Consider the following 72,089-nt stretch of genomic DNA (forward strand, 5'->3'; position numbering starts at 1 on the left):
ACAACTCCAAATTAAGAACTACCTCGGCTCAGCTCACTTCATCACGCACCTAGCACAGCGCCACATAAAATGGTGCATACTTGTTGGTTGACTGACTGCCTCCAGTCATTTTTTTTCTTTAATAGAATCTCCAAATCTTTTTAAAATGTTGTATGTATTTTATTTCTCTTCATCTTGAGCCTGGAAAGAAGAAATGCTTTCTCCACACACCTCCCGTATTCGGTGCCAGAGTCAGGTGGAACTGTTGTCCTGAGCTAAGGACCTGGGACAATTAAATCGTGTGGTTGTATTTCCTGCAAAAGTGTGTGTAACTGGTGGTGAGACAAACAAGTGGCCCTTGTAAGAACTTCAGTCTCTTCATTGATATTCAAGCAACTAAAACAACTCAGTCCAACAGTTACCGAGGACCTGCTGCAGGTCAAGGTGTGCTTTGAATTTACATACATTCCCTTTTCAATCATTACAGCAACCTTGCAAGTCAACGAAGTGATCACCCCTGACTTTTCCTGGTCAGAATCCCTTCTCATATCGGGAAATGCCCCCATAATTCTTCTGTGAACTCCCTTCTCTGCCTAACATAACTTGCAGCTGTCTGTGGAAGCTGTTCATTTCAGTTTTGTGTATGCTCTCTGACCACATCTGAGAGATCCAGGTATGATTATCCAACCATGTTGGGTCCTTTCCTCAGATATTGGAACTAGAAAAAGGAAGTTAATATCTTTCTCCCTCTAATGATTGAACTCTTTAATGTGTAAATGTGTAAGGTGTTGGCAGGTGTATTTTATCGTATGTTTGAGGTGACAAAAGAGCTGGAATGCTGGAAGAAAGAAAAAATGGCAACCGGCAGAAAGAAGCAGAGACAAAGGATGGATCAAGGTTCGGATTAGTTCCCTGTGCCTCCATTCACTCCCATCCCGTCCTCAGGGCATTCTGTAAGGCCTCCTTGCAGGGATGTGCCCTTTGAAAATGTCTGGTTCTCAAGTCCATTCATAATACCTCCCTTTATTGTCTCTCCCCATTTCTACCTTCAACTCAATTCCCAGCCACACTGTACTACTGACAATATTTTAAGTCTATCACATTGAGTTTTAGTTCTGCCCTAGTTTTCCCTGGATGTCCAACCCTCCCCTTCTCCCCTGCCTTCCCTACCTCCCCAACATTCATCTGCAGGTTTACAACTTTCTTCTTCAAGGGCATCAACTTTGACCCCTCCTCCAGTCAAAGTAAAACACCTTTTTATGTTTTCCTAAGCAGCCCTCACTTTGCCTGTTTTAGAGCTAACTTTGTCATCGTATACTGTAATTAAATGCTAACGTACTTGACTGGATTCTCTGTTACAGTGTGAGCTCCTCGAAGATACAGATCATAACTGTTTTTTTTTTCTCACCGCTATACATCTAGCACACATAGCACTGTTCCCGGCACAGAGCAGGTAAGCAAAAAGTATCTTTGAATAAATAAAAGATTAATATATATTTTAATATCACAGAGTAAGGAGATCTCTAAGTCAAATATTCCTAAGTATTGTGATTGAGCACTCTTTAAAAACTAAAATTGGTGTTAAGCTCTTTTTTTTTTTTTTTGCGGTACGTGGGCCTCTCACTATTGTGGCCTCTCCTGTTGCGGAGCACAGGCTCTGGACGCGCAGGCTCAGCGGCCATGGCTCACAGGCCCAGCCGCTCCGCGGCATGTGGGATCTTCCCAGACCGGGGCACGAACCCGCGTCCCCTGCATCGGCAGGCGGACTCTCAACCACTGCACCACCAAGGAAACCCTTAAGCTCTTTTTTAAGAACTAAAATTCTCATACACTATTCCTAGCAACACTGAAACACTTGTTCTATACACTTCCTTCTTCTCCCCATCTTGGCTGGAGTCAGTCCCTCTGCTTACAACATGGTTTCTTCCTCCTACACTTCAGTAACTAACACCCACCCTCCTGCCCTATTACCTTCCACCTCCTTCAGGAAGCCTCTCCGAACCACTGACTGATGGAACTTCCTCTTCACTCTCAAAGAACTTGGTTTTTAGTTCAAATTCGATTTCTACCGCACTGCATGACATAGGGCAAGTAACTCACACACTTCAGCCTGTTTCCTTATTTCTAAAATGAAGGGGTTGAACTTGATTAATCATCTTTAATTTCTTTTTTAGCAGCCAAATTCTCTTAGTTTGTACATGAAATTCCTTTATGAAGTCCAATCTATCCATTAATGGAAGTCTTGTCAGAGAGTGAATGTATCTTCTCTCCAGTGAGCTAAGAATCATGGGAACTACCCCAGCCTACATTGCCTAAAAGAGGCCACCCTTGTGATCACCAGAGGGTGCCTCTCTCAGAAGGTAGACCACTGCAAGGGGCCTTGGTCATATTATCACTTAAAAGTCCTCTCTCTGATGCAACAGGAGATAATCAGCTTCTTTCTTATCTGCAAGTGGAAATGAAAGCCTTCCCTTCTCCTAAAAGCGATGCTCAGGGAAGGAGATTGAGTTCATAAAGGGGTGAACATGAAGCCAGTCCTGAAAAAGCACTCTGTGGACCAGCTGGGGCCCTGGAAGTATCTGTGCATGGGAACCAGAAAATGCAAACACTAAGGAACCAGTAGTCTCAAGTATACAAATTTGATTACCTTGAGCCACATTTTAACATTTTGTTAACTTGACCATTCAAAATTTCTGTCATCAGACCAATTTGTTGTAGTAATAATACCCAGTCCCACCCTCTCCATACACTAGGTTAAAGATAAATATAAAGCAGATCTCCTTCTAAAACAAGTGAACACAAATCAGAAAGTTTATACTGGAAAAGACCATGGTTTCCACTTCCTTGACCAATCTTTGCGGTAGAATTTTATGACTCTCACAAAGTAAACATTGTTTCGGCACCATGTATATTTCAAATACTAATCAAGAAAATAATGGCTAAAAGTGCCAAGACTCAAGGCTTAGATGAGTCCATTGGATCGATTTCTTTGCTGGAGCTAAAATTTAATAGCTTGCCAAGAGAGCCAATCAATGATGCATTCTTTTTAAAAATAATTCTATCTCAGTGTTTCACTTTTCATATAGAAATGCATGCTCTTCCTCACTGGCTTTGTACAGAAAAATTACATTCTAGTGAATTTGCTAAAAATTCAAATTTACTAGTATTTTAAAATTTTAAAGAAAGACCGTGCTTCTGTGGTTTAGCTTGACTGGCTTTTATACTCGAATATCATTCAGTATCAACATTACACAGAATATTGCTTGGTCAGAGATGGAGCAAAAGTAGAATAGGATGATTTGTTTAGGAGAGTCTTAGAAGGAGTCTCATTGATACAAAATACAGCTTGGATCCAAATAATGGAAGAAGGAAGTAAAATAAGTACCTTTATAATATCACATTTTCTTTGGGTAACTTGAAAAGTTCTGCCTACTGTGGTTATTTACAGGATTTAAAACCAATGTGGGGCTTCCCTGGTGGTGCAGTGGTTGAGAGTCTGCCTGCCGACGCAGGGGACACGGGTTCGTGCCCCGGTCCGGGAGGATCCCACATGCCGCGGAGCGGCTGGGCCCGTGAGCCATGGCCACTGGGCCTGCGCGTCTGGAGCCTGTGCTCCGCAACGGGAGAGGCCGCAACAGTGAGAGGCCCGCGTACTGCAAAAACAAAAAAACAAACAAACACAAAAAAAACAAAAGAAACTAATGTGCTATAACTACTAGGGAAAATGTATTATTTGAGAACTTATGAGAGACAAAAGCCCGAGGTGGTCTGGTCTCCTGGTATATCATATTGACTCAGTGCCAACCAAGTACCTTTGCTTCTCAATGCATTTTCATCAAAAGGTGGGGCTGCATTTCACAGAGAATTTACCTCTAAAGAGCTGAGAAAGGTTAGAATGTTTATGTATATGTCAGTGAATCTTCAATTTTACCCTTTGTTACATTCAATTTTCTTTTTTTTTTTTTTTAATTTTATTTATTTATGGCTGCGTTGGGTCTTTGTTGCTGCGCGTGGGCTTTCTCTAGTTGCGGCGAGCAGGGGCTACTCTTCATTGCGGTGCACGGGCTTCTTATTGCGGTGGCTTCCCTTGCTGCGGAGCACGGGCTCTAGGTGCGCAGGCTTCAGTAGTTGCAGCATGCGGGCTCAGTAGTTGCAGTGCGTGAGCTCAGTATTTGTGGTGCACGAGCTTAGTTGCTCCGTGGCATGTGGGATCTTCCCAGACCAGGGATCGAACCCGTGTCCCCTTCATTGGCAGGAGGATTCTTAACCACTGTGCCACCAGGGAAGTCCTCAAATTTCTTTCCAATTAAAAAAAAAGACTTGATTATGCAATATAGTGTAGTTTTCTAAACATTTTATGTATCCCAACAGCTACATTTTCTTCTGTCATAGTTAAGGGACTATTTTAATTATTGTTGATTCATTAAAAAATTTAAATACTTTAACACTGATATTTGATTTTTAAGATAGACATGATCATGTTGGTGTTTTATCCCAAACAATACCATTTTTCCCATTAATTAATTCTAGTTGAGCTCTCATATGTGGCATGGGGAGGGGATGAAGCAGGTAGTCAGTAGAGGCTTCTAAACTAACAATCTGCAATTTAGGGACAGAGAGAGTTTGCAACCACAAGCTGTTTGTAAAATGAGGTATTTTGAATCTCAGAACATACTAATCTGTTGGTTGCATGTTACAATTTCTTTTAGAAAGTGGTCCCTTTGAATTCTATGAAGCCAAACAAAAGGAAAGAAAAATTACTTGAAAAGTGAATTGGGTGCTGAGTAAAACTTCTTCCCTTGTTCAGTGATGTATCTTAGAACCTGAAATAGTAATTTCTCTTATTTTGTCATGCGCCTTATTTCAGCACACCAAACACTAAATGAAGTGTAATAGACTGTATAGAAATGCCAAGACAGGTAACAATTTACATGTTCTCTTTTGTATATAAAGTCAATATTATATATTATAAACCCTGTGGGATGCTGACACAGAAAAATCCATGTTCAAATCAGTTCTTGTACAGATAAATGACCTCTGATGTAAACTAGACAGTGATTAGCCAACATCTTTTCTGATCTGTTTTTCTAAAACAGAAACTACAGAACTAGATAAATTGTGACTATTTCAATTTTTAAAATTATAGTTACATATGAGATAAGCTTTGAGAAAACATTTGAAAGACTTGTTTTTCTTTTGCAGTGAATGCTTTCTAACTTTTCTTATATAATAAGCCCACTTTAGACTTTTATGTATAAAGCATGATCTCCTTCAAGGCTTTCATGTTCTTGATGGCATTTAAATGTTGATAATAGCAACAAATAGTTGAACTACTAAAAACAGCAACACAAATATTGTACATTTGTAAAGTCTTTTCATATCTGTGTAATCATCATAACAACTTGGGTGGGCAGAGCTGAGAGGAGATATGGGTAGCCTTGTCTTACAGATGAGAAAATTGTGTTTCCCAAAAGATAAATGATTGACATTGTCCCAGACTCCAACAGGGTGGCTGGAGGTCTCTGCAATTTTATTCATGGTCACAATAAGTCTTAAGGAACCAGAGCATGGCACATCCAAGCTGGAAGGCATCATTGTTCAGGTTAAGGAGGGAGCTACTTACGAATAAGAAGGTATTGTTTCAGACAGGCACGGACAGCCCCTCCACCAGGATTTTCCTAAACCTCTCTCCAAGCTGGCTACCTCAGTGCTTCAGCTTACCACTTGGAGAATGATGCCCAACTCAAGCCAATTACATATTTTTCATTGTATTTTCTCCTGTCTCTCTAGATATTCTTTTTTTTTTTTTTCCATTTCAAAATGTGTAAGGAAATAGAGAGTAAGAGAAGAGAGTAATGGATGGGGAAAGGTTGTCCTTTTAAAAGGATGGTCGGTGAAAGCCTTTCTAATAAGGTGATTTTTGAGTACTTACAAACATATATCCAGTAATCCCAAAGAAAATCCTGACAAATTGAATTCAACACCACCTGTTTTTAAAAAAATACTGTAGCATACAATAAGGCTTATCCCTAGGAATGCTAGGCTAGCTTAACATTCAGAACATTTCTTAAATAATTTATGAAATTGAGATATTTAAGGACATGGCTCACCTCTTTTAGTCAGCACTGTACTGGAAGTACTTAACAATGAAGTAAGACAAGGAAAACAAATGGTTGTTGTAAAGAAATAAATTTGGCGTTATTTGTAGGTTAGTTAAGTCTACATATAAAATTTAAAGTTATTAACAAATTTGAGAGCTACCATATGTACCTTACCAGATATTAAGACTTATATAACTGCAGAAATAAAAATAGCATGATGTTGGTACAGGGATAGCCAAATAGACCAGTGTAACCAATGAATAGAACAGAAAACAGGAACGCGTACGTAAACTTATGTGGGAGTTCAATAAAATAAGAGAACTGTCATTACAAATGGTAGGAATGGTTGGGCTAGTCAATAAATGGTGATGAAAAAAAACTGACAACCCATATAGGTAAAAATAAAATTATATCTATTTCTTCATATTATATATAAAATATATTTCATATTAAAGACCTCAATATGAACACTAAATATTTAAAACTTTGAGAATAATTTTTAGGAAAATGTCATTATGACATCAGAGTAGGGAAGATTTAATAAGCAAAACTCAAGAAGCAAAAGTATAAAGGACAATAATGATAAGTATTTCTAAAAGTTTTACATTTCTGAACCAATAAGGACACCATCAACAAACTAAAAATCAAGCCACAAGTTGGAAGCAGTCTGTGGTGCAGAAGTAGTGAGATCCAGTGTCTATCTAGGATGGGATCAGGAATGTCACAAAAGAAGAAACCCAACTTACCAATAAAAGGTGGAAAGATGCTCAGCCTCACTAATAATTATAGAACTACAAATTATAATAACAATGAAACGCTATTTTACCGAGACTGGCAAAAATGAATAACAATGATAATATCCAAACGAAACTTTGAGGGGATAGGAAGAAAAGGGAGGCTCTCATATCCTGCTCTTGGAGAAAGTAATTTGTTAATACCTTAAAAAGCTGATGGTGTTAATATCCTATGAACCTGAAATAGCATGCGTAAGTATAAACCCTAGAGGAGCTCTTGCATGTGGGCACAAGGAAACTTCTATGCTTGCTTTTAAGAGTAAAAAGAATGGAAACAACTCAAATGTTAACCAATGTAGGAACGTAAAAATTAACTATAGCATATTCATAAAAAGGACAAACTAGACTTACATGTATCAATTAGGCTGAATCTCAGAATTATAAGTGTAAAAGGAAAAGAACAAAATTCAGTGTCTTCACTATGCTATGCCACCATTTGTGTAACTCTTAAGCACACAGAACAGTATAACTCGTATATGATCTAGCATAAAAGTACAAAATATGTGGATGAAAAAATACACATCAACTTCAGAATATTAGTCACCTCAGTGGATAGAGAGATGGGAATAAGGTGAGAGAAATCTTCTACTTTAACTGTAATACTTTATTTAAAAAAAAATTCAGGAGGGGGTAACCTGGGTTAGTTGTGAACAAGAAAAAAAAGTTGTCAACATAAAACTAGAGATACTCCCCCCCATCTCATTAATTTTAAGTCTCGGTTATACATGTGAGCTATTTTTTTGATCCTTTTTTTTACTCTAGATCACATTAATGTGTCACTGATTTCCACCTCTACCCAGAGAGAAATTCAAGTTCAACAAGGAAATAGCTTTTGCACCCTTCCCAGAAACTCCATTGTAATTGATAGGTGGCTTAAAGTGGCTTAAAAAACACGAATTCATTATCTTATCATTCTGGGGGTCAGAACTCTAAAAACGATCAGGCATGGCCTATTCCTTGCCTTTTCCAGTTTCTAGAGATCTCCACCATTATTTTAGCTCAGGGTCTCACTTCACTCAGACCCTCCTACCTCCCTCTTGCACGGACCCTTGTGATTTCAATGGACCCACTAGGATAATCCATGATCTTCTCCCCACCTCAAGGGGATGAGAATCCCTTGAGAAATCACATCTGCAAAGTCCCTTTTGCCATGTAAAGTAACATTTTCACAGGTATTAAGAATTAGGATGTGGACATCTTTTGGAAGGCCATTATTCTACCTACCACAACAGGCATTATTTCTCATTGTGTTTTCTCCTGTCTCTCTACATGTTCCCTTTTTTCAAAATGTGTTTATTTCTTCCTCTATCACTTGCTCTCTCTTAATCAGTTTGTCTGATATTTGTCTGTCGTATTAGCTACATCCTGACAGCTGTGGCCTGAGTGTGGGGTTTTACAGTATAAAAGGCTGGAAAGGCCTGGTCAGCCAGGCTGGAAGTTCTGTTCACGTTAATTTCCCCCTACCTATCATTTCCTTCTACTTCATCAAACAAAACTACTTTCATTGTGGTCTGAGTGGTTCTAAAGTAACCCCTGGTAGGATGCCTCCTAAACCCTTGTTAAAGGGAAAGGGGTATCCTTCGCATCCCCACTCTGCGTCCCACTCCCAGAACTGCTCATTCTCTACGATGGAAGCCTCTGAGCTTCCTTTCTTTCCCATCCTCAGTTCTTGGAAACACCTAAGGAGGCGAGCGCCTCAATTTACGACTCCCTCGAGGACCCAGGTCTGGAAGCGAACGCACGGATCTCCCCCACCCCCGCCACCCCGCCCCTCGCCTCTTCCCACAACCCGGCTCTGGGACCCTTCAGGCTGGTTCAGACATCTGGGGAATTAACATGTCCCGCCCATCCCTAGCCTCGAGCCGCGCAGGCTCCGCGCCTCCGCCCTCGTTCCCTCGCCGCTTCCAGCTCCTACGCGTGGAAGCCGCTACAAAGGGCTTGAATGAAACGTGTGTGGGTTTAGTGACCTCGTAAGCCGCCAGGGGATCCCGTCTCCCCACAAACCAGCGCGTCTCTCGCAGGAGGCTGAGCAGGGGGAGGAGGCAAGGAGCGGAGCGCTGGGTTTCGCGTGCGCGCGCTGCGGCTGGAGCGGCGGCGAGGGGCTTCCTGGCCATGCACCGCCTCGCCCGCGGCGGTTCCGGGCACCACTCTCTCCGCCCGGGCTGCGCCCGCTGTCGCCGCCACAAGCTCCTGCGGCCGCCGGCACTGTCCACCGAGGAGCAGAGCTAGCCCTCCCCACCACCGATTCCCTTCTCCGCGGAGACGCGCCGCCCAGCAGCCCGCGCCGCCCCCTGGTCAACTTTGAGCAAGAGGAGAGACAACTTTGGCCGCGGCCGCGGGCTTCGCATCCCGCTTCTCCTCGTCCGCAGGAGCCTCGCGAGTCGCTGGGGTTAGGTGGGGCGAGAGTTACCCCGGCGCATGTGCGCGGCGTCTGGCTGTGGGCAGCTTGTCTCCAGCAAGCGGGAGCGGGAGTGTGGCTACTAGTCATCTGAAGGTGGGGAACTTGCTTTCCTTTCCCTTGAAGCGACCTCGTCTTGCTGCTGGATAAAGCTATATCGAAAGCATGTAAATAGGCAGAGCGACTGTTACCAGGAAGGCAGCCACCCCAAAGGCAGGGAGGAGCGTGGGGCTTCGTCTGGGCTTCTCCCAGTCGCAACATTAATCAACAGTCAGGCGTTGGTTGCAAGTTTTCAAGGTCAGCCACCGGCAGCAGCGATTCCCTCTCTGAATCTTGGGGATACGCAGCGCTCGGGTTGGACTTGGCTGAGAAATGCACAGGACACCAAACGAGGAAGGATTGTAGAGGGGAAGGGCTGTGACCCCAAGACCCATCCCCCAACCTCCCCCCTAATCTCCCGTCCCCCGCTGCAGGGGCGGGGGTTAGTATGTGACATGTGTCTAACTCTCAGCGGCAACTTTGGCAGCAGGTGTCCGTCCTAAGCAGGAGCCGCCGTTGCCGGGTGCGCCCTCGCCCAGCCATGCGGGCCGCGGGCGCGCGTCTCGCCCGCACCTCGCGGCTGCTGCTTCTGCTACTGCTCAAGGTTTCCGCTTCTCTCGTCCTCGGGTCCGCCCCTGCGCCCGGGAACGAAAATTGTCTGGGGGAAAGCTGTTCACCTACACTGATACAGCGTCGCAGCAGGGACGCTTGGGGACCGGAAAATTCTGCAGGAGACCTTCTGCCAACCCGTGCGCCCAGGGAGGAGGCTCAGGAGGCAGCGGTGCGCTTGGCGCCTTCATGGGACCCACCCGCGGCCCGCGGCGGTGACCCAGGCGCGGGCAGAGGGGCGGAGGCGTCGGCAGCGGAGCCCTCGGGACCTCCAGCCAGACCACCTGGCGCCTGGAGGTGGAAAGGTGCCCGGAGTCAGAAGCCCCCGGGTACTTTGGGGAGAGGGAACCCCACGGCTCTCCAACTCTTCCTTCACACGTCAGAGGAGAAGGAAAAGGGTCCCAGAGGCGCTGGCATTTCTGGGCGCAGTCAGGAGCAGAGTGTGAGGAAGGAACCCGGAGCCAGCGACCTTTATTATTGGCCAAGGAGAGCCGGGAAACTCCAGGGTTCCCACCACGACCCCCAACCCAAGACGGTCAATGGACCGTCGGGGCACGAAGGGCGGACGATTGCACCCCCTGGCAGGGCTCTGGCTCTGAACGGGTCCTCCCTTGAAGGAGTTCACGAACGCGGGGGTCCTCGGCGGGGGAACACCACGAACCCGCGCTTGCGACTGAAGAACCCTTTCTACCCACTGACCCAGGAGTCCTACGGAGCCTATGCGGTCATGTGTTTGTCGGTGGTGATCTTCGGGACCGGCATCATAGGCAACCTGGCGGTGATGTGCATCGTGTGTCACAACTACTACATGCGGAGCATCTCCAACTCCCTCTTGGCCAACCTGGCCTTCTGGGACTTTCTCATCATCTTCTTCTGCCTTCCGCTCGTCATCTTTCATGAGCTGACCAAGAAGTGGCTGCTGGAGGACTTCTCCTGCAAGGTCGTGCCCTATGTAGAGGTAATGCCTTCCAGGGGGTCTCAAGCTACGGGCTTTATTCATTTCCGGGATTTATAGCATCAGACCGGCTGCTCCACGCACCTACTGCTGAAGCCCTTCACTTTCTCTCAGGGTTCCTCCCTCATTTCTCTTGCCAATCATTTATAGACATTGGCATTTATATACTGGGCACAGGGGCGGACCTAAGCAGCTTTGTCCACTCACCTTCAAACTCACCTGCTCCTGGATTGGGAGATAATTAGCATCTCATAATGTATAGAATTGTTTAGATTTTAAATTTCTCTCTCAACTATGGTTTTATACATATAGATTTCTGATTTGGAGACTCAGAGATTCTAGAGTGAATAAGTAGCCAGTCCATGACTGTCATTATTGGAACCTAGCAAGAAAAAAACCCCTGCATCACTCATCTACTAGGTTTCTAGTGCTCCAGTATGATTTCTTCCCCAAGGATATTATCACATTTCTTCTTAAATATCAAAATTGGAGTAATATATATATTTTATTTAACAAAAGACATCTGCTTTTCTTTGTTTGTCACTTGGCCTGGATATATTAGTAACCTCCCAAATTAGTTTGTCTGGCTGTCTGCCATGCTATCCCACCTAAATTCGTATGTCATTTCTGTTTCTCCTTTTTTCCTTCTCAACTTTGTAACCATTTTATTTATTTTGTATGAATGAGCTTAAGCAAAAATAACACTTTGTACATCATGGCACAGAATTTATTTGACATTCCTAAAGTATATAGTATATATGTGTCGTTTGTTAGAGTATAAGGGATTGGCTATTTTTCCAAGACTAGAAAATTTCTTAAGAAGAAGGGGACACATAATAGCTTCCAAACTTTGGAAACGAAAATCTTTGAGTAAAATTTGACTGTTAACATCCTACAGCTAGTGTCCTTAACCGTTATTATGGTAGTTGGAATTTCTTTAAACACCAGCTCTTGGAAGGAGCCCACGTGCTTTGTTGCCAGTTGTGTTTTCAGCCAGCTGGCCCTTGATTTACTCCATTCAGACTGCCCGTTTCATTTATGGAAGCAGAAGAAGGGAAACTGTAAATATTCCAGAACCCCTGATCCTGTCTGGCACCAGGGCCAGTGACATTATGTTCAACATTGTTCCAGGGCCTAATGCTAGGGGATAAGTAAACAGAAAACCGTACCTACTTAGAAGGGCCAAGGCAAGAGACTGTAAATAAGACCCTCTGTTATCCTGGCAGAGATCAGATGCAGGATCATGCCATGCTTGCTAAATCAGCTGTTGCTGCTTTACCAACATCTAGAATTTCTCTTGTTGCCAAGCTCCAAGTAGCTCCGAAACATCTAAATATTTGGTAGACAGCTCATTTTTGAATTGCAGAGAAGGAAGTGAAATTTTTGGAAGACAATATGTGTCTACCAATTGCCTTTTCAAGGTCAATTTCAATTTAAGATTTCTCTGATTGTTTGAATAATGCAGAAGAAATTGACATATGCAAAAAAGAGACAAAAGTAAACTATAAAGTGAATAGGAGAGTTACCTCCAATAAGAGGGAAGCATATTGGCTTGTTTTAAATGCACTGGACAGGATGAAATCATTATACATTAAAGGGAAAAACAATAAAAAGGACAGAAAAAAGAAACTGGGGAAAGAAAAAAAATTACCAAAGTTCTTGAAAAAAAACTTTAAAAGAAAAGAATCCCATTCAAAGTCAGAAAAGAATATATAAACTTCGGTTAGTTTAGTGAGACCTGTGAGTTTTGAGTGATGGTATTTATTATGTATGTGTTTTAATTTTCTTTCTCTAAATAAAGAGAAAGAAAATTAAAGAGAAATCCTCTAATACTGAGGATTTTAAAAAATGCATACTTTCATTTGTATTTCCTTTTTAAATTTAATTCTCAGCTCCTTAAGAAAAACAATTATTATTTTTTACTCTCTATTTCCCCCCTTCTTCATAGCCCTTTTCTATTTTTTAATTATTGGTACTAGGCTCTTTTTTCCCCTGGAAAAGCAAAGGCTTGGAGAAAAAGATTCACCCATTTTATTTTCTTGAAAAATTAAACTATAATGTACATTTTTACTGTTAGAATAATGAATAAAAGCCTTAAGATTTAGTGTTTCTATATTCATACCTAATCCTAGTCTTCTGAAATAATTCTATAATGTTTCATCATACTCTGTGAAAATGATGATCAGACAGTAGCATTAGCTCCCTACTTCCTGATTATGAGGACAAGAAATACAATCCAACTCTCAGAATAAAGCATTTCTGCTTCCAGGAGGCACTGCTGTTTTCACAGAAGTAAGAGGGATCTAATGCCTATTTCATGTTGGGTTTCTGAAAAAAACCAGATGCTAATGTGGAGATCTGCTTCAGGAAGTTTATTGGGGTGTGAGCTCAGGTTCAACACCTGTTAGGGAATGAAGGAAGCAGGACTGGGCAGAGAGGGACGTTGAACTGTGATGCAGATACCACAAAGACCTCAGCTGACACCACAGGGAGCTCAGGGCTGGAGAGGGAGGTCCTGAATGGAGGCAAGACGGCCCAGCCTTTATAGCCCCTAACAGACCAGTCATTGGATGCAAGTTGCTCCCAGGAAGGGGGCATAACCTTGAGCCGGGTGGATCTCTTTGGTTAAGGGCAATTGCTAGAGAGGGATGCAGCTAAGAGCCATCAACCACCCATAGTCCCAGCAGCTGGGGGAGATCAGCATTTCATTCCTAAAGGACTTTGGGGAAGAAGCAATCTGGGTGGGGAACCACAGCAGCCACTACAGTGGCTTTTGAATTACCACGTTAAATTAGAACCAGATGGCATTCTAACCCAACCCCCTCATTTTAAAGATGACACATGACACTCAGAAAAGAGAAATGACCATCCTACGTATACATATTTAGTCAATGGCAACCAGACCCTTATTCTCAACACTTGATGTTGATATTTGTTTAGTAGGCAAACATCTATGAGGCAAAACAGTGTCCAGTGAGTGTTTTCTTTTTCTTTCTGCTCCTTGGCATCTTTTTTTTTTTTTGCGGTACGCGGGCCTCTCACTGTTGTGGCCTCTCCCGTTGTGGAGCACAGGCTCTGGACGCGCAGGCTCAGCGGCCATGGCTCACGGGCTCCTCCCGGACTGGGCCACGAACCTGTGTCCCCTGCATCGGCAGGCGGACTCTCAACCACTGCGCCACCAGGGAAGCCCTCCTTGGCATCTTTTAAAAAGATTTTTGTATCCAACAGACAGGAAAAATAATAAGCCCAGTTAACATCATTTGTTATATGATGAAACTTGTAGCTCTTTATATTCTTAAATTTCATCATTTCCCATAAATTCCATAGTTGGTAGCTCATTAAATTTTTAAAAATTGCAGTAATCTGAGACAATTGCATTTTTTCATGTGCCAAACATGGTTATTTTAATAATCAAATAAAGATACATAGGTTATATTTTATGTTCTTAAAAATCACAAAGTGTTCTAGATAGGGGAGGACATTACAAATCTTTTTGAAAACTTTCTCCCTGATTTGCCCTCATTCCAAATCTTTTTCTTCTTGACCACAAGACTTCTGAAAATTATTTGACATTTTATCTCCTTTATTATCTAGATTTTGCCTTTTCTTTACTTTCTAATCTCTTATATTTATTTTATTTGTTGGGTAGTCTTCCTTTTCTTCCCACCACACGCCTTCTTATTGATTTGTAATGTATGATTTACCATTTTTCTAGTAGTCTTTTTTGCCTTTTTCAATGTTTTTCTTTTTAAATTTTTCTTAGTTACTTAAAACTTTTAACCACAATTAATTTTTATTGATCTTTACAATTTTTCTCTCCCATCTTCTCCTTTGCCTTCTTTTCCTTCTCTCCCACAGTTCTTTTTTCTACAGCTTGAGTATTAGTATAATCTTAAGGAGGAAGTAGAATTTGGGGGAGAGTTGGCTTTGTGTAGAAAAATAGGTGTTTCTTCAGCAGAAATTATATGTCTTTGCAATTCACATTTAACTCTTCTTTTTATTTCAATTTGTTGACCAAAACTTAAGGAGAACACCCAGCTTCCAGAGTCTATCTCTAGAAAGGGAGGTTTAGTATAATACTGCTATGAGTGGGAACATAGTAGGAACATTTGTAGTTGATAATTTCTCTCTTTCTGTTCCAGGATTATGATGTCTCTGTGACCTAGTGATAAGTCCCTTAAAGCAGACGGAATGGTAGGAAAGGGGGATAGGAGAGGAGGAAATCTGGGTGGATGGTGGCCATTCTAACAGCCACATCATTTTGAACTGGTCTGTCAGAGAGTCACCAGAAAAAACTATACTCAAAGCAATAGTTGAATAGTTGTATGGAGAGAGAGAGCGTGTAGATGTGGGTTGGATATGGAGGTCTGGGTGTAGATTGCAGTAGGAGAATGGCAGAGGGGTTCCCTACCACACCATTCTCTTAGGGATCTAAAAAATGGTTAAAGCCAAATAACTCAGGCATTGGATATGGCAACCAACTAGAACAGCTCTCTGCTAATTATTTGATGAACGCCAACCAGAGTCAGTGTATCACCTGATACAGATCCACTGCTAACTATTTCCATTTGGATGTTAATTGGACGTTTTGAATAATATAGACAGCTCCTTAGTTTAAAGAACTCACACCTTCATGGTGAGTGGTAGGGAGGGAAGAAGGCTTCAAATAGTTCTAAGTTAACCCCAGATCTAACTGTAGTTTTATTTTCCTGGGATACAAGATTCCTGCATGAGGGTGGTGGGTGGATAAAGGGAATACATCTCACCAGGGCCTCTGGACCAGGGATGATCTGTGGAAGGTCTAGAACCTTTCGTGATGAAAAAAGCCAGATTCTCCAATGGCTTTAGAAATACTGGTTTTAAACTGAGTGAGCAAATGACTTTTTCATTGTCTTAGATTGTAGTTGGCACTGACAGATACAAAAAGAAGGGTGGGTACCGAAGCTGAAGATGATATTGCTATACAGTTTTGTGAGTCTGCACAGATTTCCCTAAAACTCCTAGATTCAAGTACATTGATCACGGCAGACAGTAAATTGAGGGGTGGATTAGCCATTGGGTATTCTGATAGACTTTTTAGTGGAAACACAGTTTTGTGAGCCACTTGAAAGTTACTAATGATACTATCAGGGAAAATAGACACACTGTGTGAGAATGGTGCTTAACAAATATTGTATGACTTCCTATTAATCCCTTTATAATAATTTTCACATTCCCATGCAAGTGACAGTATTTGGCTGACAACTCCAGCAGAAAAGAAAACAAGTATAAAGTGTGCTCCAGTGTATAACTCCATTCATGAACAGTGTACGGTGAAGTTTACTGAGTTTGGGTTCCACATAAGAAGTAAAAGCTTTAGGATATTCAAATGTGAAATTCAAATAATTTCCTTGACTATTGATTGTAATAAGAATGTCGTCCTTTTTTAAAGCTTGCCAATGAAGTATAAGCAGGAACGTGGATTTTTCTTTACTTGCCTTCTAGAGATATTAGTTGGCATTCAGCTTTTAAAGATTATACACAAAACAGCAGCACCCAATAACTGATTAAAGAACAGCTTGTATAATTCATTATTTTCTATAGTCCTTTTCCATAGATGTCATCATTCTTTCATTTATTTACTATCCATTCATTCATTAAACATTTACTGGGCTTTTCTGCTATGCTAGATACTATGTTAGGAGGAAACAGGAGTGGAAGAAGAAGGGGAAGAGAGGAAAAAGTTTCCAAAGATGAGTAACATAGATATGATACTGCTATTATAGACAGGTGAAATCGTGTGCTACAGTGAGATGAATACTTTAAAAGAGGCTTAAACAAGGTGTTATGGAAGTTCAGGCATGGCTCTGGAATGGGTCAGCTCACGTTTGTACTTAGTTATGACCAAAGATGGAGAAATTCAAGTGAAAACTATGTTCCCTCTCATTCTTTTTCAAGCATAGTCTTACGCTTAGTTTTCATAAATGCATACAGCCTAGAGCCATGGTGAAAAGTTACAACTATGAAAGTCTTTTAATTCTTGTTTTCTCAAATTTTCCTGGGATAGGAGGCCTATAAGACAATTGGGCAGATGGGACAGTCCTAGAAATTTCATTTACAATACAGAATTGTTCTAAATATTATTAAATATTAAATTATTATTTAGAATACACTGCCTGAGATAACCATTTCTGCTTTGGAATTAGTCGTCCTTATTAGCCATAAGGACATTAAGTAAATCAAATTTTTTATAGTTTATTTAAATGAATTGTTTAATTAGCAATGTAATAACAGTACATTAAATTGAGTCCTTTTCTTCTGAAAATCTCTAAAACATACCTATTGTTTGATTTGACCTTAGAGAACATAAGAAGAAAGACTGAAGAGGGAGACACTTTAGACCTATTATAGAGCCGGGGAAAGGGAAGCATAAAGAATGGACCTTCCTGAGACCTGGATTCATTTCTCAAGCCCACAGTCAAAGTGAGGACGTATCCTCAGTTCCTGAGGGCTGCCAGCGTATCTGGTTATATCAACAAAACATCTCTCAACAGTGAAAAAGAAGCAAATATTTCCACAAAAGCAAAACAGATCTGAGCTTAGGAGTGTACCCAAGGCTGAGGAAGTAAGGGTCTACCTTGCCCTTCACCCTTGTACTGCATGGGCCTTGAGAGAGTGATCCCACCTTTAATAGCTCTTCCTATGTGCTGCAACTAGGTTTAACAGTGTCCCATTAGAAGCACAGGGATCTGAGTCTGAGATGTGGACCGTGTGGGGAGAGGGTGGGCAGACTGCTATGCAATGAGGTTTGTCTCTGGCACTGCATTTCTGTGCCCATCCTCCAGGGATCCTCTGTCTTTTTTTTTTTTAACCACAAATTGACCTGCCAAGGTCCCATAATTAACTCAACCTTGTTGCCAAGGATACTTAACTCTTAAGTATCCTTATGAGAATGGTATTCTTTGTGCCAGAAGAGATGATCTCACCTAAAATTTCAAGGTTGAGTGGAGAATGGAATTGCTACAATCTCAAATATGGGCCCTTTCTATTTGCAAAGTAGGTACAGATACTTTCCACAAAACCTCCAGAAGAACCGGGTATCCTCACAATTCCAGACTTATTCTTGAGACAGAATACTTTCAGTTTGTGAATTTATGACGTTTTCAATGTGCTGTGTCAGCACACTTGAATGGTTGATGGCATGAATGATGCCAAGGTCACTGATTTGATCCTAGCCTAGAATGAGTCATTTCAATTAGGTTGTATGACTGTACTCAGGGCTGCCATTATTTTATTCCCTTCTCGTCACTCCCTCCTTCAGGGAACTTTCCTCCTACCTTTACTGTCTTCTCCTTGGTTCAGATTTCTCTTATATAGGAAAAGCATCTGTTAACTAATTCACAGTAAGATGTGAAATTTAGAGATACATGCCTTTTGAAGAGGAATGAGTAAAGAAAGGGTACTTCCTTAACCTACTACTAACAATGGAATTTTGGTTAAGAACAGAGGAATTTTGTCTTAAAATGTTGGTTTCTCATAATTACCCAAGCACAAATGGATGAGGCCAACTCTGATTTTGTCTTTAGTTTAGGTTCACCATCATGCAAATCAATTTCATTAGTCACAAGAAAAAAATAGGTGAAAATTTGTTACTGTTCTTTGGAAACTTGTCAGAACCCTTAGGTGAAAAACAGAAATTCCAGTTCATTTTAAGATTGATTAGAAACATCATAATAATATCAAGCGTTGAAATGTGGACTTTGAGCTTGTGGGAAAGATTACATTTTGAAATGAATTTCTAATTATTGAGAATAAATATGGAATATATAAATGCTCTAAGACCTGTTGATTCCAATAGGTGGCTCCCATTGTAGTACACATGATGTTAATCTTGCTTCATTTGCATTTTTACACTAATGAGCGTTGGCATATTTGTAATTAAATTGTAACATTTTAGATAAGTTGTAGTCAAATGATTATTTTTTTTTAACTGCAAAGGAATGTACTTCTACAGAAGTCAGAAGTTGTAATTGGTAGGAACATCAAGGTGGGACTATAAAGGTAAAGAAAGATTTATAGGGTCAAGACAAATTGTAGGATGATATAGTAGCTTTTAAATAGTCTCCATTGTTTTTTAAATAAGTAAGAGCATGTTATCAAGTTTAAAAAAAAGGGAAGAAAGTTGAAAATGAGGCAATAATGACAGTTGATATCTTCATTGGAAATCACATATAGATGAAATAGCCTGGATATAATAGAAATAGATAGATATTTATGATATGTGACTGTGTCAGATTAAATCTCAGTGATACTGATAAAGGTAAGGAACCTTCTTTTTGACGATGGAAGAGTGGCCTGGAAGGGCTCTGTTTCATTTCAGAGATGTGTATGTCCTTGTGAGGGTTGAGACAAATCTCTCCTACTCACTCTATATTTTGGCCTGGAAACACTAATGCAAGTGTGATGATTTGCATGTGCTCTGAAATGAAGACCTTTTGATAAAGGCCATCTCATTAACAGCAGTCTGATAAACAGTGGCTCTGAGAAACATGTTGTCTCCACTGTTGCTCAAAGAAGTGTCTCTGGTGGAGAAGTTGCCCTGAAGTGTTTCAAGGATAAGGATTATGGAAAATGCAAGAGGAAGCCAGGGCACACAAGCTCAAGCCATTTAGAGTTTCAAAGGAAACTCTACCCTGTGCTCCTCGTGCTTTTTTCCTGACTGATTGTTAGGTCTCTAACCATGGACTTATAATAGGTTATCATTCATGGCTCAAATGAATGGGTTTTGTTAACAATAACGCCCTTGTTTCGAGAGTTACTTGTATACAAAGGACAGCACATAAATAGATGCACTTAAACATCTTTTTGAGGTAAAATATAAGTTAGGCTAGAGTAAGTTGTCATGACTTTGGTTAGAAATTTTCCTGTTTTATAAAAATCAGTGTATTCCAGCTGCTTCACTGTACTTAAGCATGTAGATTCGATTTCATATGAAAGAATTTTTGCTTGGAAGTACATCGGTCTTTTCTTTCCCCATCAGTGTTATCACTGATGTATATCAGAGGGTTTAGCAAAAGACACTGTTTATTTGGTATGAGTTGTACCTTCATAGCTTAACCTCATTCATAAAGGTTTCATATTTGTCCATCTGCAGTAAGCTTCTGAGAAATGGAGCAATAGCTACAACAGGAGTTCCACAGATGACTGTTTTTCTTTCTTTTTTTTCCGGCCGCGCCATGCGGCATGCAGGATCTTAGTTTCCTGACTAGGGATCGAACCCATGCCCCCTGCATTGGGAGCGTGGAGTCTTAACCACTGGACTGCCAGGGAAGTCCCGACTGTTTCTCATAAAGTATCCACGTGCTCTTTTTTCACCTCATTTTGAATGAACTTAATATAGTACTAGGTAAAGGTGGTGGCCAGGATTTCCTCAAGGCTGGATGTTTGTATTGAGTTAGCACCTTGAGCAGTGGGGAGAACATTTTGACACTGGAGCTGCCCCTTTCCCACGTGAGTGTCTCCACTTGCCCTGTGCCTGCCCAGTGCCTTGAAGCAACGCTGCAGGTGACCACAGGTGACCACAGCTGCCCACAGCCTCACCACTCTGGATGTTGACTGGACAGGGGCTGAAGTAGCTTTACTGTTGTTATTCCAGGAAACAAAGAAGAGCAGAACATTGGAAGAAAAGATTTTAGATTTTGTTTTAGATTTTGTTTATTTTGATTCTCTAGTGTCTGTATTTTGATGCCAATCCCCTCAAAATTCTCAGTACCTTATTTTCCCAACTAGTTAAAGATTTCTGCTTCCAGCTTTCCTCTGATCTTGATTCTCACAAGTAATAGTCTTGTCTATTCAAAGTGTTTATAGTTGTGCTTTTGTTGATGTTAATTATTCCTTCCATTGCAGTTTAATTAATAACAGATTGCATCTCACTCATTCCATCTCTCAGAATATTGCTTCAAAGAACTACCCATCTAAGCTAATGCTTAACTGCTTTACTCCCAAGAGCATATTTCCTAGTGGTATTGAATTTTAGCAATCAGATATGGTCATTAAATGCAGAAGATCCAGCTTTCATGATACAGTTTTATAATTGTGTATAATTGCACCATGCATCTTGGTAGAATTTCTAATGAGCTGTATGTAAACAAGTACATTTAAAAATTGTGATAGAAATCTTTTCATGTTACCCCAGCATTTAGCATTCTAATTACATGGATAGATTCCATATCTAAGTAGGCAGAAATTAGCCCACCACCCATTGTCCAGATGATTTTTATCAATTAATTTCTGAGGCATGCAGTTAAGCCTTTACAAAGGTTTACGGTCTCCTGTAAATAATTTGGGAAAGTACTGAGCTGGGACCATGTACCCTTTCTGCTCTTTCACATCATAAAATCAATTGTATAAGTGAATTTACAGAAAAGTATCTGGAGTAATAACACTGCAGGCAGTGGCGGCAGGAGGGAGTAGCTATGTGGGACTGGCATTTGGGCTGTAGTTGCTGTTGGCAACTGCGTAGTAAGTGCTATCTGCATTTGGGGCGGTGTTTGCCTCAGCGGTTCCTTTAACAACTCTCTCTGTAGCTCTTGTGACCTTCCTGGACGGTTCGCCCCGTTTCAGCTGGATCCTAATTGCAGAGGATCCTATCAGACAGAAGTACAATTTGAAAATAGGAAGCTGGACACAGAAGCTTCCTGAAATTGTGTATGACAAGTGGGAAGGTTCCCTCAATCTATGATCCGTCAGATATGTTTGAGGTCCTCAGTACTAAAGCTCTTGGGAGTATGGCTGAAGAACTGAGCATCTTCAAATAAGATACAGTATAGAAGGATTCCTGAGCGAAAAATTGAGGCACATCTTACTCTTGCTTAAAATTTTTCTTGTTGTTTTTTTTTAAATCTTGTGAGATGAATTATACAGAAGCTAGAACCCCCTTTTTTTTTGCTTTTTGAAGCAGTGAACATCTTTTAATTAAGAGTGGATGTGCAGCACCATTTATGATATCTAAGGAGTGGTAATCTAACACACCTGTTCTAGTACCTGTCTACCCACTTTCATTTGTTCTTTGCTATTACCTCTCATGAAATGCTTTGTAACAGACTTGGAGATAGGTATGCAAATGCTAGCTCCTGTGATAATTGGTCCAGATTTTAAATCTCTAGATTTAAAATTAAAGAGGTTAATGGGGGAGAAGACACTATCTCCTGTGTGTTGTGCATTCTTTGTAAGGAATGATAGAAAATTACCAAGCACATAGATGTTCCGAGCCTCTAAGAGATTGCTTCTCTTCAGAGTCTCATATCTTCAAAATCACCAAGCTGTCCTTTTAACAGAAATGTTATTCCTAATTTAAAAAGAATGCACAGCATAAGCCTTTGTAGCTTTGTATTTGTGGACTGACTCAGGATACAAAGTGACAAGGAAACATGCACAAGATTTGCCTCAGTGAAGACAGTGCAGAAAGCCTTGCTTTACAGTCTTATAGAGAGATGAATCAAAACATTTGAAAAGCTAATATATAAATTAAAACTTTCAAAAATCTGTAAAATAAAATACAGCAATTTCCCAGTAATCCTGTTCGGTGCAGACCTTTAGAAAATGGCCCATCCTTGTCAGATTTCCATTCAGACTATGACATTCAAAAGATGACTGACATTAAAACAAAATCTGATTTTAAGACAGTTGCACAGTGTGGACTTCAATTTTAGAATTATTTTGAGTCTCTGGCATAGATGCAAAGTATATTTCCATCAAGTCAAACAACTCACTAAGTTGAAAGTTAATTTTAAAAAGGTGAATGTAGAGATGACTCATTTTTCATGGCAGGCATATTAGATGGATATTTCTTATACCGGTGTTTATGGGAAACTTCATGAATTTTGTAGTACAAGAGCTGTGGTTATAAGTTCAACCATGACCTCTTGATTTGCCCTGATCTAGACTTTGTTGGTCATATTTTGCTTCATGTTTGCTTTTCAAACAGTTAACCCCTCATTATATCTCATTTTCAGACTGTCCCCACCAAGTTATGAGAATAGTCAGGACGTGGATGTGGTGTCCTTATTTCGCACATGAGGACTAGTAGACACTGACTAACGTGTAGTGTGTAAGAAGAGAGATTATTTGACATTGGAACTCTTATAGAATCCGCAAGGCAAGTTGTCATCGCTCTGGGGAGAGTGACAGCTTGAATGTAGTAAATAAACAACTAACATTTTGAGTACTAAAATTGTTAGGACAAATGGTTTTCCTTTTGTCAACATGATCCCTTCGAGTTCTAAAAATGTAGACATTAATGTATAATATATATATATGTATGTGTGTATATATTTCTTTGCCCCTTTGCCAAGGCATGACTTCTGCCTGTGCTTCTTAAACATTCCCACTTAGCGGGCAGGGGAGAGTGAATGCAGGTATTTGGGGTATACCCCAAAGCATCCATCCACCTAGGGAATTTTCTTTTAGTCTCCTGGTTTATCTTAACCCTCATGAACATTTTACATCCTATCCATTGTCCTTGTTTAAATATATAAAGACTATTTATTAAACATTAAATTATTTTAATTTCCCCCCAAACAGTGGGGTAAATCTGATGCTCCCAGATGATTACTGTGTTTATCTTGTGACTTGACAACCACCTTGCCCCGCTAAGTTGACTATGACTGAGCTGATCTTCATGGCTCCTTCCAGCTTTAATATTTTTTGGCTCCATGACCCTGAACCACTGTATTTCTTCTTCTTTTTTTCCTTCTAGTTTTATTTGTTGTCCTTACAATGATTCAGCTGTAGTCACCAACCCAGTTACTCATGCCTCATTCTAGGAAATCGTTTTCTTTTTCTTTTCTTTTTTTCCGTACTTTTTGCCCATCTGTATTTTTTCCGGTACGTGGGCCTCTCACTGTCTTGGCCTCTCCCGTTGAGGAGCACAGGCTCCGGACGCGCAGGCTCACCGGCCATGGCTCACGGGCCCAGCCGCTCCGCGGCACGTGGGATCTTCCCGGACCGGGGTACGAACCCGTGTCCCCTGCATTGGCAGGTGGACTCCCAACCACTGCGCCACCAGGGAAGCCCTATTGCCTAATGTTTTGATCTTTCAGAGATGACCCAGGAAAAATATATTCTGTGTTCCTCCCGCAGGCTGCTTCTCTCGGAGTTACTACGTTCACCTTATGTGCTCTGTGTATAGACCGCTTCCGTGCGGCCACCAACGTCCAGATGTACTACGAAATGATAGAAAACTGTTCTTCCACAACCGCCAAACTTGCTGTTATATGGGTGGGTGCCCTCCTGTTGGCACTGCCGGAAGTGGTGCTCCGCCAGCTGAGTAAGGAGGACCCGGGCTTCAGCGGGCGCGCCCCCGCGGAACGCTGCGTCATCAAGATCTCCCCGGATCTCCCCGACACCATCTATGTTTTAGCCCTCACCTACGACAGCGCCAGACTCTGGTGGTACTTCGGCTGTTACTTCTGTTTGCCCACACTTTTCACCATCACCTGCTCTTTAGTGACTGCAAGGAAAATCCGCAAAGCCGAGAAAGCCTGTACCCGGGGGAATAAGCGGCAGATTCAGCTAGAAAGCCAGATGAACTGTACAGTCGTGGCTTTGACCATTTTATATGGATTTTGCATTATTCCTGAAAATATCTGCAACATTGTTACTGCTTACATGGCTACAGGGGTTTCTCAGCAGACAATGGACCTTCTTAATATCATCAGCCAGTTCCTTTTGTTCTTTAAGTCCTGTGTGACCCCTGTCCTACTTTTCTGTCTCTGCAAACCCTTTAGTCGGGCCTTTATGGAATGTTGCTGCTGCTGTTGTGACGACTGCGTCCAGAAGTCTTCCACGGTGACCAGTGATGACAATGACAACGAATACACCACAGAACTGGAGCTCTCACCTTTCAGTACCATACGCCGGGAGATGTCCACGTTCGCGTCCGTTGGAACTCATTGCTGAAGCACAGCCTTTGGTTTGCTTAGGTTTCTTTATTTGTTTCATTTTCATATCCTGTGAAAGTTTTTACTTCATATTTTTCCTTAGTGGGAAAACATGCAGAAAAGGAGAGAAATATTAACTACTGTAGAACTGATTTTGCAAATTAATATTTGTGCTTTGAAAAAAAAAATTTATATTTAGTTATTTAAGAAGTATGAGGAGGCCAGTAGTTTTAGATCATTTTATCTGGTATGGTGCTAATATTTTATTTGAAAAAAGTGACTGCACCTTAATTAATTGCTAACTTTCTTTTGTTCTTTTAAAAATATAATCACTGTATATTGATTATAGCCATGTGATTTTGTAGGCTATTTTATGTTTGAGTTGTGATTGAAAGTATATTGTATATGGTATCGTGAGGTGAGTTGTAGTTAAGAAGCATTCACAAAGTAGCACCAAATAAATTACACTTTATTCTTTAACGTCATTGTCAATCTACTTTTAACCAAGATTCAATAAATCTTTTAATTGCCTTAAATACACAATTACTGATTCTATGCACAATTTAAAATCAGCCTTATTGTTTTATAATTCTATTTTCCTTTAAGGTGGGCAATCACTATGATATAAAGACATTTTCCTAACAGTACTATTTTATATGCATGATTCATAAAACTAACTGTATGTTTAAAAAATTGTATTTTTAATATTCAGCTAGAGATGTAAAATTACTTCCAAATATTTATAAAATATGAATAAATAGACAGCAGAGTAGGAAGAAACTATCTTTTTTTAAAGAAATTCACCTCTGAACTAGCATGTAGAGCTATAGGTTTTCCCATGAAGAATTATGAAGAGAACCAAGGACTAAAAAGCAACCCACTTGTCATCTGATTTCATCTAAACACTGACCTTTGAAGCACCATGAATTCTGTGTGAAGCACTTTGAATTCTAATTTTTCTCCTTTTAAAAAATGAACTTGATTAAATCTGTGTGACTTAATTTCTCTAAGAAATTACAGTAGTGGAATAATAAAATATTTATGCATCTTGATTAGAACACTTGAATATTCAAATACTACCTTTAAGTTGATATTCCATAAACTCCCAACAAAAATCTAACCCTCTGTATTTGAATTCTATGGACCCCTTAAGGAGTTCAAGTTAAAGCAGTTGTGTAGGATGCCTTCCATGTGGGACACATGCCTAATCAGATGGCAGAGGCAGTGACCTGAGTGACACAGTGTGGTTGTAATGTTGCTGTCTTCAGAAAAATCATATAGGGGAACCCAATTTTCTGGCTGGAAACTGCCCTATGTGTTTTCTGCCTGTCAATTTCTGTACTATTCAGCTTAACTGGTACTTTCTTTCTTCCAGACTACATATAACATTATGTTCTTTAAATCGTTAAACTTTAGTACTAGAAAAATTAAAGGGACTTAATTCAGACCACTGGTCTTCTGCATGAAACCCAGATTAACTAAAAGACAGTGTCCAGAATACCTCCTTTTTCCCAGTCCAGTACTCTTCAAAGGGATTTTTTTCCCCTACTGTCTGTATTCTAAGGGGTTTGAGGAAGAATAAAAACAAGGCACCATTGTCCTCTTACAGATCCCTGTAATAGGTCTTTGGAAAACAACTGAGGATGCCTAACTGATGGCTGCCAACTGATGGCTGCTGAGCAGATCCACAGTTATAATTCCACAGTGTCTCTCATGATATTTAGTCAACTTTATAGATCAAGAAACTGATTGAGCATATGGCATAGAAAAGGTTCTGTGTTATAATCTGCAGTAAATAAAGGTAAATAGAGCTTAGTGTCGGACTTTACAAAAGCAGACAGGGGTGGGATGAGAAGAAAGGAATAAGACACACGTGTAAACAATTATGATGTAAGCTGGGACCGGTTGGGAAGGTGTAAAGTTCTGTGATAATTCAGGGAGAGCACCTCAGATGGGAGGAAGTCATGAAAGGTTTTATGGGGTACCTGGAGGGACAGACCTTCAGAAGGAGTCGATGAAAGGCAGTGCGAGAAGTGGACACTTCAGGAGGAGAGAGATTACTAAGCAGAGGAATTAGAAGAAGGCGTCCTGGGGTGTGACTGAAGAATAAATAAATAAATAGTCCAGTTTGGTTCCTATGCTATGTGTGAATAGAAGCCTCATGAAGAATACTGATGAAAATATGTGAGACCATATGATAAAAAGGTATGGCTTTATGTCTTTGGCATTCCAGATGCTCTGTGTTCACATGAGAAGCCCTGCCCTCCCTGTCCCCCGTACTCTCATACAATGTGTTCATTAGCAGTGGGGCATAGCAGCTTCCGCTCCCCACATTCATACCTGGTCCTGAACTGAAAAATGTTTTGTAGGGAGCTTGATTCCTCTGAGAAATATTTAAAATACTTCTATCAAGAAATTTTCTTCTCCGACCCTTCCCTGTCATTTAAAAAATTAGATGGACTTTTCCTGATCGTCAAGGATTCTCCAAGATAACAGGTTGAGATTTCTTCCTGATGATTTGAATTCATCTTGCATTTTTAAATACTCTTCAATTACCTTCTGTTGGTTTGGCTTTCTCTGTTCTCTTTCTAGGCAGCATCTTCCCAGTATATCCGATTATGGTAACCCTTCTCATAAAGAAAGAGGAAGAGAAAACATTAAAAGTTTCTACAATTTCACTATCGTGTTTTATGAGTGTTCTCTCCTTCTTTCTGGAGAGTAGAAAAATATATGCTATATTTTCTTTGCCCTGGTCTTTTAGTGAAAGCAATTGAGGAGTATTTACTGAACCGCAGTTTTGCTTTGCTACTTAGATTGTTAGTTTTTGAATTCAAAGCATTCAGCATGGTGCCTACAATAGATCGGAATTACATTACTTCAGACTCAAAGTGATCTCAAAGTCTTCCAGTATTAATTACCCAGCTCTTTTTTTGTATGTACAAAACTGATTTTCTGAGAAGTTAACTGAGTTACCCAAGGTCACATAATTTGACCCTGGTTGAATACTGACTTGTGAAAATTCTAAGAATAGAAGATCTCCTTTTAGGGATTATATATAATAATTCTTTTCTACTTAATCAGTTGGCTCACAGCAGTCTGTGAAATACTATCTTGATTAAGATAACATATAGTAAGTGTTCAATAAGTACTTGCTCAATGAAAGGATAAACAAATCTTTAAATGAAAGAACACTCAGAAGACACAGTTTAGCAAAAATACAGATGGCAAACCAGGACTATGAGTTAAGAAGGAGTGACAAAAGGAAAAGTAAGAAAATATAGTTTTTTGGTAACTGTGTTCAGACCATAAAATTAGCGGGCCAGCACTAATCAAATTATGTAATTACCTATGGCCGTATACACGGTATATGTGTGTTCTGGACAAATTATAAAAACTGAATGCTATAATTCGCTTTTCAAACCTCTCTATCCCAAATTTATTAAGTCCACGTATTCTAAAAGCCACGTTAGTCCTTTGCACATTTTATTCTTTCAATCATTCACTCCATTCATTCAGTTAAACGCCTATTGCCGGCTTTGTGCCGTGGCAGCATCGTAGCCAACGAGGTTTATCTGAAGTACAGTTATTGCTAATTGAAAACACCTACATGCCAAACCCTGTGCTAAATCCGAGGGACAGAATAGTGTGTGGTTTAGATACAACTCAGTCCCTTTTGGAGTTTACATTATGTGCAGTGCCTACACATAAGATCATTCCCTACTCATAGATTATTCCCTATATCAAGTATTTAGTGAAAATGTGAGTAGTGCTGAGAAAGAAAAGTTCGGGAAGAAAAGTGCTCCGAGAGTTTGTTATAGGGGATCCTGACCTAGGGGTAGTGTCAGTGAAAAGTCCCTTGGGAAAGAGCTCAGGTAGAGGCAGGGAGAGTATTAAGGCTCTGTGTGGACGGAGACAGAGCAGGTCCAGGAACCAAGAAGGACCAAGAAGCCTGGCACGCAAACAGCAAAGGCAAGCATAGACCAGAGTTGGTATGAAACAAACTGCAGTTCATCTGCAAAGGGTTTCGGTTATATATAGCTAGAGTAACCTCACTCCATCAACGTTAGACTGCCCTTCTGTGGTTCATGGGAGACTGCTTATCATTGTTATTAGTAAGCTGACTTCCTTTTATATTTTAATATAACAGCCTCACAATTGTTTGATTTTTTATTATATTTGTGTTTCCACACTTTCACCCCAAATATTGCAATATGAAGTAGGATAATAATTCATTAACTAAAGAGACTGTATTGTTATATAAGTAGAAGATAATTATTTACTACCAAGTTATGAGACCTTAGATTCCTAGAACTCTGGTGCTAAATCAATGGTCCATTGCATTTACAAATTTGTAGAGGATTAGCAATCGTTTGCTTCCAGTGCTCAGAAGTTAAAGATTGATTTAAAAAATAGTTATAGTAATCAATCTCAAAGTGATCATTCTCTTGAACTAGTAATACTTTAATCAGTCGCGTGGCTGTTAAATGAAACATTTTCATTTCCTGTTAGTCCAACTGTTGTCAATTCCACAAACTGAATTCAATATTTTTCTTCAATTTTTAAGAGATATAAATAATTCATATGCAATACATTCTGTGAAATCCATAGAAACCTTCTGAGTTGAATGCCTTGCTATATAGATAGACAGGGATGTGACTGGTTTGTTTTACTCTCTCTCTACATATACACCAAATTTAAGTATAACCATAGACATTTTTAAATTTCCTAATTAATATTTATTTTCCTGAGTTTTAAGAGAAAAAAATCTTTTGTAATTTTATTCCTTTTATTTGTATTTGTATTGATAATGTACTTAGAAACTTAGGTCTACCAGAATTTTTTTCCCTAATCAAATAAAGTATGATGAACTTGCTAAAATTTGAAAGTTTGCTACAGACAGAATTTGGAAGTTTAAGGGAACAGTGTCTCTGAGGAGAAAAAGGAAGAGAGAGAGAAAAAGAGTGAAAGAGAGAGTGAGAGAAAGAGAGAAGAGAGGAGAGGACATTTGGGGTGTCTAGGAGAAATTGTGATGGTGTGAGGGAAGCTTTCAAAAGAGTTCATAAAAATGACATAATTATATTTTTCTTATACCCTCTTCTCTCACTAATGACTTTTGTTCCTGAACTGTTTTTAACTCTGTTTACCAAGAAGAGTGGGCTCTGATCACCAGCGCTTTCAAGGCAATGGAACAATGACCTATATCAGGAAGCATTTTGGTAATGGGGAAGTTATGTTGGGAGGTATGACTATGCGCTTTTGTCATTCTAAAAACACATCCATGTTTTTGTTTAAGAACATGTTTTAAACATGTAGACACATTTAAAAACCTTCAGCTTGCTTCTATCACACTGACATTTCGAGTTTCAGGATTTTAAGAACAGTTTATAAAGACAAATATGTTCTTTTGTGAAGTATCAGTATATGAGGAGGGACATCAAGAATCACACTTAAGTCCCTGAAAGTGACGTGTGCCATGTTTTCTTTCATTTTGAAAAGATGCTCTTGTACCGTATAGTTATGCTATTGTGGACAGGGTTTTGTTCTATTAAGTTTTATTCCTGCTTTCGCTACTCCTAGAAAGAAGACCTTTTTTGGTTTGTTTCTCTATGTTTGGCTCAGCCTTAGTGACTTGGTGTTGCGGTAGCATTCTGTCCTGAATTACTCTGATTTGAATTCCAAATTGATTGCACAAACCCCACATCAACAGGTTGGCATTATTCTATGGGCATAATACAGTGATTGTTGGAGAAGTGTGGCTTGAAAGTCCACCCAGGGTGTCAGAGAGTAAATGGACCTTTTGTTGGCTTTGGGGGTTGGATTATTTTTCTTTGTCTTGCTGATTTTGAGATTGTTGGACAGAAATTTAACTTTTTCTTTATTTTCATTTTGGCAAGAGATTAAAAAATCTCAATAGTGTTTCTTAACAAGGCTTCATTGACTTCCATAAAACTTTGTTTCTGAATTAACTTTTATCTCCTGAAAACCTTTGGGCAGGACAAGCCGGGCATTTACATGGCATTTGCAACAATTAGAAAGTTCACTGGTTGGGACTGATCTTTGGTCACCGAGTTTAAAAAGATGGGATGCTGTAATGCCCACTGATTGTGTGATTGTTTCAACCTCACTCATAAAGGATTTTAGCTGAAGAGTCTTTGTCTAGGGCAGGCCTGTGAGATCCAGCTGCAGTAGTCCGGGAATGAATGCCTTTGTGTCAATGGTCAGCTCCCTCTGATATTTGATCAGCCCGTATTTGCATGGCAACCTATTTCTACATCAGCAAAGTATGCATATAATGCTGGGCTTTGTAATCTAGTTGAGAAAATGCATGGGTGTTCAGAGGTTTCCCCTATACTGTTACCTTTGGGTGATTAAATCTAGTAGAAAGAAGTGTTATGTGAATAATGAAGAACACAGAATGATCAGATGAAGTTGAGTTAGGACCGTGACTTTGTTTCCAGTGCTGCGACTTCCTGTGGCCAAGATGAGCTATCTGACTCGGCCACTTCGATTTTTCAAATTGACTAGAAAGTTTACAGAATCTTTATTTCATTTCCTCCAGACCCAAGGACTATGTCATCAGGTTCCAGCCACTGAAAAAGGAGAGACAGTAAATTTTATGTTAGAGTCTTTTGGAGAGTAGAGAAACTCATACAAAGCCAGCTACACACACACACACACACACACACACACACACACACACACACACACACACACACACACACACACACACACACACACACACACACACCGCTATACAATGATACAGAAATGGAAAGTTAAGCTGGTCATACCATTTCCTGATCTAGCTGTGGTAAATGCACTTAAACCTCCAGCATCTTTCTGTTTTAAATGATAATCTCAGAAAGTCTCCAGCAATCCTTACATCATAAGAGACTAGGAGCAATGTTTCCCTACAGAAATACAATTGGCATTTACGACAAGACAGTTCTTTGTTATGTGTGACTTTCCTAATATTGCCGCATGTTTAGTATACCTGACCCCCCAGGACCTAGATACCAGTAATATCTTCGAGTAGTTGTCCTAGAGAAAGCTCCTTTCTTGTCATTCCCATCCCCCATATTTCCAAGTGTCCCAGGGAAGCTATGGAGCGGTGCCAGATCCGACAGATTGCGAACCTCCGTAATGTGTTATTATTACTGAAATATTCTGGAAAATACAGAGGCAGAGCCGCTCTCCAGAGTCTACCATGTTTCATGAAAATTAGAACATAAAAAGAAACATTCAATCCTAAAATTGCAGAATACATACAGATAACTCCCGACTTTAAAAATATTATCCCAAGAGGGTTTTTATTTTTTAATTAGTTATTTGTAACTTTATACACACTTTTCCATAGAAACTGTTAGGCTATATCTCCAAAATTTATTTAACAAATCGTAGACTTTTTTTTGAGTGTCATCCAGTGAGAGATCCTACAGAGATGAATTTGCCAAAGTCTAAAGTGTGTTTCATGTCCTTGAACTATTTCAGCATAATCAGGGACAATGTGACTTGGGTTGACAAACTCACTGATAGAGATGTGATAGAATATCAATTAGTTTGTGTATCATGGGGTGTATACAACATGCTCCATGGTGCTGTGTCCTGCTATCAAAGACCTGAGGCTTTACATTAGTAACCACCACGTGGGTGTCTGGTGAGTGAAGGGAAAGGACAGGTCTGGATGGCTAGTCCCTCTAGGTCATGGCAATGCCTGGGCAAAGTCCTTTCATGACTGAGATGCCCATGTCTCTTGGATTATTTCCTTTGGAAAGTGATAGAGAAGCTGCAGGAATTTACTTCTGTGTTCACTTCACTCGTTAAATCGAATGCTGTTTCTCGGCAAGTTTACTGTTCCTGCATGTCTAAGAAATAATCTGTTACCTCCTATTTAGGGTTGACATTAATTTTATCTTCAGAAGGAGAAAGGTCTTCCTTATACTTCAGGGTTGCTCTGGAAGAAACTCAGAGCCATCTTATATACAGCAGATACTCATTATAGAGATAACATAGCATCAATAACAGCAAATATTTATAGTACTCACTGTATTCCAGAAGTGGAAATAAACATAAAGTGTTAGAAAACAGGTCTTTTTTTTTTTAATTAATTAATTTTATTTATTTTTCGCTGCATTGGGTCTTCGTTGATGCACGCAGGCTTTCTCTAGTTGCGGCAAACGGGGGCTACTCTTGGTTGTGGTGCGCGGGCTTCTCATTGCGGTGGCTTCTCTAGAAGCACGGCTCGGGCCGTGCTCTAGTGCATAAGACCTTCAGTAGTTGTGGCTCACAGGCTGTAGAGTGCAGGCTCAGTAGTTGTGGCGCACGGGCTGTAGTGCACAGGCTCAGTAGTTGTGGCACATGGGCTGTAGAGCGCAGGCTCAGTAGTTGTGGCGCACGGGCTGTAGAGCGCAGGCTCAGTAGTTGTGGCACATGGGCTCTAGTGTGCAGGCTCAGTAGTTGTGGCGCATGAGCTCTAGTGCGCAGGCTTAGTAGTTGTGGAGCACGGGCTTAGTTGCTCCGTGGCATGTGGAAACTTCCTGGACTAGGGATTGAACCCATGTCCCCTGCATTGGCAGGCATCCATTCTTAACCACTGAGCCACCAGGGAAGTCCAGGATTATTATTAACATCAGAGATCACTGGTTTTCAAATGATTTTAATCAAGTAAGAGAATAGAAATTGTAATCATGTATTTAAAAGAGTAAAGTAGAAGTGCAGGTATTTTAAAAATCTTTAATAATGAAAGTGTGTAATCATCTCCAACATATTTCAGAAACACACTAGTAAAATGTTGCAAAAAAAATACTCATTAGTTTCTGTAGTTTTTGTTTCCTCACACAAATTATCTCTTCATCTATGATCCCTAAAAATTTTCTGTTGACTGTGATGTTAAACTTAATTTTAAACTATTTTTACTACTTATAATATTGACTTTTTTCCAAGCTGACTGAGGAAGATTCAAAAAAATTATCAAAAGTTCTACTGGCAGGAGTCTTACCATGTGATTCAAACAAAATTTTCAAAAGACTGAAGTCATATAATGCTTAGAGGTAAACTAGGTTTTAACACTTAATATTTTAAAATTCATGCTTTTTCCCTCGTAAGAATAAGTTAAAGATACGATGGTTTAAAAATAAATATTATGAAAATAATGACTGCAAAGGCAGGCATTTAAGCCTTGAATCAGTTGTCCAGGGGGATAGATTTTTTTTGTGTTCTCTTAGAATACTATGTCTACTTTTAATTAAATGTCTGAGAAAAATTTTGTTTTGTTTTGATTTATCAACAAGAAAGTAAACCTTGCTACAGTAGTCAATATCAATTACATAGAAGAGAATAAACACCAAACCTCTCAAACTGAATAAAAATATTTTTTTCATTGGAATTCAATGTTTTGCTTTTAAAAAAAATAGAGGTGCAGCAGGGCAACCTCAATATAGAATTTTTATTAAGTTTGGGTAAATTTAAAATCAAATCAAAATTGTATAAAAGAGTTTCATTTTGTCCTGATTCTCTAGAAATACTCTTGTCAGGGAGCCAAAAGGAGACTTCTTTATTGGATGCCCTAAAATTTCGCTTCCTGAGTAATCTCTCCCCAAAAAGCTCCTGGCCCTTCAGAGCCCCATGTGGAGCTCACAGAGGCAATGAGCTTCAATGTGTAGTTCCCGATTCATTCATTTTACAGCATTCCTGTTATTTCTTCAGGCAACTGCAGTGGAGGGTGTCAGGATACATTCATGTTTGAAATGGGTACAGAAAAGGAAAAGGAAAAGAATTGCAAACTGAGCAGCTTGATGCTTCTGAAGCCTTACTATCAGGGCTCACTGTAACGTTGATATTTCTTTCTCTGTATTCTTTTAACGTGGTTTGTCTCTGTGCCAGGATGTCTGTAGCTTCAGTTGGAAGACGCAAAGGGTGGGGGGCAGAAATGCCCTGGAGGATCACTCATTCACACATCTGGTGGTTGACGCTGGCTGTTGGCAAAGACATCAGCTAGGGCTATGGGCTGAACACCTACTTGTGACCTCTTTATGTGACCTGGGCTTCTCACAGTGGGGAGGCTGGGTTCTGAGGGTCAGTACCCCGAGTAGAGCCAGATGGAAGCTATATCTTTTTTATAATCGAGCCTCAGAAATCATATAGTGTTACTTTATGGGTTGGAGCAGTCACAAGCCTGCCCAGATTCAAGGATTGGGGAAATAGACTCTACCTCCTGATGGGGAGTGGCAGTTTGGGACCAGCATATGGGTTTGGGGAGTATATGGGACCACAAATATTAATATTACTCTGGTCATTTTGGAAAATACAGTCTTTCACATCCTGTAGAAAGGCAGCTCTAATCACTAAATCACTGTCACAGAAAGTCTAAATCTGCTTTAAAGCAGCCCATTCATTTGCTCTAACCTTACTCTCCGCACATGAATAGTGTAAACAGTGTATTACATGACAGCTCTTTATATACTTAAATTCTGTCACTGAATCCTTCTTTTCTTTATTTAAATACCCTCATTTTCTTTTAAAATCCCTATGGATACGCTCTGACTTATCAGTGTACTTAAAATGTGATATCCCAAAGTGAACACAATATCCCAATGTTTCAGGCCAGGTTTTAGAAAAGAATAAAATAAATTGTGAGCCTTCTTATTCACGTATTATACCTTGGATGGTGTAGCCTAAAGTAACTACCTTTTTAAAGTAAATCACACTATTATCTTAAACTGGGTACGTTGCTAACTAAATCTGACATTTTATTCTGTTGTGAAAGTTCCAGTTTGAGTAATTTCTTTTCTATTTTATTATTTTTCCTCTTCTCCTTTCTTCCTCCCTCCCTCCCTCTCCTTCCTTCCTTCCTTCCTTCCCTCTTTATTTATTGTTCCCTGAGTTTAGAATGTGAACAAGTATTATTTTCTCCTCCAAATGTTCTTCATAATCAAATTTAGGGCAAAATTTATGCTAATTTAGCCTATCAGTTTCTTTATGAAATTATAACACCGCCCTACTCTCAATAAACCATTCTCTCAAGTCATATACTTACTGGCTCAGTTCTTTATCTATGGAAGATATAAAAATCCATGGCCATGAAAATTAGAAATGAGAAAAAAAATTTTCTGTCACTCGAGGAGGAGAATATATAATGAAAACTGAGTAGTGAACGCTAGTTTAAATCCTTTCGAAAAGCCTGCCGTGATTATATAGTTGTGAGTACTCTGTGTTGTGTGAAAAGCTTGCTAGGACTTGACCCTATTTAGATGAATCTTCGAATAATGAACGTAATGATAAGAACATAAATGAAAATAACTACAACTAACACTACAGTCATTTAAAAATACTTATCATTTGTGTATTGTATGAATGATTTTTTACAACAATCATGAAAGGTGAGCATTATAGTATTACTATCCCCATTTTACAACTAACAAAACTGAGCTTCAGGGAAAATGAAATAACTTGTTCGGGATTAAAACAGCTAGTAAGTGGCTCAATTTGGGATTCAACTATTGACAGTTCTAATCCCGTTTTGTGTGCCTTTCTAACTATGTAATGGATTTGCCCTTTTGAAGAATGCAGTTGATTTTTTCAAGTCAGTTATCAACAGCAATGGAAAGATTCTCCAGCTAATTTAAGTGACAAATTTATTGAAAGGATAAGGGTGCTTATATCTGAAAATACAGGAACCATGGTAGTTCTGGGATCCACATTAGGAACTAATGGTCTCTTCTGGGAAGCACCATGGAGATGAATCTGACCAAACTCTTTTCTGCACTGGCATCACTCTGCTAATATTCAAATCTCAACAGAGCTTCGCTGGCCCTGGTTGGGTCATATGCCCACCCTGTGGCTTATGGGAGAATAGTGTGATTGCAGCCCCCCAAGATTGCCATAATAGGGTTTGGAAAGTGGTGGGAGATTCTCTCAAGGGAAGCAGGGATATTATTACCAAGAGAAGGCAGAAGGACCCTGGACAGCTAAAAACAACAGATGTTCTCTGTGTTACCTCTCAGGTTTGCTGGGGAAATTAAATTAGATAAGACATATGAGATGGCTGTGACAATAGTGCTCAAAAAGTTGTTATTATTATAATCATCACTTAAGTAAAACCCAGCAGTCAGTGCCTGACACATCAAACATACAGTTCAAGAAAAATCAATACCATGAATCAGGTTTTCTGTATGGGAGAAAGGTTTACCCCACAGGAGGCCGATGCACATTCCGAGTTGTCAGGTAGTAAGCCAACCAGGTAAGCACTTCAAGTGCAGAAACACCAAAACTTGTCTCTCTTGTTCCTTCCCAAGCCAGTGCCTAGACTAGGACAAGCTCCACCAATGGGGAGGCTAGCCTAGGTAGGCAGTGACTATAGGTTTAGAGCCAGAGTTCCTTTGGAGACACCCAAGCAAGACAGTAGCTGGTTCACTGGATGATGCTCAAAGGCATATAAGGGTCCAATTGGGAGGCTTAATCTCATACCTACAAGTGCTAGGAAAGTGGTGCATGGTTACAGAGCCAATAAGAAGGATGGGTTGGCAGCAATTTGGGAAGGATGTGCTTGATCCAAGAGGGCACCTGATACTCTGTTCCAGCCAATGCAGTGAGGAGGGGAAATGCAGGCTTAGGGTGGTCAGACCACTTGATTTTTTATTTTTTTTAAAGGATATCAGACTTTTTTTTTTTTTTTTTTTTTTTTGCGATACGCGGGCATCTCACTGCTGTGGCCTCTCCCGTTGCGGAGCACAGGCTCCAGACGCGCAGGCTCAGCGGCCATGGCTCACGGGCCCAGCCGCTCCGCGGCATGTGGGATCTTCCCGGACCGGGGTACGAACCCGTGTCCCCTGCATCGACAGGCAGGCTCTCAACCACTGCGCCACCAGGGAAGCCCAGACCACTTGATTTTTGAAAGAACTAGCAATCCTGATTTTTAGGTGAAGTTCGTTTGCAGTGAATTCAAAAAGTTAAAAAAATACTTTGTAATCTAACACTGTGCAGGCCAAACAAAACCCATTTGTTGATTCAATTTGTCCCATGTTGGTCTGTTTGCCATTTCTGTTCCAAGAAATGTTATCAGCCCATAACCTCATTGTCGGTAAATAAGTTCTCTTTGATCACAGCTGTGCACTCCACGGGTTGCTGCATTTTCTACATTATTTTCCCCCTCATGCTGCCATTCATTGCTATTCATATTAGCGTGAATTTAATTATAGAGGGGGCGTGTCAGGGAGAAGGTGAGAGGAGCAATGGGGAGAATTCTTCTCAGGCAGTGACTCACACTGCTGTACCTATTCCTCAGGCTTAGACCATGAGGCTAAACTACCTCCAGAAACTCAGGCTGAAGAGGGTGGCTGCACGTGGTTCTTGGGAAAAGGAGGAAAACACAATTCTCCCCTCACCCCCCAAATCTCTTCAACTGCTCCTTCCACAAAATACTTGTGGAGTTGAGAATTGGGGTAAGAGACACTTTTTTTTTTTTTTTTTTTTTTTTTGCGGTACGCGGGCCTCTCACTGTTGTGGCCTCTTCCGTTGCGGAGCACAGGCTCCGGACGCGCAGGCTCAGCGGCCATGGCTCACGGGCCCAGCCGCTCCGCGGCATGTGGGATCTTCCCGGACCGGGGCACGAACCCGTGTCCCCTGCATCGGCAGGCGGACTCTCAACCACTGCACCACCAGGGAAGCCCTAAGACACACATTTTTATGTTCAGGTTTTTCTTCTGTGACACTTCCTTCCTTCTTTGTTGAGCTTCTCTCTGTGAAGCTATTCTGGACTACTTCTGCTTTTTGAATGAGATCTTTGCTGGATTTTTACACAGTGATAAACACCAAAGGCTCCCACTGTACTCTGCTTAGATTTTTGCAAGCTGCAAGTCTTGGCTTCTGGGCAATTTTCTTCCAGCAGATGGGCATTCCCAGATGACACTGTGATATCTAGAAGGGTCAAAGAAAGTTAGATATTTTTTTCAGCAGAGCTTTATCTTACACTGTAATGCTCCCCAACACCTAGCTTAGTACTGGTCATGGAATAAATGCTTCTTGACTGACTTATAAGAGGAGTGACCTCACATAAAGCAGAAATATGGGACCATGTCAATAGGGTACCTTGAAAATTCCTCAAGATATCCACCTGTAAATATCTTGTCCTATGAGTTTACTAAGGTACTTAAAATCTACATCATCAGTCACTCTTTTGGACTTTCTTCTGAAGATACAATGTAATTATTACCAAGAGAAGTGTGCTTTATTCTATTAGCTACCATTATTTTAAACAATGAAATAATTGTGAAATCATGTGTAAAATTTAAAAATAGAGGGCTTCCCTGGTGGCGCAGTGGCTGAGAGTCCGCCTGCTGATGCAGGGGACATGGGTTCGTGCCCCGGTCTGGGGAGATCCCACATGCCGCGGAGCGGCTGGGCCCGTGAGCCATGGCCGCTGAGCCTGCGCGCCCGGAGCCTGTGCTCCGCAACGGGAGAGGCCACGACAGGGAGAGGCCCGTGTACCGCAAAAAAAAAAAAAAAAGATACCAAGGACCCATTCAGGACAATGGCTGATTAAGGAGCGAGGAAGAACTGGGACTGGGACTCTAAAGGGTAGGCAATGCTCCCTACAAGACAAGAAGAGGCTGTCTGGAGGGAAATTATGTCCATGAACGTTTGTCTTCTCTTGAAAGTTTGTCAAGATTTTTGGTCTTGGCATAGTTTCCAGTGGATCTCAAAGCTTCAGAAAATTTATCAAGGTTCAGGTTACATCTCCAGTTATTTCCAAGAGGACAATCTGCAGTCTATGGAACAGATGAGAATGAAAGAGCAATAAAATATATAGCATATGGTCTAGCTTGTAATCAGTGTATGATTGAAACTGTTGAGGTTTATAGCCTCTCTCAATGATGCCACCTTCGGTAAACTCCACATATAAAAGAGAAGGGTCAAGTGTACTTCCCAACTTTAACTGGTTTTCCTGAGTGTTCTTAATTTAATAAAGTATCTAAACAACATTTTGAGAAATCTGAGTAGGAGGTGCACTGCAGCCACATACTCAAATACACCTGCCACATTCCAATGGAAGCTGATTGCTTAAGTAGCTTAATAGTAATTATAAAGGTTATCAGCAAATCTGTCACATCTCATTATGAATTATGAAGTATGCTTTGTTTCTTCAGTTCTAAAACTACCCATTAGAGGTTTCTTAATAACCTTAGAGACTCAGTGACCATTTTCTGCTGTTAGGCTTCTGTCCTCTCCCTATATAAGCACTCAATTCTCACCCTGGGTTTATTCAATCTTCAGACAAATCAAATGAATAATTGATCAAAATCCTCAGGTTTTATAATATTGTAAAAATACACACTCAGTTAAAGAGTTAAATAAAATAAATGGATGTGTATTTTTTAAGCAAACATCTTTTGGGTATTTCAGAGCTACACTGCTGGGTTTTATTGGTGCTGCGTGCATGTGTAAGATACAGATCCCATTCCAAATAATAGCGGAGCTCTCCTCTACACCTGGAGGCTTGCTCACAGAGATGGAGGTCACAAGGAGATTGTTGGAACATCTTGACAGAATTTGCCAGTATCATTAAATTAATTTTACAAATGCAAGGTAACCTGGAATAATACAGGTATCAAATATGTGCAGTAAGAGTATATATCAGTGGAGCATAATTGCTGGGCCAGAACATGTCCAACCTGATGGTATGACTATGGGCAAATGCTCTACGAAGTAAACTTTAGGATCCCAGGATCACAGACTACATACACACAACTGAATAGATTATTCTATAGTGCAATTTGTATTTCTTTAATGACAAATGTTAAATTATCAGTTATTAATTTGTCTATATAAACCGATAAACTAAAGTGATTAATTGCAACTATCATTAAATAATACCTTTTAATCAATAATTCTACTCGGAGGAAGTAAAACAATTATAAATGCACTCATACTGTACCTATAAGTTTAAAGAAACATGTCATTTAATCACAGCCATAGAATGATGTAGCCACAGATGATGAGTCATGAAATTGTCAATTTCATAGATGAAAACAGTGAAATATTGGCAGTTTCATATAGCTCAGTCTAGAAGTTGAAAAAGGCAAAATTTTGAAAGATTAAATAACTTGTACAAGCTCATATGGATTGTAGTGGCAGAGCCAGCTTTAATCTAAAGGCTGTCCATATGCACCTTCTCTTGGCCACTTGACTTTCAGCGTTCAGTTCTGTCCAGTGTCTCAATGACAGCTCCAGCAACCAGGCAGTTATACCGCAGTCAAAACCACTTGAACACAGAAGCACTTCCACCTTCTGGTGGGACACAGGGACACACTACAATCTATTTCATGCCTGAACCATTCCAGTCGGCATCAATCAATTTTCCTCCCTTTCAGTAAGGTCTTGTCCTGGCTCGCACATCCCGAGTGAGCAATAAAGCAGTCTAGAGGAGAACTTATCCCACTTTCTTTAGAAACCAACTGACCAGTATATTCAGAAGTATATACAGGAAAAAACTAACCAAGTCCATTAAAAGACAACGTTCATACGTACCTCTTTTATAAGCCAATAAAATTGATTTTAATTAGTGGGCTAGATGTGCTCACTGAGACTCTGTACTATTGTATGATACATATATCTCCCCCTCCACACATGCTATTTGAAGCAGGAAACAAAGATAGGCTTCGGTATTATCATAATTCATTTCCTTATTTTACTGTGTGCTTGAATCCATTTGCCACAGCTGCCTTCCTTGTTTGCTCCTCTGCCCCAGTAATTCAAAATAGATCGCATTAAAAGAAATTAATTTGAGACTGAAATTTAAAACATAAAATTGTTTTGTTTTCCTTCTAGGAGATGCAGGTATACATGCGTGTATTTTTTTTCTTTCTCTTCCTTCTCTTTTCAACAGTCTGCTGTATATGTGGCATTTTAGTGATATTTTATTCTGAACTAATAAAGACCAAATTTGGCGGGGGCTAGGGTTTACCCAGTGGAGAGATGTTAGATCATGTCAGTCATGATTTCATTTTCTGAAAAACAATTTTACAGATCTATTTCTGTTCTGCAGTGGCTACTATCATCTTTTTCTTTCCTTTACCTCACTAAGATTTTTATCCTTTGGTATTTGTAAGGAACCAAAAATAAATATGTTTCCATTTTTAAAAAGTCCATTTAAACTATAACATCAGGGAAAAATGGGCTTTTGAATATCCTACAAAGATATAACATTTATTTTAGTTTCTTTTTTTTTTTTACATCTAGCCCTACAGAACTAGTATTGTGAGAAATTATTTTTTAAAAAAGAATATTAAACTCAGAGCATAAATAAGGTATGTATTTTATTTCATGATTGTGGAGAGCATTAGATAAATTGTCAGATGGAATGCCGATTTAATTAATATAGTCCCAAAATATGCTGTAATGATAGCTGATAATATGGAATTATATGGTTGTGAGTTAAACTGGAAATAATGACTAAAGCAAGATTTGGCAAACTATGGCCCATGGGTCAAAATCAGCCTGCTGCTTATTTTTGTAAAGAGACGTAGTTACTGGTTTGTGTATCGTCTATGGAAGGTTTCCTGCTACAAAAGAATTGAGGAGTCACAACAGAGATCATATGACCCACAAAGAAAGTATTTACTATCTTGCCCACTTTTCCTCTTGACCCTAGATCTACAGCAAAAGTATTTCAAAAGAAGTCCTATGAAATGAATTCAAGGCAGAAGATACAGATGCAGTCCTATTTTACATCTGAATTAAAAGGTAGGGAAGAAATTTTCCTAGGGTCATAGGCTAAATTGGCATTCCTTTGAAGGACTTGCAATTCAAAGAAAACCTGGTAAGTATAGGTGGGTGAGTATATGACATGATGCAGTTAGTAGAGCATTGCTTTTTAACTAACCTTACTGGACACATGACTTTTAGTAAATAGTTGCACTGAGCGCTATGCTTTACTAAAAAATATTGAACTAATAAAAAATTGTAAACTTTGGTGATAAAGTTGCAAATTGCTTTATTCTAACATAGAGCTCCCTGTCAACATATTGGTCCCCTAGTTTTGATGCCAAAGAATTAAGGCATTTCTTTTGTTTCTTCCAAGTCTTCAGGAAAGTTGGAGCTTGTATTAGTCAGGACAGACTAGGTTATGGTGCAGCAATAAACAACTTCCAGATGTCGGTGGCCTTAAAACAAAGGTTTAAATCTTGTTCAAAGTGTACTGTACGTCTAGTGAGTGCTCTCTACCCCCAGGCTCCTGTCCTCCATGTAATGGCTCAGCTTTGCATCTCCATGTCAGTACATGCTTGCATGATTGCAGTAGCCGGGAAGAGAGTTCTGAAAAGTCTCCAAAGGCAAATAAATGCATCTGCCCAGAGGAGAACACATCACCTGTACTCACGTTCTATTTTCAAAAAAAAGTCATATGGCTGTTTCTAACCTTAAGGAGGCAAGGAAGTGTAATCACCCTGTGTATCCAGAATGAAGATAGGAAATTTTGAGAAGTAACACGAGAGTGGTTTTCCATATCTACCCTCAACCTCCTCTCACTGACTCCCAGGAGTATTTGTGGAATATCATATACTTAGCTTTTCATGAATAGGGGAGAATAAGTGGGAAAATGTTGGTATTCAAAGTATACGCAGGTCGGCAAGAGCATAGCTTGATAGTATTGTTGCAAAGATTAAACTAGATTTCTGAATTCTTGGTTGTTATGTATTTAATTCTCTGTCCCACTAGTCTGCTTCCCTTAGCTACCAGTGTTTGGTGGAAAACAAAGGCCCTTTTCTGACTGGGTTCCCAGTGCAACAACTAACCTGAAATAACACTATTATTTCTGCACCTACAAGCTCAGCTTCAATGAAAAGCAAAACAAAACAAAACTGAACTAGGTACTCCTCACCTAGTTTACATGAAGAGCCCTCCCAATCAGTTTTCTCCTTGTCCTTCAACCCAGGGTCAAACTCCAGAAGCCATTCCTCTAGCAGCTGCTTCTTGGTTGACTCAATTCATCCTTATCCTCTGTATGTAGGAACAAACATCAACGTTCTTGTTCCAGCTGCTTTGTTCCAATTCACATTTTTCCCTCTGATTTTCTCTTTGGTTCTAATACATTTTCATCTCTCTTTCTCTTATGGATCAGCAGCTATCATATAGACTGAATATTTACGTCCATATGTTGGAATCTAATCCCTAGTGTGATGGTGTTTGAAGGTGAGGAGTTTCAAGAGCTGGTTAGGTCATGAGCATGAAGTTCTCATGAATGGAATTAGTGCCCTTATAAGAAGAGGCCAAAGAGCTAGCTCACTCATCTTTCTACCATGTGAGGATACAATGAGAAGTCAGCCATCTGCAATGCAGGTGAGCACTCTCATAGGAACCTGACCATGCTGCCACCGGGATCTCAGACTTACAACCTCCAGAACTGTGAGAAATGAACCTTTGTTGTTTAAGTCACCCAGTCTATGATAATTTGTTCTGGCAGCCAGAACTGACTAAGGCTGCTTCACCACAAATGTATAACATCATATAATATTCATGAGATAATGTCAATCTCCTCACACACAACTGGAGAAAAGCTATTCATGATGATCATTTTATTTACTATATCAATTTTGGTAAGATTTTGTTAGAACAACAGGTGATTTTATTTTTGGAGTTTTTCCTACAGTGCAGATGGAAATAACGGGTGGCGCGCCGTGTGTTCCAAGCTTTGTAAACCACTCTATGCCTGTCCCCACCCATGCAAACATGTTTGTAGTGTTCACCAAATTTCCCTTTCCCCAAATCTCTTATGTTTTCCTCTAATGTGGAGAATTTTTGTTTGATGCTCTTAGCGTGCACACATTGTAAAATTGTCCTCAGTTTCTTTCACATTAAATTTCTTTTTCTAAAAATGGCAAATGAAAATGCTTACTTTAAACAAAATTAGTCATTGCCATGTATGGACTAAAGATTAATTCTAGAAATTTCACAGTATATGTAATTCCCCGTGCTTTAAGTTGAGATTGAGATCCCTCAAAAAGAAGATATTTGAGTTCTATTGGTCAGTGGGGTCCTCAACTATTAATAAATCTTACTATACTTGGTTTCTCACTTTAGGGATCAGACATCAGATAGAGCCCAAAGTAATTTTATCTCTGTTCTGCTGTTTAGTTTTCAGCACTTCAGTATCGACTGAGGCCCCTCATTAATCTTATATATCCCTTCCCCAGTATCCAATTTGGAAAGGACTAAACCATCTGAAACTAAAAATAGCTATCAATTGATTAATATCCTGCAGGTGTCTGAAAGGTCAGTAAGTAGAGACCAGCTTCAGAATGGTGTCCAGAATTCATAAGTCTTTGTCTTGCCATAAGAGCAGATCAATGACCATCACCAGAGGGCAATTGAGCGTAGGCCTGACAGTTTTCTATTAACACTGGGTGTTATAGATGATGCCCTCTCCCATCCAAATATTCATGTGATTCACAGTTGGCATCTTGCTGAAGATTAATGGCCCAATGTGAAATGGTGGGTTTGTGATGGATTTCACTTATGACTGTTTTTTGACTATTTCACGTAACATTCTTCTCTAGCTGGAAATTCACCAGCTGGAGTCACTGAACTCATTCAATGCAACATTTTAAATTTGTACACATTTACCGCCATATCTTTTTAAAACTTTCTTTCCTCTAAAACTGTGAATCAAAGAAATAAAACTGTTTTGTTTTGTTTTTTCTCATCTAGCCTATGGACATTGTTCTTTTGCAGGTGTAAATTGCTGGGTGACAGTTTCAAGTTTAGATTCATTCTAGGGTATGCTTTATAATTCAACAAATTCATCTAACATACTAGGCACAGGCTAGCCATAAAGCCCCATTCTTTTTTTTTTTTAACATCTTTATTGGAGTATAATTACTTTACAATGATGTGTTAATTTCTGCTTTATAACAAAGTGTATCAGCTATACAGATACGTATATCCCCATTTCTCCTCCCTCTTGCGTCTCCGTCCCACCCTCCCTATCCCACCCCTCTAGGTGGACACAAAGCACCGAGCTGATCTCCCTGTGCTATGCGGCTGCTTCCCACGCGCTATCTATTTTACATTTGGTAGTGTATATATGTCCATGCCACTCTCTCACTTCGTCCCAGTAAAGCCCCATTCTTAATTGTTTAAAGGACTATAAAAGAAAGCGAGACAATAACTGGAAAAAGATAAACATTTTCGAAATTGTGATTGAGTGTTCAATAAAAATAAAAACAGAAGTTTAAAATCAAATCAAACAGTTATAGCAAAACTTGAAGATTTTAGCTCTGGCCTACTGTCTTTAATAATACTCTTTGTATTATGATGCTTGTTGACTGATTTCAATATAACTGGACATGATATTCTGGACTCTAATTTCCTTGACTATCTATCAATAATGTCCTTCAAACAACCTCAGTCACCTACTCCCATACTTACACCTGGATATTGAGTTCCCTCTCTCTCTCTCTCTCTCTCTCTCCCGTAGATAACTACTTCTTACCCTAACCTCTTTCTTCACATGGCCAACTCTGTTTCCACTACCCTCACTCTGCAATGAAAACCTTGATTCCTATGTCATGAGTTAACACGAAGACATTTTCCAAAAGTACACGACTCCTTCTGTTCATCTACAGCATCACAGCCTACATCCTTTGTCTTCCCATCAGCACTATGGATCCACTGTCTTGGCTCCTAATTGAACAGCTGTTTTTGTTGAGCACTAGCTCCCATCCTCTCTCATCTAGTCAGTTGCTTTTGCTATCATGTCCTCTCTCTCCCATCAGTTTCCCCTCTTTGCTATATCATTCCCATAAATATAAAAAGTGTTATTTCTCCTTGGTAAAACAAACAACCTTCTCTTGACCTCACTTCGTCTCCATCTACTGTGGTTTTTTTGTTTTGGTTTGGTTTTTTTGCCGTTCGCGGGCCTCTCACCGCTGTGGCTTCTCCCGTTGCGGAGCACAGGCTCCGGACACGCAGGCTCAGCGGCCATGGCTCACGGGCCCAGCCGCTCCGCGGCATGTGGGATCCTCCCGGACTGGGGCACGAACCCGTGTTCCCTGCATCGGCAGGCGGACTCTCAACCACTGCACCACCAGGGAAGCCCTCTACTGTGTTTTTAAAGCAAAAATTTTCAGAAGTGTTGTCTGTAATGTGTCTAATTCATTTCCTCCCCAGTTCTCTTAAACCCACTATAAATAGGCATTTGTTCCTTCCATGCACTAAAAATTTTCTTGTTATGGTCACCAATAACCTCCTCATCCACTCAGTGAGCAAATTCCGTTGGATCCAGCCTCACAGTGTATCTGAAATCTCATGACTTTATATCACTTCTATTGCTATCACCCTGGTCAGGTCACCTGGATTACTGCAATAGCCTCCTAACATGTCTCCCTGCTTCAACCTCCCATCACAGCCCCTCCTTACAACACCTATTTTCAATACAACAAAGTGATTTTTTTAAAAAGTAAGACGAAGCTAATCACGGATTAAAATGTTCCAGTGCTTCCTGTCTTCTTCAAAGTAAAAGCCAGTGTCCATAAAATGGCCTGTGGGATTGGATGCCCCTCCTTAACTTTTTGATCCTTTTCTCCTACTAATCTCTCCCTTTTTCATTTTACACCAGCCTCCCTGATGTTCCTTGAACATTCCAGAACACTTCTGCCTCTGAGGTTTTGCCCTTGTTCTCTTGCTTTCTTCCTGGAATGTGTTCCCCTATGTAGTTCACCAGGCTCGCTAGCTCACTTTCTTCAGGTCTTTGATCAAATATCTCCTTCTCATTAAAGGCTTCCCTGACCATCGTGTAAATTTGCCCGCACCCCCTGCCACTCTCCCTACCTCCCTCTCCTGCTTAACTTTCTCAACTTTTATCATGATCTGGAATACTGCATATTTTCCCTTATTAGCTTTTGGACTCACTCTCCACCACTGCAGTGTTAGCTCAACGAGGGCAGGAATTTCGGTCATTTTCCTTTGTTGCTGTAGCTCCAGCAGGACAGTGGCTGGCACATGGTAGGCCTTTAATAAAATGCCTTAAATCATAAATGAATGGTACTTCATACTATGCTTGGTTGGAAGTACATGGCAGATGTGGCAAAACTACTAAGGCATTTCTTTAAAAGTGTTTCCCTCTACACTCCCACAGAAAACTCTATTACAAAACTGATCTCTATCCTTTATCTGTCTTCCTAGGACATGTTTTGGTTTCTTGAGGGCACATATGGTGATTTTAATTTTCATATTTTTATCACCTGGGAAAAGGGTATATGCAATAAATGTTGAATGAATAAATATGTGAAAGAACAAAGGATACTTTGATGGACAGCAAAGACCCAGCTATTCTGGGTCTGTTCTGTAAGCCAAAACCCTGCCTGAAGATTGAGGCTCTAAACATCCTTGTCAATAGGGTCATGAGGATGATGATACCTGAAATTACTCTCTGACCGTAAAGAACATTCTATGCTTCTCTGAAACTAGTTCAGAAATGAACATTGTGGATAGGAGTCAGATAACACCAAATGAATTAGATTTTAAAACAAGTAGAAACAGAGTTGGCTTTCAAGGTTACCTTTAGTTTCCTCACTTAGTCACAAACTGCTAATGGCTGCTTTCCTAACATCATTATCATCATCATTGCCATTTACACATACCAATCAGAACCCTTTCAATTTCCTTAGCAAACATTGAGCATTTACGACACATTTGGCATGATAAGAGGCAGAGGCAATACAACACAGCAATGAAGAAAAATTAGACATGGTCCTGGCCTTTTGGACCTTACAAGTGATTACAAATTGCTACTATGATACAGAATGGGGCTTTTTTTAAATCTTTTTAAAAAAACCAGCTTTGTTGAGACATAATTCCCATACTATGAAGTTGACCGTTTTGAAGTATACATTTCAGTGTTTTTTAGTATAGTCGCAGAGTTATGCAACCATTTCCAGAATTTGAGACTATTTTTGACAACCCCACAACACTCCAGCACCTAGTCACTCAGTCCTTACTCCCCTTATCCCCAGGCCACCACTAATCCTCTTCGTGCTTCTATGGATTTGTCTACTCTAGGCGTTTCATTTAAATGGAACCATACTATATGTTGCCTTTGTGACTGGCTTTTCTCATTTAGTATGGTGTTTTCAAGGTTAATTTACATTGTAGCATGTATCCGTACTTTATTCCTTCTTATTGCTGAACGATATTCCATTGTATGGATATACCACATTTCGTTTAACCATTCATCAGTTGATATACATTTGGGTTGTTAACAATTTTTGGCTGTTGTGAATAATGCTGCTGTGAACACTCATGTACAGGTTTTTGTGTGGACACATAGTTTTCATTTCTCTTGTGTTTATACCTAGGAGTGGAATTGCTAGATCGTATGATAACTCTAAGTTTAGCATTTTGAAAAACCGCCACACTGTTTTCCACAGTGGCTGCACCGTATTCAATCCCACCAACAGTATATATGGGTTCCAGCTTCTCTACATCCTCGCTGTCACTTGTTATTGTCTGTTTTATATTTTAACCTTCCCAGTTGGTATGCAGTGGGGTCTAATTGTGGTTTTGGTTTGCATTTCCCTGGTGACTAATAATATTGAGCATCTCTTCATTTGCTTATTGGCCATTAAGAATAGTATATTCTGAGAATATTTATTTTCAGGGAAGGCCTTTCTGAGGACAAGTTATTTTAATAAATATGAAATGTAAGTAGGATTTAGCTGGAATGAGGATGACAGAAAGAACTCCTCATGCTGGGAGCACAGCTGTTACAAAGATCCTGAGGTTCAAAGGCACTTGGTTTTTGGAGGAACTGAAAGAAGGTTAGTGTGGCTAGCCAGTAGTGAGTGAGGTAGAAGGTGGCAGTGAAAGGTTTCGAGAGATCAGCAAGAACTAAAGCATCCAAACACTTCAGAGGACATAATTCAGCAAATTAATTTCATTCACAGGGTATAGGGAAGAGAGCAGATTTTTAAGCAGAGAAGTTAAAAGTCTGATTTATGTTAAAAATAGCTGATGCTACATAGCACCTAGCATATTCTAGGCACCATTCTAAGTGCTTAATGTTTATATATATTTACTACATCCATAACCCTATAAGGTAGTATATTATTTTCCTATTGCTGCTGTAACAAATTACTAAATTGATACAGACACTATGGAGAACAGTATGTGGAGGTTCCTTAAAAAACTAAAAATAGAACTACCATATGACCCAGCAATCCCACTGCTAGGCATATACCCTGAGAAAACCATAATTCAAAAAGAGTCATGTACCAAAATGTTCATTGCAGCTCTATTTACAATAGCCAGGACATGGAAGCAACCTAAGTGTCCATCGACAGATGAATGGATAAAGAAGATGTGGCACATATATACAATGAAATATTACTCGGCCATAAAAAGAAACAAAACTGAGTTATTTGTAGTGAGGTGGATGGACCTAGAGACTGTCTGCAGAGTGAGGTAAGTCAGAAAGAGAAAAACAAATACCGTATGCTAACACATATATATGGAATTTTAAAAAAAAAAGGTTCTGAAGAACCTAGGGGCAGGACAGGAATAAAGACGCAGACGTAGAGAATGGACTTGAGGACACAGAGAGGAGGAAGGGTAAGCTGGGACGAAGTGAGAGAGTGGCATGGACTTATATATACTACCAAATGTAAGATAGATAGCTAGTGGGAAGCAGCCACATAGCACAGGGAGATCAGCTAGGTGCTCTGTGACCACCTAGAGGGGTGGGATAGGGAGGGTGGGAGGGAGACGCAAGAGGGAGGAGACACGGGGATATAGGTATATATATAGCTGATTCACTTTGTCATACAGCAGAAACTAACACACCATTGTAAAGCAATTATACTCCAATAAAGATGATAAAAAAAAACAAACACAGCTTATTATCTTACAGTTTTGGAGGTCAGAATCAGTTTCACTAGGCTAAAATCAAGGTGTCAACAGGGCTGTGTATCTTCTAGAAGCCCTAGGGGAGAATCCATTTCCTTGCCTTTTTTCTGTTTCTGGAGGCTTGACTTTTTTTCCTGTCTTGTAAGCCACATTTCTAGGCTCATGAACCTGCATCACTCTGACCTCTGCTTCCATCTTCCCATCTTCTAGAGACATTATTCTGCCATCAAGGTATGTGCCATTATTTTCTGCATAGTAACTTGTTCACAGTCACATAGAGAGTGACAACACCAGGATTTAAACTAGAGGTCTGATTCCAGAATGCACATCTTTACCCCTTAAGCTGGGTTATGTCTCATAGTTACTAGATTTTCATAAATCGATAACTATTTCTTTTCCAATGCTGATGCCCTATTGAACTCTGCGTCAGAATATGGTTAATATAACTGATGTGATTCTTCTGTGTTCTTGTGGGTGATGTTCAATATATCTGGCTCCTTTTAAAGTTGTGTGGTTTTTTTCTAGTTTTTATAAATGCTCTCCTACCTGTTAACATTGGCGTCTTTCTTTTACCTTTCCAAAAAGCTGGCTATTCCATGGAAAAATCTAAATGTTAGATTTCTGCCTGTTAATACAGGAAAGAAAACTTGACATTTGTGAGAGTCAGCTGTTCTGAATATCCTGGTATATTTATCAGTTTTCACAAAAGATGTATAGTGAGGAGATGTCCAGGATAATTCTGTCATCTTGGGCCACTTGAACTTTCTAAGGCTAAATGTTGATGAATCGTCTCTGCCTCAGAGGGTTTCGCTGTTTAGAGGATTTACTGGAGGAAAAAGTATATGAAATGATTTTATAAAAAGAAGAGGTACACATATTAAGTACCTAAATGGAGAGATTTAGGTACTTTTCTGTTAAACCCTTAATATGTTAAATAATAGCAGTTTTAAAGTCTGAAGTTTCTTTAAACCTAGTCAGTTATCCCATAAATTGAATAGAAAATGTAGCCTATGATGTAAAGTTTAATATATGAATTTATATGCTCTTCATTAATTGCTATTGGTGGAACAATTACTTTTGTCTTTTGGGGAAAAAAATGCCACAAGTTTTCCTCATCTGTAATTTAGCCCTTCTCATTTATTATAATTGTGTTCAAAATGAATACAGCTTTGTATTGTTTGGGGGAAGCAAGTATTGGAACCAACAAATATGCCCGTCATTAATACATGATGTCTTACATCATACTGGAACAAAGCTTTGCTTTTTGAATTGTTGACTAGAACTCTCCTAAGTTGCACATATATTAAGATGTGTTCTGAAAATAAGAATGTTCTGTGAAATGAAACATATATCTTTACTACTGAAAGTGTTGATCATACTGTTAAAAAAAAGTCTTTGTAAAGGAAAAATGTACCCTTACTAATAACAAAGCTTTACATGTACATATTCACATCTAACTCTTGCAAGTACGTAAAATGATTTAAAATCTGACTGAGATCTTGGTGAAAAAGAGAATGATAGAAGCTCATCTTAACTGTTGTATCTCTATCTCTTTAATTACAGTTTCCTTGTAAGCACTGAAGGCCATACTAAGACGACAAGCCAGCTCATGCCATCTTATATGGTCCATTTCTAAGACAAAGGGGGGGACGGGGGCGGGAATTTGAGGGGTTTCCTGCAAATGTGGTTCTCTCTTCTTCATCTTTCCTCTGCCTCATCTCATGCTTGAGTGGAGCACAGTTCAGAGGTTTCTGATGTTGCAGCACAAGCCAAGACTAACAGTGTGGAAAACTGGGTTTCAAAATTAGCTCTGCCTTAAATATGACCTTGGACCAGTCATCTAGCCTTTTGGGGAACTAATTCACTAAATTACAGCCTGGAAGAACTGGACTGGGTGATTCTGAATGTCTCTTCCTGCACAAAGTGCCCACACTATAAAAGCATAAATAAACAGTGACGTAATTTTCCAGGAATTGATTATGTAACACACACTGATACGGGGTCGACATGGTCCAGGGATGGCCAGCACAGGGTCATTCCTCCTTCTTATTCTTAGGCTTGGGAAGTCTCTGTCCAGACGCTGCAGTCTTGCCTCTCCCCAGCTGAAGTCCCGTGTTTTCTTGGTTTTCTTTGAACTATGTTTTCTCAGATCCTCTTTGTTTTACCTCCAAACCAGATTTAAGCTCTTCCCCGAAACTCTCCTGGTCACTGAAAAAACCAGTTTTCATCCCCTTGGTTTTTTATTTCTCCAGGGTAGAGAAAGTAGAATAAGTAAGTTCTTAAATCCCCACCCTTCCTACACGTACACCTATGCGGGCCCCAAGGGATTAGAAACCCCCAGTGTTTTCTGTTTCACTGGCTCTCACTTTTGGCTTCCTCTTGTTCACTCTTCCTCTTTTTTTTTTTTTCCTCCTGCATTTTTATGACCATGTGTGGGTTATTTCTCTCTTTTCTTTCTCTTGCTATTCATTTTCTGTATTGGCCAGTTAAGCAAGTGTCTTACCCTTTACAAATCAGCACGTTTGAGCCGTTCCTTTCCTAGAGAAGACATATTTGTGTAATGACTACTAGCAAATTTAAGGGCATAAAAAGGGTCTTTCCGCACTCGTTCCTACATCTCAGTGACCAAATAAATATTTTATGGGTTTTGCTGTTAAGATGATTACAGCTTGGAAGTGAGAGGATGAATGGTCAAGTTATTTGTATTTCTTTAATTCTAATTAAGCATATCATCTGAAATAGCAAGAGTGATAAGCTTTTTCATGTACAGTATGAGAAAAATTTGAACTCAGTTTGATGATACAATGTGTTGTAAAGTTTAGATACTTTCAAAGGTCTCTAATGTATCTATTTCTTCTATGTTAATGTAACGTCAATTCTGTTGCAATGATAATTCATAATTCATAAATATAAAATTTAAACTAAAATATTTCTCTTCGATGAAAACCTATCTTGGCTACTTAAGAGGTATATTCCAGACAAAGCCTTGCTACTCAGCGTGGTCCTTGAACTAGCAACATGGGCATCATCCAGGAACTTGTTAGAAATGCAAAGTTAAAGGCTAATAAATCAGCTTCTGCATTTTAAAAACATCCCCAAACAATTCTTATGCACACTAAAGTTTGAGAAACACTGCTGTAACAAGGATTAATATGAAAAAAGACTAGAATAAAATATCCATATAGGGCTTCCCTGGTGGCACAGTGGTTGAGAGTCCGCCTGCCGATGCAGGGGACACGGGTTCGTGCCCTGGTCTGGGAAGATCCCACATGCCGCGGAGCGGCTAGGCCCGTGAGCCATGGGCACTGAGCCTGCGCGTCCTGAGCCTGTGTTCCAGGAGAGGCCACAACAGTGAGAGGCCCTCGTACCGAAAAAAAAAAAAAATCCATATAGGTGTGAAGATATAAATACATGTTTTTGATTGGTTAATTTCCAAAACTTACAGGGAAATTAGATTTATGTTTACATGTAAAAACCCCTCAGTTTTATAAAAACCACAGTATTTTCATTACAGATAATCCCAACTGTCTCCAGGGAAAATTGAAATTCAGAGGTAATGCTATTTACAGGTTTTCATTTGACCAAGATATATGATAATAATTTCAAACAAAACATTAAAGGTCCTCATGCTTGGGAGGTGATATATAAGGAGATTTATTTTTCTATGCGTTGATAAAATAATATAAGTAAGGTAAGTAATATTGTGTACGGAACATCCCACAGTTTAAAAGCAAGTTGCCTTTATCCTAACTTCATTTGTTTCTCTTTATTGTGACCCCCACTTGCATTAAGGGAATTTTCACGAAGGCTTAATCACACTGTTCTTTGTCTCCCACCTAATTATAATCACACTACACTATGCAGTAGATGGCTAATTGTTTCAAAATAGAGTTCTGAAGCAAAAGCCTCAGGTGTATAGTTAAATGAGGTGTTAATTGGATGGCAGAGGCATTAACTTGGGAGTAAGAAAATCAAGGGGATGGTGGTTACAGACTCAGCTAGAAGGTCAAAGGATCACTTTATGAATTTACTAGTCCATTTTAATGGTGTATATTTACATCCTTTTGCAATCACAAGACCTGAAATCCAGGTGAGCTCTGGGAGAAATCAAATTGTGGTCAAATGCTAACTGTGATAAGAAGTAAAAATATAACTCGTCCCTTTTGTATGGTATTTTTCTGTTTACTTGTGCAGAGTAGAGACCCAATTTTAGGACTCACAACTACTGGATTCCCCTTGCTGACACCCCCTGCCTACCTGCCCTTTCCATTCAGACCAGTCCCGGTTGGGGGTGTTTGCTGCCCTTTCTCTCATCTTCAGCACCTCTCTCCCTACCTACATATGTACCTGTGTATCCACCAATAGCCATAACCACTTCCTTATCACAAAATGGGTGCTTCTTTTTGTCTATTTCCTAACTTCACCACTTAGCGCTTGTCCTGAGACATTTACCATTTACTCCCACCCCCCTACTTAAGACACAAGAGAGGGGTGAATTTTAGGAATGGCAAAGGGAAAGTGAGCCAGAAATAGAAGGCAGGAAGAATCCAGAATGGTGTCCTGGACATCACAGTAACCTCTCTCCTCATCCCCTTCTATCTATCTCTAGCCAGTTAGTTCATACAGTTACTCTATCTTGTATGTGCCAATACTACAGATAAAATCAGTGTTTTCAATTATGGCTGTGAATCACCCTGATTATAGTCACCCAGGAGACTGTTAAAAATGCAGACTCCTGGGTCTCACTTCAGTCATACAGAATCAGAATCATGGGAGAGGGCTTTCGGAAACTTATCTATACACAAAACCTTCAGGTGGTTAATTTAATCAATGAACCACTAGTTACATCCTGGAAGAGACAGGACACGAGGCTCATTCAATCCATTGTCACAGATTGCTAAAGCAATTCCCTGCCCATCATCCTTTCCTGTCTCTAGAAAAACCAGCAAGTAAACCAACAAAATCCTCACTTGTTTCAGTGTGTTTTTAAAAATGTAGAAGTTTTAGTGTGGGAAAGATAGGTGAAAATTATATAGGTCTTATTTTCTTTTAACTCTCCATTAATGCTCAAAGTGGAGTCTCTTTAAGGACTCTTCAGCAATTAAATAGAAATATAACCGACCCACTTAGCAGCTACTCTCTGTAAGGGACCAATTTAACTGAAAGGTAACACAAAGGTAGGTTAATGTCTGTGTCATCATCCTTTCATAATATATATTTCATTCACACAAACATATAGGATATGATTATTCTAAAAAGAAAAGCTTTCTGTATTCATATGCCATGATATATGCTAAACATGACTGCATAGAAACCATAAACATCAATAAGGCCATAGTAGAGCATGGAGAGTTGAAAGAAAATGAGAAAGATGATGAATTGGAGTTCCATCTGAGGAAGCAGTTGTGGAGTCAATCACTATTACCTTTAGGGGCTAATTAACAAGGTCCGTAGGGTGCTGTTGATGCAGTGTGTGCCCCAGGATACTGACAATATAATAATGTTTTCTAATTTAAAAGGCAAGTTAGATACTTAAAATAGGATTTCTTTTTGGCTGATCAGAAACATTATTTTGCTAATTAAACTGTCGATTGTCAAAACACCATTAATAAGTACTAAAACTTATTTACATGAACATATAAATTGACATATTCTAGAATATTAGATTATAGCAAACTATTATTTTTATTCCCTGAGTACTCAAGAATTTGCAGCAAATGACAGAGAGAGTATATATAATGCATTAAAACTTGTTCATTTCTTGTGGAAGTTTTGGTGTGTGTAACATTAAAACATCATTTTTAACAAGATCATTAAAATGTTACTATTTTCTATAAAAAGGAAGATGTTATAATATGGTCAAGTAAGAGAAAAAAAATTTATTACTGATATTATGAAGAATCAAAGATCCTGTCAGTGATTATTAACTGCTAGTTAAATGCCTTTTGCAAATTGACTTCAAAATTTTAGCTGCCAGCCTGAATTATGTTCTTTTGAACCTTGGAATGAAAAGTCATAGTGGTTTTCTGACATAATTAGAAAACCTTTTATATCAACCTATGTATCATTCTTTCAGCGTAGATTTGGTCAACTTAAGGAAAAAATTTCGTTTATTAGTTATTTCCTTTCTGAAATAATTGCAAAAGTATATGTTTTAGCCAAATTTATCTAGGTGTATTCAAAGTGAACACTAGTTTGAGACAATTGTATTTATTACCTATGACCAAAAGCCCCATGGGAATCTGAACACCCACATAGTTTTGTCCTTATATCAAGTATATTTACTAGCCAAACTGCTTATATAATCAGTATTCATATGATATCTCCTTCTGAAGCAAAAGTTTTCAAATGTATATTTTTGCCCCCTATATCTTTATGCTCTATTGGTCGATTATCTACTCTGGAATTTAGTACAATGAGTTGTTTTGAGCTTCATTTTATAATTGTGCAAAAAGTGTTGATGTAGAAATGCTCCCTGTACAGCTTCAAGTCAGTAGCTTTGAAATAACTCCTAAACTGTGCTCCATAACTTGGTCCCAAGTTTTATTCTTTTTCTATTCTTTGTCTAGAGTTTTTTAAGATAGATGGGAATAAGAAATTAATTTGTGGATGACTAAGCAATAGATATCAAAGTTTGGAATTAGGATATTAAATAAAGCCTAAGTGGCCACAGCGATTTTCACCAGATGATTATTCCCTGACATAATTTTTATATGTTCATGTATAATGTCATCTCATGTTTTCATCAGAATCAATTGGCAGCAGTGCAATCTCTGCAACATCAAATATTATTGAGGATATGAAGCAACTAGAACTCATATATGCTGCTACTGGGAGTGTAAAGTGGTACTGCCACTTCGGACAATAGCTTCATAGAGTTAAATATATAGTACCCAGCAATTCTACTCCACATACAAAAATTTACTTAACATACAAGAAAATATGTCAAAAAAATTGTGCAAGAATGTTAAGAGAGCTTTTTTTTAACAAGAAAACCAGAAAACAGCCCAAATTTTCATCAACAAACAAGCTGAGGTGTATCTATATAATAGACCACTACTCAGCAATAAAAAGAAACAAGCAAATAGACAAACAAATTGAGATATAATCATGCAACAGAATACTATACAGCAATGGAAAGAACAGGAGACTACTACACGATGGATTGCACAGAGGTTCTGTTGAGTTGCAGAAGCCAGAAACAAAATAGCACATACTATAACATTCAATTTACATGAAGATTACAAACATGCAAGACTAATCTATGGTGTTAGAAATTAGAATAGTAATTGCCTCTGGTGGGGGGCGGTGGTATGGAAATAATAAGCAATGGATACAAAGGAACTTTCTGGGTGTAATGGAAATATTCTTTATCTTGATTGGGCAGGTGGTGGCCCAGGTGTACACATTTTTCAATACTCATTTAACTGCATACTTAATATCCGTGTATTTCACTGTATGTAAATTATAATGCAATACAAAGACCTACATCCATGTATAAATAAATAAATGGTTGGATGAATGAATGAATGGATAAAATATATAGCCTCTGGATTCAGAAAGTCTAGATTCGAATCTTGGCTTTACAACTTCTGGCTGTGTGACCTCACACAAATTATTTTATTTATTTGTGCTTAAACTTAATTTGCTACAATAGCGTTCTGTGAGGATGAAGTAAGTTAAGACATCTGAAGAGCATTGTACAGTGCTAGGAATATGGTAATGCTTCAATAATTCTTCTTATGACATTTTCCTCTTTGTGATATGAAGACATCAATTGGATTGTAACTCAACATCAATGCTGTGTTTCATATATACTGTTTCTTTCTGGGAAGCAAGATAATTTATAGGCCAGCTACCAAGGTGTGCCTTCTTGTTATACAAGCAATTATTTATATTATAAAAATGAAGGTACTAAATGATCACTTGCCATTTTACTGTGTTAGGCAATTAGCTAGATCTGTCCACAATTCACTGTTATAATCTTAGCTGTCAGGTAGAAAACCAATACATAAAGTTTAACTGAGACCACTGAAAAATTTGGTCTCACCTATTTGTATGTCTTTACACTGATTTCCAAAATTCTTGGTTTAAATGTGGAACCCTATGAATAAAAGTCTTAGACACTTTCATATAGTAGGCAGAGAGAAAGCCACTACTTATCGTAATTGAAATAATAGAATTAGTAGGAGTGAATATAACTCCCAGTTCATTCGATCCACCGAGTAAAGCTTCCTTTAAAAACACCAGGAAAAAGAAAAAACTTTAATAATTTAAACAATCCTTCCTTAGGATTTATCTGTTCACCGAAAACGTCTTGAATTTCCTATTAGGAGAGAAAGTACTGAAGGCATTACGGACGCTCGAGCCTGTCTGAGTTTAATGTCTTCTATTTAGCGCTGCATATGTGAGCAATGAGGAAGTCATCCTGTCATCTCCCAGGGCAGCTATAGTCACAATGAATGACTGGGGAAAAATTGGTCTCTCCCACTGAGGTCATTCATTATCGCCCATGATTTCTTACTTCTAAGGCCACTAGAAAAGTCATTCCTCACATTGTTAGCCCCTTAGGAGAGTGGTTAGAAAAGCAATAGACTTACCTGGTAGTGTTCACATTTACTGAGTCATAAGACTTAAGTGTTCTTCCTTTATTAAATGCAATCTCATCAGACTCCTTGTTTGAGGCCTTGTTTATTAATATAAGCGCATCAAGTTTTCTCCTATTCTGCTCAAAGAGATAGGTTATCCATCCTCCCTTTAAGAAAAGGTTTAGATTCTTGGAGGTCTGAAATTCTTGTGTCCATTTATAGAAAATCTACTAATGAAGCTCCGATTTTAATCCCTGTTTGGGTTAGTTATGTGATCATACAGATTGGAATCTGTAAAAGGGGAACAGTAAAGAGGTGGATTCACCATTACTTAAAAGGAATTTAGGGTACAGAAAGTTAATTAGCAGTTATGCCGTGTCCATTTATATTAGACACTATACTAAGCACTGCACATCCTTTATCTGATTAATTTCATTTTCTACATACTTATTACTTTAAACAAGAACAGTAAAGTCATTTTTCTTAAATACAAAAACTAGTTGGACTTCCATACCTCCTACCTCTAGTAAACATTTTCCTGGTCTTATGAAGGAGGCCAGTCACCCTAGACCTATAAACTTTTAACGTGTTGTGTACTTAGTCCTACAGGCTATGATTTAACTGCAAATTCAGTGGCAGTTCTTAAAGTCTTGATATCTCTCTATTAAGTCTTGGACTGGAGTGAACAACTCATTTTGTGCATATAGAAAAAGTTTTCTGAAAGGGGGCTATAGCTATGACTGGCTGTGGGAACACAATGTCAGCCTTCACAACACTTCATTAAATACCTGTATCCAAATGATACCAGACTCCAACAAGATTATATTAGTCCAAATTACCTTCCTTTACAGCTCTCAGAAATGTTGGGATTTTCCTATAAATATTTCTGACATCTCATTGGCAGACTCCTTATTGGATGCAAACTGAGGTGTCGGAGTGGATAATTAATCCTTCTTGCCTTTTGACTGTCGGTAAGTTATTCAAAAGGCTTTTGCTAGGTCAAAGTTTCATAAAGGGGCATTAAGGAAGAAATCACTAAGCACTAGGAAAATGGGGGGAAAACATGCCATATTTTGAGTAGGCTTTTAAGACCTCTGTTTGAAAACTGCAGGGAAGTTTATTGCAACATCTCTGTATGATTATTCAAAAACAAAATAAGAATCCTCTTATGCCTCTGCAGGGAGCCTCTTATAATAATGGCCTTGTAGTTAAAAAGGATATGAAAGCAAGATTTCCCTCCGATGGCATCCATATAGCTAAAATTGTAATTTGTACAATATGGTTAAAGAAAACATTTTTCCCCTGGAAATAAAGGTTAAAATTTTTCAATTTGGTAGTTTAATATTCCCTCTTATTTTCCTGTGTTCATTAATTTTTTTGGAATCATGAGAGAAATAGTCCTTTTTAATTCAATTTCAGCCTGTCTACAAGATGTTGCTTATAAAGATAATAATGACAACAATAAGTTCTATCAATTTAATCATAGTAGTTGGCTATAGATTATGATTAGAAAGTTTTACCCTTGTTCTCATAACAACGTCCAAAGGTTAAACATGGTTTCTTTGTTTGGTCTATTTTGAGGCAATTCTCTCATGATTTACATGGGAGAAGGAATACAGGTTTTCTTCCAGGCTCCAAGGAACCCTTATTGTAGCTGCTTCATTTGCATTGTAGCTAAGGCAGGACTTGTGAAGCAGGAAAGAAAGGGCACCATGTGATGCCCGGACTGAGGCGTGAGTACCAATGTTGATGGAACTGACCAACAGCAGAGGCTGACTGTAGAGGCACAGCCTTGAGAGTCAGGCCTCCATGTGTGTTCAGTTCTTGCTTCCAGTCAGACAGGTGGAGCAAAATAATGGCTGGTACTCAAGAGTCAGCTAGCACACCACTGTCCTTAAGATGTGTCTAGAGGTTGTTGGCTCCAGGTCCAAATCTGCAAAAAGAAAGCAGATCTCCAATGTCCCCAGCCACCAAGCTAGAGTTGGTGTAGGAGTTTAGGGAAGAGAGAATTAGGATTCAGACTGGGAACTATGACTGAATATAAGGTTGGCAGCAAGTAAAACTGGTCTGATTAATTATAATTATGTTAATTCTAACCATGATTGGACCTGAGACAGTGACAATTAGTCTGTTTTGTTTGGTAATTATACTCTGTGATGTATATATTTTTAGAAAAAGGGTAGAAAGGGCATATCTCATGGCTATCTCTTGCTTCAGACAGGGCTGCCATGGGTCATGGGATGATTCTGAGCCTTCCAGTGAGAGCCTTTCCTAACATCTGTTTCCTACATAATAGATGCTGGAAAAGAGAAAGGTACAAGGAAAGAGGCAAGAGGTAGGGCACAGAACTTTCAAAAGTCCACAATGGGACTCTACCCCTGGAATGACAATGCTTACTTTCTGAGGACTTAAGATACAACTGTCTTGAGTGTCTCTTAAATTTTTCTTTAGTGTTATATTAGCTGTTGGCTACATTTTAGATATTCTCGCTTGAACTGGGAGTAAGCTGTGGTTCAAACAAACAAAAAGATTATGTTAGGTAAGATTTGAAGACTAGATTCTTTTCTCTTGTAAAATCTGTGTTGTAGCCTATACAGCAAGATGGAGAGAGTAGGAAAAGTAACCTAAGTGGAGAACGTGGATGCCCTTTTCTGCAAGCATGGATCTTGTAACTTTGCCAAAGGCAGAGAGAAGTGTAGGAATATGGACACATTTCAATTGCAATGACTAAATGCTAATTTAAAAAATCACATATCATAATATTATGTCCTCAGCTATTTTCAAGTTGGATGAGCAGAGCTCTGAGGGAGTGAAGTGCAAGACCACAAAATGCAAATATGCTCCTGAAATTAAAACCTAGTTTCATGTTTTTTACCTGTCTTTAAGGCATAATTTGCTACCCAAGTAAACAATTAATATATTTACGTGACACGTAAACTGAGGATGATATAGGAATTTACTGGTTTTTCTTTCCCTTTTCAGATGGCTATTAATTGTGTAACTCTGAAATGTTTTATATCGTAATAGTTGGGACAATGGCACAATTAATTGAATGATAAAGGATGTTGTTGAAATTCAGTACTCTGTCCTGTAGAGAGAAAAGGAGACGTATTTGGCTCCAGTGGAAAGTGCCACAAGATGTACTACTTGGACATAAAAACAAAGAAAAACACTGAAAGGAAGTCTGTGCAGTGTATGGTACTCAGGATCACAGGGGGTCAGCTTACACTGAATGCCCTTGGGGCGAAGACTTTCATGTTTGTACATGATAAACTCATCTTGAATGTTCGACAACAAAAAGGAAGTGACAACAACATTAATTATAAATACATGAAATCAAATACACCAACATGAGATACTGCCAGATTTTTTTTTTCTTTGACGCTACCTCTTTGAAGAAACGTATGTTCAAATGCTCAACATATCCACTCCAATGGCAATTTTGGAAAAGAAAAAATGTAATGTAGTTCTATTTTCATCAGAGTTTGAGTGCACATAGCTTCTGGCTTCTTGAGATTGACACTGATAGGAACTGGCTTCCTTTTTAAGATTCATAGGTACGGTTTTTCTGATGATTCTCTAGAGATATTTCTATCATCATAAACCGTGGCTTTTTCATCATTTACCTCAAGTGACTTTCAGTAGAACAATATTTTCAGATACCTACTAGATATCAGGTATGGTTTAGCCTCAAGCCTAAATATAATAAGAGTGAAACAGTAACAATAATAATATCATATATAATAATACTATGTATATAACTATATATTCAAATATGTAAGATATCTCAATCAGTATATAATATGACAATAATAATAGCTATTATAAATTTTGAGCCTTAGTGCATACCAGGGATCTTAAGTGTTTTTTCAAAATATAATCTCATTTTATCCTCAAAATAATCTTATAGGTGTGGGATTTATTCTTCCCAATTTTACAAATGAGGAAATGGTGAGGGTAAATAACTTGCCTAAGACCTTACAGTTAGTAAAAGACAGAGCATTATATGCCCCAGCACCAACACTGAATCAAGTTTACTTACCTACCCAAGCAACCTAATCCGTTAAGAACGGCACACGACAGAGTCATCCAACGCAAATGTACCTTTAGCACTGCCTGCCGATCCTACAACACTTCTGTGTTCAATTCACTCAGCCAACTCTTTGCTCCCAAACCTCTTGCCCTCCCTCCTACCCTGTTACTCTAAGCAGATGAAATTGCCTCTTACTTCAAAGAGAAATTAATCAGAGAGGAACTCCTTGAATCCTATTCTTTCACCTCCATGACTCACCACATCAGCGTATTCTCTTTTCTTTCCTCTCTTTATGGGAGAAAAGGCACCCCTCCTCCTACGGCAGCAGACCCGAAGACTTCTCCTCCTTCACCTCCTAGGACCACCATCACAAATCCTTTCTCTCTCTTATATATTAAGTTGTGAAATGGGGATAATGAGTATGCTCACCTCTGAGGGTCATTGTGAGCATCAAGTTAGACTATATACGGAAAAGTGTCTGACACATAACTAACATTGGCTGAACGATAAAGAAGATGAGGCAGATGACCTTACTCTCCAGGCATACTTTTCTTCATTGGAAGCTATGATCTTTACATCACTTCCTCCTTCTTGAGGATAAAACATTGGCAAAGGGATTAACAGTAGAAAAAGATTTTTTAAAGTACAACAAAATATCTGTGCAAGCTTTGGGAATAGCTGTGGCAGGAGGGTGTTTAGTGACTTGAGAAACAGGTTTAATATTCTTTCATTGCAAAAAATACTATCGTATGAAGTATCTGTTGCAGACAATAAGCCTGAGTGGGTATTTTGTGAGAAAATACTATGATGCCAAGGAATTATAAAAAGATTTTCAGACTCCTTAATGTTTTTTTTCCTATAAATTGGCTCCTCTATATTCTCAAGATTTCCTGGCCCATGAATTCATGTGCTAGTTTTAGCATTTCAAGAGGAAACTGTAAAATTTCTATTATGGGCATCTCTTTGGGGCCACGTAATTTTAATAAGGAATAAAATAAGTTTCGTGTGGAGACAACTGTCTGGAAATTTTTTCTCTCTCTGTTATTTTAAGTAACTTATTTTCAATAAGTAGTAATGAACCAAATTCACTTTTATAAAAGAACTTTAACCTTTTAAGTGATATTATTTGAAAGTTTATTTTTTGCTCCCTTTCCCAAACTGCAGGCTAGCTTGTGTTTTCTTATCTCCACAATTTTTCCATTTGGTTTCCTTTTATAAAAAAGATGATTTTATCTTTTGATGTGCCTACACTATTGGCACAGTTCACCACAAGGAGATTTAATAAAAAATTTTTTGTTATCACTTAAGTGAAACCTCAGGTCATCAAGGAGACCAGAATCAGAGTTTAAAAGAGTGCGTCTGTTTGGCTGGAGAATGTTGTACCCGAAAAGCACATGAAATCACCTAGTTCAATCTTTTAATATTAATAATTTGTGGACTGATGATGGAGAAGACGGATTGTCATCTGTACTAGTAACCCCGGTGCTTACATACAGAGTATGCCGTAATACCCAGGCCTCTAGGCTCCATTCCATGCTGCCTCCCATTCAAGCAGGGTGAGTTCTAGAAATGCAGGAAACATAAACTATATTTCCTCATTCAAGCAGAAATTCTGTAAAGCCAACATGCTACAAACATATTTATGAACATTTCCTAATTATTTCATAGTTAAGCAGAATTTATCTTCGACACTAAAAACTCTTAATATACATTAATTTGCTTTTCTACTCTAATTATAGTAGTTGCAGTTTAACCCTTTTTGTTGCATGATCTTGACTGCTTCTGATTCATCTTCTTAAACGTGAATGATAGTGTATAATGAAAAGCATTATTGTATCAGGTAAACAAATGCTGACTTAAAAGACCGGTATGCAACTAACTTCCCTGCAACTAAGTTGGCCAACTTAAGGTTTCTGCCTCTCAGTTTATAACGAAAATGGAGATGGTATAGGTTTTGCTTTCTTTGCAGGATTTCTGAATATCAAAGGAGATGACCTATGTGAAGATGTTCTTTAAATTATAAAATATTTTACAATTTCATGGTGATATTGGGAGGGAGAATTATGCAAGGTATAGCGGCAAGTAAGGTTGTATCCAGGGGAGGATACCTGTTCAGTTTTCTAGAGACTTCGGGGTCAGTACATAGGTAAATTCACCATGATAGAGGGTTTAGTTCTCAGTCTTTGCCTAGGGAGAAACTCTGATTGGTTTGAACTCAGGTGAACTGACTGAACTCAAAACCTACGGATCTATAAACCAGGAAGAAAATTCCTAAATTTTAATGACCAGAATTCTCATGCTTCCTCTCCAGCACATCAGCTTCCTGATGTCAGGCAGGATACAGGCATGGGAACTTTGTAAAGAGAAAATGACTTTCTTCACTTATAAAATACATTAGAGTGTGGTTGGTTTTTTTTTTCTACCCTTTTGCTACTTGTTTTTATTATTCACTTTCTCTCTATATACACACGTACATATGTATATAAAAGTTTTTCTAAACCATTTGAGAGTAGGTTATATACATCATGACCTTTTATTCCTTAATACTTAGTGTATATTTTCTAAGAACAACTATATTCTCTGACATAATCTTTGGTACAGTTATCAAATTCAAGAAATTTAACATTGATACAATAGTTTACTATTCATACTCTAATTTTGTCAATTGTTCCAATAGTAAACTCTTAAATATATTTTTTTCCTTCAGTCAAGGATCACAGATTGCATTTAGTTGTCATGTTTCTTTAGTCTCCTTTGATCTGGAACAGTTCTTCAGCCTTTCTTTGTCCTTCTTGACATGGACATTTTTTATGAACACAGGCCAGAATTTTCTTCCTTATTTCTTTTGATTTTTTTAGAGAATGATCTTCATTTGGGTTTATCTGATGTTTGCTCATGACTATATTAAGGTTATGTGTGTCTGGCATGAATCTACGTGCCACTACTGATAATAGTGTCCTCAGGACATCATATGTGGAGGTAACCCTCATTGGTGATACTAATTTTGATCACCTGGCCAAGTTGTTACTTTGTTTCTCCACTGGAGAGATACTATTGTCCCCTTGGCACTCATAAGCAATCTACGGGGGACACTTTAAGACCATATTTTACTCCTCATTAAACTTTTCCCTCACTATCTATCATACACTCATGATTCTTGCTTGAACCATTTTCAGGCTGCAGTGATGGTAAATTTTAAGTGGTTGCTTAAACAGTGCAGTGGTTCTTCTAAAAGATATTTTATCCAGGCTATGATAGACCCAGTGAATCCTCTTCACCTCCCCAACAGTAGGAAACTATTTGGTGACTGGATAAACATTGCCAACTGCTGTCTGTTTCAGCTTTCCTCTTCCATGTTCCAGGTTAACAATCCCTCTTTCTGTTCAGTCTTTCTCCAGGCAGGATGAAATGCAGTTTCTTTCTTTTTTGCCTAGTATCTGCAAACACATTTCAGACTTGTCTTTCTGTAATTACATTCAGATCAAATTCATTGGAGTTTTACTTGTTTCCAAGCTCTTAAGACACTTTCAAAGACAACTATTTAGTTAATTCTCATAATAGTCACATCTGTTGTTTGAATTTGCTAAAGTTCAAAGGGCAACTTGATTTTTCTTCTTTCTGTGTTCTCGAAAGTCACCTTATTGCCTTGTTCTCATACTACTTAAGGAAGTATTATTATACTGATGGCTATTATGAATACCGGTAGTAATGTAGATAGAGACAATTCCAGAATAGACTCAAGAAGTTTTTCTGTTCAATCATTGTCTCCTCCAAAATTAAAGCCCCTAAAATTTTTTTTCAAAATTACGCTTTCCAATCAGTTGGAATTTCTCTTAAAGTATTCATTTCTAAATTGATTTTGGATTTTCCCCAGCAGAATAAAAAAATTGTCAAGGCTAAGGTATTATACGTCACAGCAAAATGACTCATAACATGTGCATTTTTAATTTGTCTTGTACTTGTCATACAATTTTCAGTCTGCAAAAAGTCTTAAGGAATATTGCTTCACCAACTCCTCGTTTTCATCAGTGAGGACTCTAAGCTCAGAGCATTTTAGCATCTTGTTCATGGCAAATCTGGCAATCCCCTTTGCCTACTCACAGCCAATCTCCTTTCTTTTCTCCAAAAATGCTGGCAGATTCTTGGTTCTGGCCTTTATAATTGATTATTCAAGTCCCTCAAGAAGCTTTTGAAATAGAATCTTTGCCTTCATGCTTGCTCCCCTGTAATTAATGAGGACATAGAGCAGGGAAGGCTTAACTTAAACTAGGGAGGGGGTTGGGGGAGCCCAAAGAAGCTTCTTGAAGGTGACTCTTGAGTTTGAATTTAAATGATGGTCAGTGTAATCAGAAAAAGTGGGAAAATTCTACCTGATCTTAAATCCTCCATATGTTCCCATAGCACCTCAATTTATTTTTCACAACACTTAGTATCACATTATATTGTAATTGCCTATTTACTTACCTATATCTCAGGTGGATTATAAATTCAGCCGAAGTTGGCGCTGTCCTGTTCCTATTGTAGTTACATTATCTTGTACATAGTAAGCACTCCATAAATATCCACTAATGCTTGAAGAAATAAATGAATGAACATTCTAAAGAAATATAACTCTAGACAATTACGGTCATAATCCAATTCCTCTTTCAGCAAACTTCTCTGTTAGAGTGAAATTTCTCAGAATGACTAACTGTCCCAGTTCACTTGGGACTGACGTGATATCATCACTGAAATCTTCTCAGTGCCAGACAAACCAGGGTGCTTGGTCACCCTATCTTTCACTTCCTCTCAGTGGTATGTTGGCGCTGGCTTCTCCTGGATCATGAGAGCCAATTGTGCACACTTCTTCCCAAAATTATGTTCAGTGACATCATGCTGCATCTTGAAATCAGCCATGGAAGGAGAATTTACACCATGAAATTGGCAAACACTATAAATCTGGTTGTTGTACTTATAGTAGTTGTTAAACATCTTCCAGCACACTACAGCTTCTAACCCTTCTTAGATGCTTTCCAAAGTGCATCCACTGACTTCGTGAAGTCCTCTGCCTGTGCAAGACTTACTGGAGGCACCTGTCTTGCTCCTGCTGTAGCTTCTCCTCACCCACAGAAGCTGAGGCACTCATTACACTTTTGCAGGGCTCTACCTCTTGCTAGGAGCCTGATAAATGAATCACTCTGAAGGGCTACTTTTCTCTCTAGGTTGCATAATTTCACTTGAAGAAGGGTTTTGGAAATTGCTTCACCCAAAGAGCTCAGTAGACAGCAGGATGGTTCTTTTTGTACAAACACACCATTTTCCCTCTTTCACATACAATCTACTAGCGGTTCCCAAGAGTGCAGCCAGGCTTTGAGGGTCATCAGCCTTATGTACTTTTGAGGTCCTGTTTATAAAAATTCATTCTAAATTCTCCTCTGGCGGTGGTGGCTTATGTCCCATTGGTAGTTTCTGACACTACTCTCCTTCATTTTCATGAGAAATACCAAGAAGCAGTCATGATGGGTGGTAGAGGGGTTAGAACACCTGGACTCCAGTCATGGTCCTACCTTGCTTTGCAATCCTGCAAAAGCCACTAAATATCTCTGAGTCTTTATTTCTACAAAATATAGTTGATCCTCATTATTCACGGAGTATTTGCAAATTTGCCTATTTGTTAAAATTTATTTGTAACTCCAAAATCAATACTGATAGCTTAGTCGTTCAGAGTGGTGAAGAATTTGAGGCACCTCAAGTACATATACCGAGCTAAGTCTGAGCTTTGCCTTCTGGTTTCAGCTCTTGGATTGTGAATAAGTGTCCTTTTTGCAGCTTATTTAGTCTCGTGTTTTTTACATTTTTGTACTTTTTGTTGGTGATTTTGCTGCTTACAATAGTTCCCTAAGCATAGTGCTGGAGGGTGGTCTGGTGTTCCTAAGCACAAGAAGGCTGTGATGTGTGTTAGGCAGCAAATACGTTGTGTTAGATAAACTTCGTTCAGGCATGAATTATAATGTTGTTGCCCATGAGCTCAGTGTTAATGAGTCACTAATACAGTACACTCAGGAAAAGGAAGCTAAAATGTGCTGGTCTGTACGTGAGGCCACTCCGGAAAGTGCTAAACTAACATCTACAGTGTGCAATGAAGCTAAGGAAAAGATGGAAAGTCATAAAATTTGTGGATTCACGAGATGAAAACTGATTTTTAAAAAAAGTACTTTAGATGGCATTTTTGTGAGTCTGAAAGCCAAAGAAAGCCACAGTTAGAACCATTGTTAAACCTTTCTTGGCTAGTGTTTTATTATAAAGAAATACTGTGTATAATCACTGTATTTATAAGAAAGATATATTAAATAAGGTGTCTTTAAACAGAAACACACAAAAAACAAGGTTATACTTGATAGGTTGATGAAAATGTGGTCAGAGACTCACAGAAACCTAACCCTGTATTTCCCTAGGAGCCATGATCAGTATTTGCTAATTTCATGTTTGTAGTAAATTCATAAAATATAACTCCCACGAATCATGAGAACCGACTGTAGAAATATTCAGAATTTGTAGTCATTTTAAAATGGTGCACCTAGGACACTTGTAGTTGAGAGAGGAATGAGTGATTGCGTGGTATTCTTAAAAGAGGGTTCATGGAGTTCTTGGTTTGCCTTCGATCATAGCAGTTATATGTTTCTATTTTACATCAAGTTCTGAGCAAAATTGTGTTGGAAAAAAAGAAACTAAAGATTTCTTGTAAACTAACAATGTAAGAACCTCTGGAATTGATGATGTTTTAAATAGAAGAACTCTTAATTCTGACACTGTAAACTTTAGAATTCTCTTAAAGTTAAAAACCATCTCAGAGGGCTTCCCTGGTGGTGCAGTGGTTGGGAGTCCGCCTGCCAATGCAGGGGACACGGGTTTGTGCCCCGGTCCGGGAAGATCCCACATGCCGCGGAGCGGCTGGGCCCGTGAGCCATGACCGCTGAGCCTGCGTGTCCGGAGCCTGTGCTCCGCAACGGGAGAGGCCCCAGCGGTGAGAGGCCCGCGTACCGCAACAACAACAACAACAAAAAAACCATCTCAGATAATTTATTTTCCAATTATCACCTAAGAAGACATTCTTTTTAGTAATGAATGATTGCTACCTTTAAAAATACTTTCATTTGCATGAAAAAATCAAATGTTTCATTGCAGTAAACATGTTTGGCATGTGAAATTCTCAGCACAGACAACTACGTTCTAATTACCCTGATGGAGGTGAGTTGCAATACAGAAGTGTTTTAATATAAGTTTTGGAGGATATTACAGCGGCTTTCAGGGTGAATTGTATTTACACTCTGCCAAGGAGTTCTTAAGAGCTAAACCATGTGACCTAAGCCATTAAATGCCGTGAGCTCTAAAATCAAGTTATTCCACTAAATAATAAGAAGTACAAACTAATATTACTGACTAAATGAATAATGAGTAAAATTTTCATTTTCTCCTAAAATAAATGACTCACATCATTCTGTTTTTCTATTTTTCTTACTTGCCACCAACTTTTTCCAATTCTCATTGACATGATTTACTCCAAGTGAAACCCAATGATCAGGTAAAGGCTTATCTTAAAAGTCAGTTTAAAGTATTTTTTAAGTAAGGGACATAAGAAATTGTTTCTTTTTACAGATTTTCAAACGACTATATAACTGTCAACTGACACCAACCCAGCAGCTAATTGTATTGTGTATGATCAAAAGACAATTCAGTCTCTGATTATTTTGTCCACTTTAAGTAACAAAGTAGATCAACCAACTAGTGTTGCATATAGTTACTTGTTTTAATGGTTTCTAATTCTTTGTGGAGAATTCTGTCAAAGTTCCTTGATTTTTTTTTTTTTTTTCGGTATGCGAGCCTCTCACTGCTGTGGCCTCTCCCGTTGCGGAGCACAGGCTCCGGACGCACAGGCCCAGTGGCCATGGCTCACGGGCCCAGCCGCTCCGCGGCATGTGGGATATTCCCAGACCGGGGCACGAACCCGTGTCCCCTGCATCGGCAGGCGGACTCTCAACCACTGCGCCACCAGGGAAGCCCCTTGATATCTTTGATATACAAATTTCAAAAAGTTGACCAGGTTTGAAAATGTCCCTCTTATCTGTATCTCCAGGCAGAATAAACCCTATCCATTATGAGGATAATTCCTATCACCACTTCTGGAGAAGGGTGGACATTCAACACATGCTTTTTGAATGACAACAGGCAGCAAGTGAATAAGAACATAAACTTACAAAGATATTATCACAATTCAGTAATATATTTTTATCTTTTAGCTTACCTTTTTCATAAAAATGATTGTTTATTTTTTTTAAAACTGAAACACAGGGCTTTCCTGGTGGCGCAGTGGTTGGGAGTCCGCCTGCCGGTGCGGGGGGGCGCGGGTTCGTGCCCCGGTCCGGGAGGATCCCACATGCCGCGGAGCGGCTGGGCCCGTGAGCATGGCCGCTGAGCCTGCGCGTCCGGAGCCCGTGCTCCGCAACGGGAGAGGCCACGGCAGTGGGAGGCCCGCGTACCGAAAAAAAAAAAAAAAAAAAAAAAACTGAAACACAAACAAATTCTACCTAAATACTACATCAAAGTAACTACAGTTGACCTTTTTTTAATTTAAATTTTATTTATTTATTTTATTTTTGGCTGCTTTGGGTCTTCATTGCTGCGCTTGGGCTTTCTCTAGTTGTGGCGAGCGGGGGCTACGCTTTGTTGCGGTGCGTGGGCTTCTCATTGTGGTGACTTCTCTTGTTGTGGAGCACGGGCTCTAGGCGTGCAGGTCTCAGTAGC

At 39.2% G+C, this 72,089-nt stretch overlaps 1 protein-coding gene across 1 annotated transcript; it reads left to right on the top strand.

The window, feature by feature from the left end:
* Window positions 1–9,852: 9,852 nt before the first annotated feature.
* GPR37 (G protein-coupled receptor 37) lies at window positions 9,853–24,813 on the top strand (the record flags this gene model as incomplete). The annotated part of the gene is made up of 2 exons (XM_082661750.1): window positions 9,853–10,878; window positions 23,995–24,813. The coding sequence occupies 2 exons, from the start codon at window positions 9,853–9,855 to the stop codon at window positions 24,811–24,813; spliced, it is 1,845 nt and encodes a 614-aa protein (XP_082517876.1).
* Window positions 24,814–72,089: the final 47,276 nt, after the last annotated feature.

The sequence above is a fragment of the Grampus griseus genome, assembly GCF_964374135.1.
Source record: "Grampus griseus genome assembly, chromosome: 9".
NCBI classification, from domain to species: Eukaryota; Metazoa; Chordata; class Mammalia; order Artiodactyla; family Delphinidae; genus Grampus; species Grampus griseus.